The 72,089-nt window shown below is 41.1% G+C and overlaps 1 protein-coding gene across 1 annotated transcript; it reads left to right on the top strand.

The window, feature by feature from the left end:
• Window positions 1-19,456: 19,456 nt before the first annotated feature.
• znf281b (zinc finger protein 281b) lies at window positions 19,457-51,927 on the top strand. The gene is made up of 7 exons (XM_080213380.1): window positions 19,457-19,553; window positions 29,287-29,685; window positions 37,479-37,598; window positions 39,090-39,210; window positions 39,423-39,506; window positions 39,656-39,774; window positions 42,167-51,927. Exons 2-7 carry the CDS (start codon window positions 29,332-29,334, stop codon window positions 43,709-43,711), a joined length of 2,343 nt encoding a protein of 780 aa, XP_080069506.1. The 5' UTR covers window positions 19,457-19,553; window positions 29,287-29,331; the 3' UTR covers window positions 43,712-51,927.
• The last annotated feature ends 20,162 nt before the right edge of the window (window positions 51,928-72,089 follow it).

The raw sequence follows: 72,089 nt of genomic DNA, 5'->3' as shown, positions 1-72,089 counted from the left end.
GGGTAAATGTGTAGTTACGTGGATAGGACCTGGGTGGGATTGTTGTTGGTGCAGGCTTGATGGGCCAAATGGCCTCTTTCAGCACTGTAGGATTTCTATGGTTCAGAGAGTGGTGAACGTATGGAATTCACTTCCACAGAAAGTATTTGAGGCCAAAATGTTACGTGATTTCAAGAAGAAATTAGATATAGCTTTTGGGGCTAAAGGGATCAAGGGATATTGGGGAAAGGGAGCATCAGAATATTGAATTTGATGATAAAGCCATGACCAAAATGAATGGCAGAGCAGGCTCGAAGGGCTGAATGGCCGACTGCTGCTTCTAGTTTCTATGTTTCAAGATCTTCTCTTTAATCGTGCAAACCCATAATGGACTTATTTTAGTCTTTGTACTTAACAATGAGCAAATAAAGTAAATTACATGTTAGTGAGCCTTACATCAGTGGGAGGGAAATTAATGGACAGAATTCTTTAACACAGGATTTATTCCCACTTAGAAATAGGTGGACATATTTGTGAGAGGTAACATGATTTTGTGAAGGGGGGGGTCATGTCTCACTAGATTGAATTTTTCGAGGAAGTGACAAAGATAAGTGATGAGGGTAGGACAGTGGATGTTGTCTACATGGACTAGGTCTACATGGACTAGGTAAGACAAGGTCCCTCATGGCAGACTGGTGCAGAAAGTGACATTGCATGGGATCAGAGGTGAGCTGGCAAGGTGGATACAAAACTGGATCGGTCAAAGAAGACAGAGGGTAGCAGTGGAAGGGTGCATTTCCGAATGGAGGGCTGTGACAAGTGGTGTACCTCAGGGATCTGTGCTGGGACCTTTGCTGTTTGTAATATATATAAATGATTTGGAGGAAAATGTAACTGGATTGATTGGTAAGTTTGTGGACGACACAAAGGTTTAAGATAGGATGTGCTGTTGACACAAAGTTTGGTGGATTTGCAGATAGTGATGATGACCAGTAGAGGATACAGCAGGATATAGATCAGTTGGAGACTTGGGCGGACAATTGGCAAATGGAGTTTAATCCGGACAAATGTCAGGTAATACATTTTGGAAGGTCTAATACAGATAGGAAATATACAGCAAATGGCAGAACCCTGAGGAGTATTGATAGGCAAAGGGGTCTTAGTGTACAGGTACACAGGTCACTGAAAGTGGCAATGCAGGTGGAGAAAAGTCAAGAAGGCAAACAGCATGCTTGCCTTCATCGGCTGGGGTATTGAGTTTAAAAATTGGCAGGTCATGTTGCAGCTTTATAGAACCTTAGTTAGGCTGCACTTGGAATATAGTGCTCAATTTGGTCGCTACACTACCAGAAGGATGTGGAGACTTTGGAGAGGGTACAGAAAAGATTTACCAGAGTGCTGCCCGGTGTGGAGGGCATCAGCTATGAAGAGAGGTTGGAGAAACTTGGTTTGCTCTCACTGAAACAACAGAGGTTGAGGGTGACCTGATGAAAGTCTACAAGATTATGAGAGGCATGGACAGAGTGGATAGTCAGAAGCTTTTTCCCAGGGTGGAAGAGTCAATTACGAGGGGGCACATGTTTAAGGTGTGAGGGGCAAGGTTTAAAGGAGATGTACAAGGCAGATTATTTACACAGAGGGTGGTGGGTGCCTGGAACTCGTTGCTGAGAGAGGTAGTGGAAGCAAATATGATAGTGACTTTTAAAGGGCGTCTTGACAAATACATGAATAGGATGGGAATAGAGGGATATAGTCCCATGAAGGATAGGGGGTTCTAGTTAAGTTGCACAGCATGGTCAGTGCAGACTTGGAGGCCACAGGGCCTGTTCCTGTGCTGTAATTTTCTTTGTTTGTTATTCTTAACTGTTCAGTGATGCCATTGTAACATTTACAGCCACAATAATACAATTAGAACTGGAGATGAATGCTTAGCTGAAGTAAAAGCCTAGTTTAACAGATGTTGAATTACAACACAAGCACTGATCTGCATCTCTTACTTCAATAAAATGGAATTGGATCAGAAAATTTTCTTTGCTTTGTCAATTATTTGTCAGGGAGTAGCATGTTCAAATTATTCTGTAAGTGTGAAAATGAAGTATTCAAAGTTAGAACGTGGCTTCACATCATGATACTCTCTGCTATGATGTGGGTATGCCGGCGTTGGACTGGCGTAAACACAGTAAAAAGTCTGACAACACCAGGTTTTAGTCCAACCTATTTATTTGATAATATACTCACAAGCTTGTGAGTATATTATCAAATAAATAGGTTGGACTAAAACCTGGTGTTGTCAGACTTTTTACTCTCTGCTATGTCAGAGAATTAACCTGAGTTTATAACGTGAGTTTATAAGAGAAACAGAAATGTGATAAAGTTCCCTTGCAGTTTTGTGCATGAAAATGTTCCTGAAACAATAGTTCGTCTTAAAAGCAGACTGCAGGATCGAACTATCTGCTTCATGTCAAAAGGCATCGACGCTTTCCAATATTGCTGGCCTGTTTAGCTCATTTAAAAGGTACAACAATGCCACCTACTGTTGGAGAAATGTTCACACACTGCAGTGGCTGCATGCAAGGCTTTCAAAATGGTGGGATTCAAATAATGGATCGATACTTGTAAATTGTATGTAACGATCTAAGCGTGTGAACAATACAAAACTTCAATAATGCTCACTCCTCAGGAAAGCTAGAAGACGGAACAATGGGGCAGCCACCCGTGGCACAGTGGTTAGCACTAAGGACCTGTGGTTCGATTCCTGGCATGGGTCACTGTCTGTGTGGAGTTTGTACGTTCTCCCCATGTCCATGTGATTTTCCTCCGGATGCCTTGTTTTTCTCCCGCAGTCTGAAAGATTAGGTGGATTGGCCATGCTAAATTCTCCCTCACTGTACCCAAACAGGCGTCGAGTGTGGTGACTAGGGGATTTTCACAGTAACTTCATTGCAGTATTAATGTAAGCCTACTCCTGACAATAAATAAATAAACTTTTGTTTTGAAGTTCAGAGACATTTCATGATCAATGCCTACAGAGGACAGATTACTTCCCTGCCCTGGAGTATGGTGGGCCAGGTAATGGAGATGTTTAGCAGAGTTGGGCTGAGCTGCACGCTGTACAGAGAGAGCCAGCCAACTGATTTAAATAATTAAGGTTTAAATTAGGGGCAATTCAGGCCTGCCAGCAGCAGAATGCCCACCATCACCACCCTCCCCCACCCCGCCTCACCCCCATCACCCCTGCTGCCACCTCAAGGAGGTGGCCAACCTGTAGCAGGCTGAAATCCATTAGAGAAGAAGTTTCCATATCCCATTGATAAGGCTGCAGAGGTCTGCTCCTGAGTCTGTAACAGTGCCATCAGAGCACTTTACCCTCCTTTCCGTAGGATCTGCCGTTTTCTCCCATCTAAAAAATTGGAATTAGATTTACCTGTCTGAGGGTCTCCATTTTGAGGCAACTTTGAGTTCTCCTGTCCGCCTCAGAAGTGTCTGTCTCTCAAAGTGGGGCTACCAAGGCTTTAGAATTGCCAAACCTGTGATTAGGCCCAAAGCATCAGGTGCCTAACCCACTGATCTTAATAGGATGTCAGAGACAGCCAATTAAGAGGCTGGTCCCAAGAAAATGGCTCCCCTAGTGTGACTCCCGGCAATCGTAGGCTTAGACCCCTATCGGTCGTGGCATCAGGGCGCAGGTGCCCACAGGAAAATCCTGCCCCTAATCTCTAACTGGGATGGAATGAAGCAAAGAGGATAATCATCTGTAAGTCAGGTGAAGGCAAGTTGCTGTATGGTCAGTTTGTGGCACCACACTCCTTGATGTAAGGGACCTCAATATATAATAATGTTGTACTGATCAGCTAAACTGGAGCATTTGATGGTTATTATAATGGAAATCGCCAAAATATAATAGTGGTTAAGGAATGTAAGTTAATTCATTTTGGCAGAAGGAACAGATGCAAAAGGTATTTCCTAAGTGGTAAGAAATTAAAAAGTATAGAAGTACAAAGGGATCTGGGTGTTCTTTGTCCATAAGTCACTGAAACATAGAAACATAGAAATTAGAAACAGGAATAGGCCATTTGGCCCTTTGAGTCTGCTCCGCCATTCATTTTGATCATGGCTGATAATCAAATTCAATATCTTAATCCTACCTTCTGCCCATATACCTTGATTCCTTTAACACCAAAAGCTATATCTAATTTCTTCTTGAAATCAGACAATGTTTGGCCTCAACTACTTTTTGTGGTAGTGAATTCCACAATTCACCACCCTCTGGGTGAACAAATTTCTCCTCACCGCAGTTCTATAAGGGTTACCCCTTATCCTCAAACTATGGCTCCTCATTCTGGACTCTCCCTCATTGAATATTCTTTCTGAATCTAACCTGTCTAATCCTGTTACAATTTTATAAGTTTCTATGAGATCCCCTCACACTTCTTCTGAACTCCACTGAATATAATCCTAACTGACATAGTCTGTCCCCATTTGACAGCCTGCCATCCCAGTAATCAGCCTGGTAAACCTTCGCTGTACTCTTTCTATAGCAAGGACATCCTTCCTCAGATAAGGACACCAAAACTTCACACAATACTCCAGGTGTGGCTTCACCAACGCTCTATACAATTGCAACAAAACATCCCTATCCTGATACCCAAATCTTCTCTGTATGAAGGCCAATATACCATTTGCCTTCTTCACTACCTGTTATTTTCAGTGACTGTTGCATAAGGACACCAAGGTCTAGCTGAGTATCTACCTCTCTCAATTTAAGCCCATTCAAGTAATCATCTGTCTTCCTATTATTTCTACCAAAGTGGATAACCTCACATTTATGCACATTATACTGCTTCTGCCATGCATACACCCACACACTCAGCCTGTCCAAATCATGCTGATGCATCTCCGCATCCTCCTCAAAGCTAACTCTCCCACCCAACTTTGTATCATCTGCAAATCTGGAGATAATATATTCTGTTCACTCTTCCAAATCATTAACACATAACGTGAACAGTTGGGATCCAAGCACAGATCCCTGTGGAAGCCCACTAGTCACTGACTGCCAGTCAGAAAAAGACCCATTTACGCCAACTCTTTGTTTCCTATCTGCTAATCAACTTTCTATCCACCTCAAAACATCACCTGCAATTCCATACGCTTTAACATTACATAGTAGTCTGTTAGGTGCGACCTTGTCAAACGCCTTCTGGAAGTCTAAATAAACCACATCCACTGGTTCTCCTTGGTCAACTCTACTAGTTACATCCTCAAAGAATTCCAATAGATTAAGTAAGCATGATTTCCCTTTTGTAAATCCATGATGGCTTTGTCTGATTATACACTGCCTTCCAAAGGCTAGCGTGCAGATGCAATAAGCCATTGGGAAGGATAATGAAATGTTAGCCTTTATCACAGGAGGATTTGAATACAGAAGTAGTAAGGTCTTGCTTCAATTGTATAGGAGCTTGGTTAGACTGCTCCTGGAGGACTGTGTGCAGTTTTGGTCATCTTAGCTCAGGAAGGATATTACTGCCATTGAGGAAGTGCAACAAAGGTTCACTGGACTTATTTTGGGGATGGGTGGAACTGTTTTACGACTTGAGATTGGGCAAACTGAGCCTGTATTCTACAGAGTTTCACAGAATGAGTGGTGACCTCATTGAGACCTAGAAAATATTCAAAGGATTAGACAGGCTAGATACAGATATGAAGTTTCCCCTTGGTTAGGGAATTTAAAACCAGGGAGCACAATTTCAGAACAAGGGGATGTCACTTGGTACCGAGATGAGGAGATACTTATTTAAATGGAATGTTGTGAATCTTTGGAATCCTCTACTCCAGAGGGCCATGGAAGATCAGCCATTGAGTATATTTAATGCAGAGACTGATAGAGTAACAATAATATAAAGGTTTATGGGGATAGTATGTGAAAAATGCATTGAAGGTCTGATCAGTCATAATCGTATGAGATGACAGACTGAACGGCCCAATCCTGTTCTAAGACAAAAACATCTAGATATCATTAGAGGCCAATCCTCATCTTTATTGTAAGGACCAAAATTTGGCAAATGGAGTTTAATGTGGAAAAGTGTGTGATTATCCATTTTGGCCAAAAAAATAGAAAGACAAATTATCATCTAAATGGAAAGAAGATACAAAATGCAACTGGGCAGAGGGATCGGGGTGTCCGTGTTCATGAATCACAGAAAGTCAGTATGCAGGTGCAGCATGTAATAAAAAAGGCAACTGGAATGTTAACATGTATTGCAAAAGGACTGGAGTGTAAAAGTAGAAGAGCATTGTTGCAATTGTATAGGTGTTGATGAGACCACAAGTAGAGTATTGTGTCCAGTTTAGGTCTTCTTATTTGAGGAAGGATGTAGTGGTACTGCCGGCGGTTCAGAGGATCTTCACGAGATTGATTCTGGGGATGAAAGGGTTGACGTATGAGGAGAGATTAAACAGTTTGGCCTTCTACTCGCTGGAGTTTAGAAGGACAAGAGGGGATCTGATGTTGGTATATACTAAAGAAAAGGGATTGATCAAGTAAACGTCGACCAAACATTTCCCCTTGTGGAGCAATCTTGCACAAGAGATCACAGGTATAGGTTGAGAAGCGATGGATTTAAAACTGAAATGAGGAGGAACTACTTCTCCCAGGAGTTGGTGAATTTGTGGAACTCGCTGCCCCATAGCGCGGTGGAGTCTGAAACATGAAATGATTTCAAGAAGGAGATTGATGTATTTCTGATTTTAAAAGGAGGATAAAGGAAAATGGCGAACAGGCGGGGAGGGGGATTTGAGAGCAGAGAGAGATCAGCCATGATCTGATTGAATGATGGAGCAGGCTGAAAGAGCTGAATTGCCTCTTTCTGCTCCTAATTCCTATGCCCTAGCATCCTTCTGACAAGCATCTTACGTGCCTGTTCGAAACAGCAGATTAAATTACACTTGGGTGAAAGTTAGTGGCATTAGAGAGGATAAATTGTGATCCTGATTTTAACTATTTAAACAATTGTCTATTTCTGGCTGTTAAAATTGAGCCTTTTCTTTGATTTTTAAGAGTTTTCAGTAGGTTTATCTAATGCACGACAAAACAATTAAGCAGAAATGAGTATTAGTTCAAATAAGCCAATGACCACAATGTTCCAGCAACCTCCCCCCCCACCACTCCCCCACCCACCACATGGTAAGATCTCCTGCAATCAAGGCAGCTCACCATTGGCCGCTGGTGAGATCTTCTGGTCCAAACGAAGTCGATGGCAATTTGAATGACTCATCTGTCCTGCTGCCGTATAACTCATGGTGGGCATCGACTTCAGCGGGAACATTGTGTACATTTTGTGTCACCCTGTTATAGGAAAAACATTGATAAATTGGAAAGAGCGCAAAGAAAATTTACAAGGATGTTGCCAGGACTAGTGGGCCTGAGTTATAAGGAGTAGTTGGCCAGACTAGGACTTTATTCCTTGGAATGTAGGAGAGTGAGAGGTGACCTTATTGAGGTATATAAAATCATGAGGGGCATAGATAAGATGAACATACATAGGCCAGAATTTTACTGTCCCTCCTGCCACAGGAATCAGAGTGGGCGAGGAACGAACCTGGAAAGGCCCATTGACCTCAGATGGGATTTTACAGTTTCAGGATGAGTGAGGCCATAAAATCCTGCCCATAGTCTTTTTCCCAGGGTAGGGGAATTGAAAGCTAGAGGGCATAGGTTTAAGGTGAGAGGGGAAAGATTTAAAAGGGACCTGAGGGCAACTTCTTCATGCTAAGGGTCACTTGCATATGGAATGAGTTGCCAAAGAAAGTTGTTGAGGTAGGTGCAAGATAAACATTTAAAAAGCATTTGGATATGTATGGCTGGGGAAGGATTAGAGGGATATGGGCCAAACACAGGCAATTGGGCCCAGCTAGGAGGGGATCATGGTCAGCATGGATCGGTTGGGCCAAAGGGCCTATACTGCTCTATAACTCTATGCCTGGAAGAATTCACCAGTGAGAATCCCACCCAATGGGCTGTTATTGCTGAACCACATGAAGCATAAGGATCAATATAACAAGTAACTTACAAGACAATATGGGGGTGGGTTAGCTCAGTTGGCTAGAAGGCTTGCGTGTAATTCTGAATAGAACTAATTGGGTGGATTTGATTCCCTTTCCTGCTGAGGTAGACTAGAGGACCTGCCTCGTTAGCCTGCCCCTGTGACTGCAAGGTAAACCACCATTGAGAATAAATCAAGGAAGAACAATCAATAGACAAAGAGCCAAGGAACTTCCTTCAGGCAAAGTACACATGAATGAATTACAATTAAATCATAAAGATATGGTTATAGCCCAGGAGATCCAAAAGATTATGATTCAAATGCAATTAGAGATACAGTTCAAGTTCATGAATGTGTATTGGAAACAAGAGTATAAAATTGAAGGTTGTAAATTTTTAAAGAGTAAAGATGAATTTACAGATTTAAAACAATCATAGCAGCAACATATGAGGTGGGATTTTCCGGCCCTTCCTGTAGGCGGGATCTTCTGGTCCTGCCAAAGGCGACACCGCTCTCCCACCGTGGTGCTTTCCCAGGCAGCAGGATTAGCAAGCCATACAAAATGCCGTAGATATCTATGGAACTGGAGGATATCACCAGCGACCAATGACAAGCTGCCCCCGCTATCAGAGAATACGATCTGCGGGTGGGCAGCATTCCTGAAAATTTTGCCCAGTGACTAGCCAGTTTGTCTACTCTTATAAGTCATCCTTATAAGATGCAATGCTGGTGTATAGGCAGATTCATTTTTGTTATCTGTTTCCATTTGGATAATTCCTGACGTTGGTCATAATAGATTTATTTAAACAATATCTGAAAAGCATCACTAAGGAGATATCTAATTTCTAGAAAACCCAGAGGTATATCTCACCGTTCCATTTTCCCACATGTTGCAGTGACGCAGCGCAAGTGGGTGAATGAACTGGTACATTTTGTTACAAGCGGGTTAAGGTCTAGTAAATTCAGTGAAGGGGGGAGCAGTTTTAACCCTCCAAGGCGAGCTAGTTTGGGACGGGTTAAAATGTTCAGAATCTCAACCCCATCTCCAACCCACATCCGGTTTTAACGGAGGCTGTACTGGGGGCAGACAACAAACCTACTCCCAGAATGTGGCTTGACAATTTTAAATATTATAATGAGATGGCATGCCTCATATTCAACAATTATTTTAAATTTAACGCTGGCCTCAGTAAAACAGGCAGCTAAAGGGATGCAAGGACCACTGAATTTAGGAGGTTAAGTATCTTGCAATTACCTACTTCGTCACAACTTCCTTACCCATCTCCCACCTCAGCTGATCTTTTCCATCTTCCCCTACAACTTTTCTGTTCCCCTCCCCCCAATATTCCCATCTCAATGTCAACAAAATGAAGGAGATTGTCATCGATTTCAGGAAATGTAGAGGAGTGTATGCCCCTGTCTACATCAATGGGGACAAAGTGGAAAGGGTCGAGAGCTTCAAGTTTTTAGGTATCCAGATCACCAACAACCTGTCCTGACTCCCCCATGCCAACACTGTTGTTAAGAAAGCCCACCAAGGCCTCTACTTTCTCAGAAGACTAAGGAAATTTGGCATGTCAGCTACGCCTCTCACCAGCTTTTACAGATGCACCATAGAAGGGATTATTTCTGGTTGTATTACAGCTTGGTTTAGCTCCTGCTCTGTCAATGACCACAAGAAATTGCAAAGGGTTGTGAACATAGCCCAATCCATCATGCAAACCAGTCTCCCATCCATTGACTCTGTCTACACTTCCCGCAGCTTTGGAAAAGCATAATCAAGAACGCCACACACCCAGGGCATACTCTCTTCCACCTTCTTCATTTGAGAAAAAGATACAAAAGTCTGAGGTCACGTACCAACTGACTCAAGAATAACTTCTTACTTGCTGCCATCAGACTTTTGAATGGACCTATCTTTAATGAAGTTGATCTTTCTTCACAACCTAGCTACAACTGTAACACTATATTCCTCTCCCTCACCTTTCGTTCCCCACTATATACTCTGTGAATGGTATGCTTTGGCTGCATACTGCACAAGAAACAATATTTTTCACTGTCTTTCAATCCTTTGACAATAATAAATCAAATCAAATCAAATCATTCTTCTCTCTGGTCTCTGATCTTGGCATACCCCTTCACCCACTCCCCCTCCCAACCCCACCCTACCCTGCCCCACACTCCATTCTCTCCTTCTTCTCTGCTCCCTGGTTGTGACCCTATTCGTAAGGTCTACCCAGTCAACAGCCAGCCTCTCAATCTGCATTGCTATGTATGAGAAAGAAAGATGAAAAATTACTAATCCAGAGCCTGCCTTTAAACTCGTAGGGACTGGAGGGAAGCCCGTTCTGATAGATTTGCCAACCTCAAAACATCCCCCATTCCCTCTTGAATTAAAATCCAGCGCAATGTTCCTTGAGGAAATAATCACAAGGTCAGTGTTTTAATCAATTATATTTCATGTAATGTTTCACCATCTCATTCAGCAGGGGAGATAAGCAAATGGAACATTTTGCAAAGACAGAATATCCCCAAAATATCATCTATGCGTGGAAGCCTTGCAGAGGAGAAGGTTTTAGATATAATTTGCTGGCAGCTATTTCTTGTTGATGGTAAATGACAGCACACTATCTCACTGGAGGTTCCACTGAGTGGTCATTTTAATATTAGCGTACCACAACGCTATATAAACTAGTAATTAACATTGCTCTATCATTCACACAGATTGTCTGCATTTATTCCGTAACTGCCTTTCACATCTTCACACACTCCCGCCACCTCAGAAGCAATAGTATAATTTTTGCTTCATCATAAATTTAACCTTCTACTTTCTCAGCCTCTTTTAAAATAATTCAATATTCTGTAGGCCGTGATTTTGCATTTCAGTTTGACTACAGAATCTTTGCAGACTCCTGCCATGCCTTAATCCATCCAATCAATCTCCTGGCATATCACTGACAGTAATCCAGTATCGGATGCATATAATGATATTGGTGTTCCTCCCCACCCCCCCAAATACACTCTTCCAAACGTTCACAAACCATTGTCTCATAACTAATTTAACCTGTTTCTATCTGCATGAATATTGTTGATCATCTTTAGTTTTCATTCCTCTAGTCAGGGTTAAATTAATTTGCCAGAAGATTAAAGTGCCTTGAATGGGAAGTGCTGCAGCTTAATGCATTTTAAAATATAGTGCTGTTAGCCTGTAGCACTAATGTGCATTACATCATACATCCAGTCACAAGAGTACATGATCTTCTTGTTAATGTACTTTGTCCTTGGCTAGAGTTTGCTTATCTTGGTTTTCACAGTGTGTGGCTGTTTAATGTAAATTCCTTTTTTATTGCACAAACAAAAATCTTGGATACATACTGCAAATTATTGATATAGTATATGTGTTCGACTTAAAATGATTTGCCTGTAAGACATCAATGGGATGAACAGCCTTATAAACTGCCTGGGCTTGACGCATAAAACCTGTATTAGTCCAGGTAATTTTTACAATTTCAGAATTCTGAAATTAAAATTACTTAAATGCCTCATTGAACTCTCCTCCCCACCTCTGTTGTTGTGCCTGGTGCCAGTTGCAAGAAACTGAAATATTCTGTCCCCAAAATTAGACCATTTACTTGCTAGCCTCAATCCCCTCCAACACATATGCTCTTGCTGGCACTGCCTAACTCACCATAAGACCATAAGATATAGGAGCGGAATTAGGCTATTCAGCCCATCAAGTCTGCTCCGCCATTTGATCATGGCTGATATGTTTCTCAACACCATTCTCCTGCTTTTTCCCCGCAACCTTTGATCCCCTTATCAATCAAGAACCTATCTCCCTCATACATTCAGTGCACAAATTGTATCTTGTAGCTTGTCCCTTGTTTAGCTCAGTACTCATCAGACTTAGCTCCCTTGTGAGATCCACCTCACAACCCTAGCACCTGACCATCCAGCTATTGTCAACTGCACCGTCCATTTCCTTTGGCACTTTTATCATGCCTGCCAGCATCTGTGGGGAGAGAATAGGGCCAATATTTCAAATCTCAAAGGTTTCTAGACTCAATCTTTGGCTCTATTCTCTCCCCACAGATGCTGTCAGACTTGCTGAGGTTTTCCAGCATTTTCTGTTCTTATTTCAGATTCCAGCATCTGCAGTATTTTTCTCATAACCACATCTTCTTCCTCTACTGCCACACTGCATTGTCCACCTTTCTAGACCTCTCCGAACACAGTCACATTCCTACCAGGCTAAACGCGGAAGCCTCATTTTTGCAAAGGTTTTATCCCCTGTACTCATATCGTCTCCTCCAGTGTGTTCCAGGAATCCATCATTAACCACCTTTATATTGCACTTTGAGGAGATTTCCTAAAGTACAGAGTCAGTTGACACGTGCAGAAAAATTCCACCCAGATTTACCTCATTTAACAGTCACTGTGTTTTCCTCTGGGCATCAGATAGGGAAGTTTTTGAAGCTCAGCACTGGATTAACTAAAGGCATCCTGGTCCCCGTTGTTGGAAGCTTTGTCTTAACCTCTGATCTCTTCCTCCTTTCTAGATACGAATCATAGAATCCCTACAGTGCAGAAGGAGGCCATCCAGCCCATTGAATCTGCATCAGCTCTCCGACAGAGCATCTTACTTAGGTCCGTCTCCCTTCTCTACCTCCGTAGCCCCCGTTAATCCTCCTAACCTACACATCTTGGAACGCTGAGGGGCAATTTAGTATGGCCAATCCACCTAACCTGCGCATGTTTGGACTGTGGGAGGAAACCAGACCAGCTGGAGAAAACTCATGGCCACAAGCAGAGAACATGTAAACTCCACACAGGCAATCACCAAGACCGGAATCAAACCCATGTCTGTTGCACTGTAAAGCAACTGTGCTAACCACTATGCCACCGTGCTGCTAGTAAGTTCAAATTCAAATTCAATTAGTGATGCACAACTGTATTGTACTGCTCAATACCAAACTGGGTTTCAAGCCCAATTTTCATTCTATCATCAACTCCAAAATATCATCCTTCTCCAATACTGCTTCACTTCCATGCTACTGAAACCCTTGGCCAGCCACAGACCTAACCTTCCCAATGTTTTCTTTATTAGTCTCCTGGACATGAACTTCCATAGATTCCAACCTATCGTTTATCCTGTATGGAATACCACTGCACTATCACCCCATCCCTACTTACATTGATGCAATGCTATATCACTTCAGTTACAAGTGGTGTGCCTCAGGGATCTGTTTTGGGGCCACTGCTGTTTGTAATTTTTATAAATGATCTGGATGAGGGTATAGTTGGGTGGATTAGTAAATTTGCTGATGACACCAAAGTCGGAGGTGTGGTAGATTGTGAGGAAGGTTGTCATAGTTTGCAGGGTGACTTAGACAGGTTGCAGAGCTGGGCCGAGAGGTGGCGGATGGAGTTTAATGCGGAAAAGTGTGAAGTAATTCACTTTGGCAGGAATAACAGATGTGTAGCGTATAGGGCTAACAGTAGAACTCTGAATAGTGTGGATGAACAGAGGGATCTAGGTGTATGTGTACATAGATCCCTGAAAGTTGGGAATCAAATAGATAGGGTTGATAGGAAGGCATACGGTGTCTTGGCGTTTATTGGTAGGGGGATTGAATTTAGGAGCCGCAGCGTCATGTTGCAACTGTACAAAACTCTGGTGCGGCCGCACTTGGAGTATTGTGTGCAGTTCTGGTCCCCACATTATAGGAAGGATGTGGAGGCTTTGGAGAGGGTGCAGAGGAGGTTTACCAGGATGTTGCCTGGTATGGAGGGGCGGTCCTATGAGGAGAGACTGAGGGATTTGAGGTTGTTTTCGTTAGAAAGAAGGCGGCTAAGAGGGGACCTTATTGAAACATATAAGATGATTAGAGGTTTAGATAGGGTGGACAGTGATAGCCTTTTTCCTCGGATGGAGAAAGCTAGCACGAGGGGGCATAGCTTTAAATTAAGGGGTGGTAGTTATAGGACGGATGTCAGGGGTAGGTTCTTTACCCAGAGGGTGGTGAGGGATTGGAATGCCCTGCCTGCTGCAGTTGTAAATGCGCCTAGTTTGGGGGCGTTTAAGAGATTCGTGGATAGGTTTATGGATGGAAAGGGATTGGTTTAGGTTAGAGGGTCATTGCTTTTTAACTGGTCGGCGCAACATCGTGGGCCGAAGGGCCTGTTCTGCACTGTAATGTTCTAATGTTCTAATATCCAGATCATAAAACTCCCTCTGTTGCCTTATTTCTTTAATCTATGCCCTGTTGTTCTTCCAGATCTGGTCCACTGTGCCTTCTCATCATTGTTTGCTCTACCATTTTAGGTCTGGCTATATGGGAAAAGCTCTGACCTAAGCCCATTTTCTCCAATCTTCACAAATGGCCTCAAATCCTATCTCATCAACCACATTTTCAGCCACCTCCCATAAACTCCCATATATTTCTGCTTAGGTCTGACCACCCACATGTACAACTCCAACCTGACTAAGAACATAAGAACATAAGAAATAGGAGCAGGAGTAGGCCATCTAGCCCTTCGAGCCTGCCCCGCCATTCAATAAGATCATGGCTGATCTGTTGTGGCTCAGTTCCACTTTCCCGCCCTCTCCCCATAACCCTTAATCCCCTCTCTTATCAAGAACCCATCAACCCGCTTCTTAAAAATATTTAGCGAGGCAGCCTCCACCACTTCAACGGGCAGAGAATTCCAGAGATTCACCACCCTTTGAGTGAAGAAGTTCCTCCTCAACTCCGTTCTAAACCGCCTCCCCTTTATCTTGAGGCTGTGCCCCCTAGTCCTACTGTCTTTTTTGAGCGGGAAGAGTCTCTCCACCTCTATCCTATCCATCCCATTCATCATCTTATACGTCTCAATGAGATCTCCCCTCATTCTTCTAAACTCTAACGAGTACAAGCCTAGTTTATTCAGCCTCTCCTCATAGCTCAATCCCCTCAACTCCGGTATCAGCCTAGTAAACCTCCTCTGCACTCCCTCCAGGGCCAAAATATCCTTGCGCAGGTGCGGCGCCCAAAACTGCACACAGTACTCCAGCTGCGGCCTCACCAATGCCCTATACAGCTGCAGCAAGACCTCCCTACTTTTATATTCAATCCCCCTCGCTATGAAGGCCAGCATCCCATTCGCCTTCCTGACCACCTGCTGCACCTGCAAGCTGGGTTTTTGCGACTCATGCACAAGGACCCCGAGGTCCCTCTGCACCGTCGCCTGCTGCAGTTTTTCGCCCCGTAAGTAATAGTCCTTCCTACCATTCTTCCTACCAAAGTGGACCACCTCACACTTGCCAACATTAAATTCCATTTGCCATTTCCTGGCCCATTCGCCCAGCCTATCTAGATCCTTCTGCAGACTCTCCACACCCTCCGCACAATTTGCCTTTCCCCCAATCTTGGTGTCATCAGCAAATTTCGACACCCTGCACTCGGTTCCCTCCTCCAGATCATCTATATAAATGGTAAATAGCTGAGGCCCCAGCACCGACCCCTGGGGCACCCCACTAGTCACCAACCGCCAATCCGAATAGCACCCATTGACCCCCACTCTCTGCCTCCTATTTGACAACCAATCCTCTATCCACGCTAACACCCTACCCCCAACTCCATGTCCCCTGACCTTCTGCAATAACCTCTTGTGAGGTACCTTGTCAAACGCCTTCTGAAAAACCAGAAAGACCACATCCACCGGCTCTCCTCTATCCACTGCCCTAGACACATCCTCATAGAACTCCAGTAAATTTGTCAGACACGACCTTCCGTTAATAGTGTTACATAAATTTAAGTAGCTTTTCTGGCATGTATTTTACATTTTTTCAGACACAGAGGGTGGGATTTTCTAACCTCACTTCCCCAGAAACCGGAAAGTTCCACCAGAAGTCAATGGACCTTTCCATGATCTGTCCATCGCCCGCTCTGATTCCCATGGTGGGTGGCATGGTAAAATTTGTCTCAAAATTAATGAAATCTAAATGATGAATAGGGACACTTTTATACTTTATGCAAATAGTTTTCTTTGTAATATTAGTCTTTACAACCCTGAATACACACCAACTTAATTGGCAGACCTCTCAAGTTACTGTTGGCTACACAATTTTTTATTGTTCTTTTCCATTTTCAGTTCAGTTTATCCAACAGTAAAACAATTTTAACACTTAATAACCAGGAAAATGTTAATATGCCTCCTTCCAAATAATTTTAGTGTGAATACTGTAATGATGTCATATGTGTCTATATAGCTGTTCACTTATTTGTAATCTAGACTGATGTTCCAATGCAGCGCTGAGATTTGAATGGAAACTGCTACAGCAAAGGAGGGGAAATACTGACTGATCATGTTCTATAAAATGTGGAATGGACTGGTGGGATTCGCCAGAAACAAGTTCTTGGTGTTCTCTGGGAATGACAAAGCATGAGATAGTCACCCACACAAACTGCAAAGACCATGGCCCGAATTTTCAGGATGGTGACTACTCGGTGCAATTGAGCATTGAATGACAACAGGCAGGACTTTCATCTGCACTTGGAGGAAAGTCCTGTCTCGGAGAGCTATTGGCCAATAGATTGGCCAAAAGCTCTCCTGCCCCTCCAGGTGCAGCGCTGCAGTGGTCAGAAGAGGTACTGCAGTGTCATGCCTGAGACTAAATCCCAAACCCACACTTCAGGAAAATACCTGGGTCCTGAGGAGGGGAGGGAAAGGAAGGGGGATGACCTGGGGGGAGTGGGGGTTGGGAGGGGAGAGGGGCAATCTTGGTAAGAGGGGTGGTCGAGGGTTGGAACTCCGAGGTCCCTAAGGGAAGGATGACCCTAGTCTAAAGGAGCTTTCCAATTGAGGAACTAAACCCCCAACTCCCCTGTCCCCCCTCCCAACACCACCACCAAACCCCATCCCCACACCTGAGATCGAGGGTGAAAATGTTTTCAGTTTCCTATCCCCTGTCATCAGGCATCCACCAGCCTAAAAATTGAGGTTGGGCAGGATAAGTCCATTAAGAGACTTAATTGGGGCATGGTTGGGTTTCCCATCTGAGACTCTGCCCACCCTACTGCAAAATTGCATCTGAGTAAGAGCAGGCGGGATCCTAGAGAGAATCCCATCCATGCAATTTTAACCCTTCCCCCAGCTCAGAACCCACATTGGGCATTTGGAGGGGGGAGGTACTGCATCAAATTCTGGCCTATTTTTTGACAAGATCAAAAATCTTTCTCTGCAGTGGATTTTTCACATTAAAAGTTTTCATTATCAGGACTACCATCTCATTGTAAGATGAGACATTAAGTCAAAACCATGTCTGCCTTTGCAGATACATGTAAAAGTTCCATGCTACTTAGATCATAAGAGCCATTCGCGTCTGCTCTGCCATTCAATGAGAGCCATGACTGATCTCATTTTCAACTCCATTTCCCATCTTATCCCCATAACCCTTTATTCTCTCACAGATTAAAAATTTGTCTGTCTCAGCCTTAAAGATACTTAATGACCCTCTACAGGTCTCTGTGGTAAAGAATTCCACAGATTCACTACCCTCTGACAGAAGAAATTCTTCCTCATCTCTGAGATTATGCCCTTTGGTCCTAGATTCTCCCACAACCTCTCAGTACTTTTCTAAGAAGCATAGAAAGTTTGTCCTGTCCAACATTCATCCCTCTCTAATTAAAGCAAATTAGCTGGTTAAGCATCTCTTGTTTTTAATGAGACTTCCATTTTGCTCTTCTGCTTCTGTTGTGTCATTATCTCGGGCTAATATTCGCAATCCACCAATATTTATGTCGGTAGTGGCTAGCTAAGCCAGGAATGACCTGCTAAAATGGTAGCCTCAATAATGAAAATTTTTGAATGGAAATAATCTAAGGATGGTTCACAAGGATTCCAAGTGATGGGGTTGTGGCTATTGCCTTTGGCACCTTGTCCCATTGTGGGACTGTCCTTGGGAAGAAGGATTATTGATACACCATCTTGGAAATGAATGGTCTTTCGAGATTGTATGGATGGCTACCTCATGTATTGCATTTGACAGAGGGCACTATAGATACTCAATTCTGCCTATTTCCACCAGTCCATTCCATATTTATAGAATATGGTCGGTCTTTTTTTTCTCTTCTTTGCTGTAGGAGCTTCCGTTCCAAATCATTGATCAATGATGTGATATTATTGTATTTCCCATACTGATTCCAAATAAAACAAAGTGCATCACCCAACTGTACACCTATAATATGAAAGTGTCTAGAGTCAATGAAGACTCATGAAGACTCAATGAAGAGTCATGGGTGGCATGGTAACAATGAGGAGCAGGTGACACAGTGGTTAGCACTGCTGCCTCACAGCACCAGGGACCCGGGTTTAATTCCGACCTTGAATGACTGCATGGAGTTTGCACCATTTCCCTGTGTCTGCATGCACTTCCTCTGACTGCTCTGGTTTTCTCCCCCAGTCCAAATCTATGTACTTAGGTGGATTGGCAATGCTAAATTGCCCCCTAGTGAACCAAGATTAGGGAGATTAGCCATAATAAGTGCACGGAGATAAGGGAATGGGGCAGAGAGGGCAGTTTGGGTCTGAGTGGGATGCCTTTTCAGAGAGTTGGTGAGGATTTGATGATCTGAATAGCCTCCTTCTGCACTGTAGGGATTCTGTGGTTCTAAGATATGACACCACACAATCTAAAGCAGGCAGATGGCCAAAAGCATGATCAAAAAGGTAGGATTGAAGGAGCATCCTAAAACTGATGTCCTGTGGCAACTGTTAGATTGCCTGTTTAGGAGGGTGAACAGACACAAATGGATTTCCTCGCCTAATGAACAATGAATTCAATTTAAAATGTCATGTGATTTCAAAATTAATTTTTTTTTAAAAAAGCAAGAAAGCTCTTGAGTGACTTGAATCACTTGGCAAGAAGGTGACCCAGCATGGTAGCAGAGTGGTTAGCACTGTGGCTTCACAGCTCCAGGAACCTGGGTTCGATTCCCAACTTGGGTCACTGTCTGTGTGGAGTTTGCACATTCTCTCTGTGTCTGCGTGGGTTTCCTCCAGCTGCTCTGGTTTCCAGATGTGCGGATTGGGTTGATTGGCTATGCTAAAACATTGCCCCTTAAGTGTTCTGAGATGTGTAGGTTAGAGGGATTAGTGGGATAAATGTGTAGTGATATGGGGGGGGGGTTAATGCCTGGGTGGGATTGTGGTCAGTGCAGACTCGATGGGCCTGATGGCCTTCTCCTGCACTGTAGGATTTCAACGACAAGTAGGATAATGTTAAAAGAAGAACATGCATGTTTCGGCTTTCAGCTCAGCCCTGCATTGAGGAGGGATGGCAGTGCGCCTGCGCGAAGGGTTCGGCTCCGCTCGGGACTGAGAGTGGGACCGGCTGCGGCGGCGGCAGTGCGCCTGCGCGAGGAGTTCGGCGGCGCTCGGGATATTACCCGGCGTGCAGCAAGAAAACCAAGATGGCGGAGCCGAGCGGCTGAACGATGTTGACAAACTAGAGACGGGATCGGGGCCCTTGAATTGGCGGAGCGGCGATGCGAGGTAAGGGGGTGGAGGGGGAAGGAGGGGGTGAGGGACAGGGCGACCGGTAGGTGGGGGGTGGAGGATGGGGGGGACAAAACATCGGGGCGTCGAGGCTCTTGTCTCCTGCAGGGCACCAACAGCGGAGCGGCTCCGGCCGTGGGGCATGGAGCCCGGGAAGTGGGGGCTTGCAGTTAGTGGAAGCGGGACAAAAGCGGGCGCAATGCCCCGGCCACCAAAATCCTTCCCGCAATCAAGCCCCTGTTACCGAAGAAACAAATCGCCCCCAACCCACCTTCCCCCAAAATCAAAACTTGGCGGATTGATGAAAGCAATCCAGCCGAGTGTACGGATCACTCTGCCGGTTTGCAGACAAAAGCCAAGGACGCCCTCCTTCACTCCAATTGGCTTAACTTAAATGAGGCTAATATCTTGGAAGTTCTGGTACGTTTAAAAAGAAGGGGGGGGCACATGCCACTGCTTTTTTTTTGTTTTTCTCGCTTTTTCAGCAGTATTTCCAGAGTTTTCATTTAAAAGCAACTTTGCACTTGTGTGTAATGTTCTTACACCGGACACTGTAAAATTTTGACCTCAGGGGAAATGTAAATATGATCGCTCTTCACTGTTGCAATGATTGGAAATGTTTCTATAATGTTCTTTGCAAATTATATATGAATAAGGTATATTTTTGAATAAAAAGAATCCCAACTAATGCTCCAAAGCAAAATGCGTGATGCGTGACCTCCGAGGATCCAGAAATTTAAATTTTCACCCAGATCAGCAATGAGCAGTTTCTGTCCTCTGCTTTGCCCACTTGAATGCATCGAGTGATGGCATTTGTACACCCTAGTTATTATTCAGATATTAACGCGAAGGAAAGTTGGTTTCGTTGGAAGTTTTTCCTTTTATGTGGCATCAAGAAAATTTAGATTTTGGGGGGTTTTTTAATGTTGTTGCTGGGACTCTTTACCCAGTTATGTTGACATCCCTGATAGAGAACATTCCCATAGTAGCACCTTGGGACATCACATGGATCACACTGAGTGCCAATAGTCGCTTCAGATTGGTGCTCATTTGAAGTTGTGCCTACTATTTCTTATGGAATTGTTTGGGTACACTGAAGAACTTTCAGTTGTCAATGTCACTGAAATTGCCTAGCAAGAAGGAAGATATTCTTAGCTGTCTTTGGTGAGAAAACCAATTTTAAAACTTGTGTACATTTATCTGGAGTTTAATATTTTTCCTTCTCTCAGTAATAAGCTTCAACCCTCACCCCAAACTCTCCATTAAGTCAAATTTTGTTATTTTCATTTGATATTACACTTTAGATACAGCAGAAACTTTTGAATTAAATAGTTATAGTTCCAAATCAAGAGTCTAAAACCAAACTTTATAAACTCCAATGTGGTATATCCTATCTCTCTGAAATTCGCATCAGTTGTACTTGATTAAGAACAGCATGTTGCATTATATCAAACTAATTTGAAGTTGATATGTGCTGTGTAGAAAGCTAAATGTTCAATTAGTTTTTAATCAAGTTAGGCTACGTTATCATGAATGTCACAAAAAAAATGCCTCATTACTATTGCATATGGACATTCACCAGTGTTTCTTAGTCCTGCGTTGTTACTGCGTTTTCAACTTGAAACTAAAGCAGGTGACTGCCAAATTCCTGAATACCTAGATAAGATTGGCAATTTTGCAGTCCCTGGAAGAGGTTTTTCAGGTTTTGGACTGCTACAGCCTGGCCTTTGGGTCGTTTTGAGTACCAAATGGTCCGTATAATGAAGACTATCTAGGGTAGTCTCTGTAATTGCTGCCAGTTGATCGCCTCACAGAAGGAGAATGTGCGTGTTTTTTGTATGCAAGGAATAATTTCATAGATTCATAGAATCCTTACAGTGCAGAAGGAGGCCATTCAGCCCATTGAACCTGCAATAAGAACGTAAGAAATAGGAGCAGGAGTAGGCCATCTAGCCCCTCGAGCCTGCCCCGCCATTCAATAAGATCATGGCTGATCTGTCGTGGCTCAGTTCCACATTCCCGCCCTCTCCCCATAACCCTTAATCCCCTTGCCTATCAAAAACCTGTCAACCCGCATCTTAAAAATATTGAGCGAGGCAGCCTCCACCACTTCAATGGGCAGAGAATTCCAGAGATTCACCACCCTTTGAGTGAAGAAGTTCCTCCTCAACTCCGTTCTAAACCGCCCCCCCCCCCCGCTTTATCCTGAGGCTGTGCCCTCTAGTCCTACTGTCTTTTCTGAGCGGGAAGAGCCTCTCCACCTCTATCCTATCCATCCCATTCAACATCTTAAACGTCTCAATGAGATCTCCCCTCATTCTTCTAAACTCTAACGAGTACAAGCCTAGTTTATTCAGCCTCTCCTCATAGTTCAACCCCCTCAACTCCGGAATCAGCCTAGTAAACCTCCTCTGCACTCCCTCCAAGGCCAAAATATCCTTGCGTAAGTGTGGCGACCAAAACTGCACACAGTACTCCAGCTGCGGCCTCACCAGTGCCCTATACAGCTGCAGCAAGACCTCCCTACTTTTATATTCAATCCCCCTCGCTATGAAGCGCAGCATCCCATTCGCCTTCCTGACCACCTGCTGCACCTGCAGGCTGGGTTTTTGCGACTCGTGCACAAGGATCCCGAGGTCCCTCTGCACCGTCGCATGCTGCAGTTTTTCACCACGTAGTTTTTCGCCAATGACAATAGTCACACCCAACTCTATACCCCGTAACCCCACATATTTACCCTGCAAGTCCCCCAACACTAAGGGCAATTTAGCATGGCCAATCAACCTAATCTTCATTTCTTTGGAGTGAGAGAAAACCGGTGCACCCAAAGGACACCCATTCAAACACAGTGACCTGAGGCTGGAATTGAACCTGGGTCCCTGGTGCCATTAGGTAGCAGTTGTGCCACCATGCCACCCATTTCTTTCACAGGAGAATTTTGTATTGAGTGTGCTCTTTTATCACCCGTGTGTGGTTTCTCCCTCTGTAAATACATTATTGTTGACAGGGAAGTATGCATAAAATGAGATTGCAAGTTTCTCCCATCAACATTTAGAAAGCGTGAAGTACTGGACCAAGGCAGAACTAAATAATAGGTGACAGTTCAGCCATTTCCTGCTATAACGTTTAGAATATTAATTTTAATTTAAAATTTGTCATGTAACCAATGAAACATGCACTCCAAGTCAAATTATTTACGTTTTACCTAAAGCACATTTAACAGGCTTGAGATATCTCGGTTTTCACATTGCTGTCTTTTGTTCTGTTATAGCAGGAAAGGTACCTTATCCATAACTTTTTGTCCACTTAGTGATGTGGTGATATGGTATATTTCAGGACAGTTAATTTTTGAGTGCAAACACAGGATGACCCAAATAGTCCATACAATAAAGAATGTGAAGCCAGAAGAACGTTTTGGGAATAAAATCAGTACCTTTAATATAAAATGTTCCACAAAACAAAATTCACAATTTTTATGTTATTGTCTTGGTATTTTAAAATTACAAAATTGCTTGAATAATTAGGTGACATGGTTGCAATTAAATGTAATAGTTTATGAATTTACTGTGAGAGAATCACCATCTAAGTAATTAAAATGTAAATATGATGTCAATATTCCTGTTTGAAAATACAAATACGTTTAAGCGTATAGACTACAGTTTTCAGATATGCAAATCAGTTATTTGTGTAAAGAGCCTGACTTTTGAGGTCAGCAGTGAGTAAATGATGCTAGCCATTCATTAGACTTCCATTTGCCCACAGACATTCAATGCAATTTCCTACTGAATGTAGGAGAATGAGAGATGACCTTATTGAGGTGTATAACATCATGAGGATTATAGATAAAATGGACACACATAGGGCAGGATTTAATGGCTTCACTTGTCCCGAAACAGTAAAATCTCACCCACGGTCAATGGGCCTTCCCGTGCTCCGTCCGTCATCTGCTCTATTCCCAAGGCGGGAGGACCATTAAAATTCGGTGATAATCTTTTTCCCAAGGTAAGGGAATTAAAAACTAGAAAGCATAGGTTTTAGATGAGCAGAGAAAGATTTAAAGGGACCTAAGGGGCAACTTCTTTATGCAGAGGGTGGTGCAATTATGGAATGAGCTTCCAGGGAATGTGGTTGAGGCAGGTACAATAGCAACATTTAAAAGCACTTGGATAAATACATGGATAGGAAAGTATTAGAGGGTTATGTTTAAGTTTATTTACTAGTGTCACAATTAGGCTTACAGTAACACTGCAATGAAGTTACTGTGAAAATCCACTAGTCGCCACACTTCGGCGCCTGTTCGGGTACAATGAAGGAGAATTTAGCATGCCAATGGACCATGGCCAACATGTCTTTTGGATTGAGAGGGGAAACTGGAGCATCTGGAGGAAATCCATGCAGATATGGTGGGAAGATGCAGACTCCGCATAGACAGTGACCCAAGCTGGCAATCGAACCCAGGTCCTTGGTGCTGTGAGGCAGCAGTACTAACCACTGTGCCACCATGCTGCCCCATGGTCAAAACACAAGTAATTGGAACTAGCTGGGAAGGCACCATGGACCGGTTGGCCTGAAGGGCCTGTTTCCATGCTTTATTGCTGTGTGACCTTGTGAACCTTGCACTGATTTGAAATTCAGGACTATGCAACATCCCATACAGGTTATCTATGGGGAGAGGGCATGCAACCATGTGTCCTCAGTCAAGCAAACTGTAAAATCCTTACTGAATCATGTAGAACATTAAAAAGTAGAAGCAGGAATTGGCCACTTGGCACCTCAAGCTTGCTTCGCAATTCAATAAGATCGTGGAGTTGTAGCCTTAACTCCAGTTTCCTGCTTGGTCTCCTTAACCCTTGACTTCCTTGTCAATCCAAAACCTTGAATATATTCAATGACCGAGCCTCCACGGCTCTCTTGGGAGGAGAATTCCAAACACTAATGATCACCTAAGAGAAGCATAGAATCCTTTCAGTGTAGAAGGCGGCAATTTGGCCCATCGAGCCTGCACCGACTCCAACAAAGCATTGACTCAGGTCCTAATCCTGGAACCCACGGATTTACTCCACTAATACCCCTAATCTACACATCTTGGGGCACCAAGGGGCAATTTATCATGGCCAATCCATCTAAACTGCGCATCTTTGGAATATGAGAGGAAATTGGAGCACCCAGAGGAAACCTACGCAGACACTGGGAGTGTGTGCAAACTCCACAAACAGTCATCCAAGGCTGGAATCAAACCTGGTTCCCTTGGTGCTGTGAGGCAGCAGCGCTAGCCACCATGGCAACCTCAAGAAGAAATCCCTGCTCATCCCTACCTTAAATGGATATCGCCTTATTTTTAATCTGCCTAGTTTTGGATTGCCCTCAAGTGGAAACATCTTCTATGAAGTCCCCTCAGAACCTTGTACTTCAATAAGATCGTTGTTCATTCTTTTAAACTCCAGAGAGTATAGGTTGTAATCTGCTCAACTCTTCTTAAGACACATCCCTTAACCCAGGAATCGTTTAGTAACCTTCTGTGAACTGCTTGTGATGTATACATGCCCCTTCTTAACTAAGGTGACCAAAATGGTACTTTAGGTGTAGAGTTTAAGAAGTTAGAACGTTTAATTCGATGTCAAGGTATGTATAGAAAACAAGACAGAGAAAGAAATATGGGATTAAAATAAGGAAAAAACACCAAAGAGAAGTTGGGGATTTTTAAAGGTCTCTATCGTAATTAAATTCTGAAGGAATGGAATTTCACATTTGTAAAAGTAAATTTTCAGTGCCAGAAGTGTAATTTGGCAGTGAAGAAGATCTACCTGCTGCTTAATTCATTTAAACTTGAATGGATAATCCCTAACTTTTTCTGACAAGTTTAATTGGTACCTATCTTGGAGATACTCAATGGCATGCCCTTCCATGTATTTTGATGCTCAGCCTCAATGAGGTACGATAGCAGAGTAGGGCAATTCTGATAGCAACTTCCTGATTTATGTATTTAATTTCACATGCTGTGGGATGTTGCTATCTGTTTTATACTTTAGTAGTTGTGAGAATTGGTGGCTTCATTATTTTTACTGCAAAATCTGGGCCGTTATCTTTTATAAAATGAGCAGAATTACCAAGTTGCAAATCCCCTTCTCAAGATTCAAATTCAGATCGTCTTAGAAGTGCCAGCTGAAATCTTCATTGTTATGCAGCACCGTAAAAAGTAACTTAAGTTTTCAAATTTGTGCTGGATAGTTTTGTGTTAATAATATGAGCTTTCTCAATAAGGGCATGAAGCACAGATCTTTATTATTGCACTAAACATTGCACAAATCCTGGGATTTTCAGATCGTGACCGCCTGACCATAGTGCTCAATCTGACCAGGAATATTAACATCCTAAAGTCACCCAAACACAAATCCACCTCCTCTTGAGAATCAGAAGAACAATATTGATGCCAAATGTTAAATATCTGAACCAGATCACTTCTTTCTGATGTTGGAAGAAGGCTTTCTGGAACAGGCCAAATGTTGCAATGAAATAAATATGTAGATAAGTGTAACTAATAGTTTGGGAGAAAAAAAGTGATTTGTACATCTGGTCATGTTCAGGACAGCGCTAGAAAGATTTGAAAGGAAATTGTTAAACATTTGTTTGTTTTTAGACTGACAAAACTGCATTTTCATTTTAGTGTTCAGGTAAACTTGTAATTTTTCAAATTTAGCTCTGTTCTTTGTAAGAAATAAAGTTTTTATTTCTATTTTCCACAGTGCTACAGAGCTAACCTCATTTAGAGAGCATTTCTTTGATTCTGCCCAGGAATCTTGCTTCAAGAGTAATCATTATGTCCCAGTATGAAGTCTTTTTCGTTTTCCACACATAGCATCCTTTGGCCTTTTCTGTTTTGGAGTTTTATGTTATCAGTTCATGCCTACAAAGACAGAGACGAGCAATCTAGACGAGCGTGGACCACATGAGTGGCCCTCCTTCATCTCAGTGGGCCGTAAGATTGAAATCAGGCTTGTTCACTAACCATGAGCTCATGGATAAAATTAAATATGTTTACTACGTGCTAAATATTTCCAAATGAGTTATAGAAAATGCTTAATCATTTAAATATCAATAGGAGTATCATCAACTTCAAATAGTAGTAACAAAATAAATATTTGCGCTTTGGACGCAGAGGGGAGCACACGGCTTTCTGCACCTTGCCTTACTTCACTTGTCCTTGCTTAAGATACATATCACTTCAGTCATACCAGTCACTTTAGTCATCTTCACGGAGGGAAGTCTGGAATGTGTGCGACCCTACACATGGACAATGATAAACAAAATGTCTCGTGGCTGGGCTGTACGCAGGTGGGCTGTACCTGACCTCCAGGCTGCAGGTTGCCCACCACTGTACTAAGAATTCGACTGGAAGTTCTCAAATTTCTATCCAACATATTAAGTATTTTGTCTTTTGTCCTTGCATGGTGTGTGTGGTGACTGATTTGAGCCAGCAGGTGAGAGGGCAGTGACTACCCACCTGGTGAAAACAAGTTCGTGCTTATTTTTTTAAATTATTGTAATGTTGGTCTTTTCGATGCCAGTCTTCTCCTTTCCTAAGGGCATTATGATGCCACATGTTTTTTGTTTTAAATTTCCAGCAGCTGCAGCATTTTGCCTTTGTAGCTGCAGATCCTGATTAGAAATAGAACTGTGGCCTGTTTGCCCCTCCCTAATATAGGGACTTTGAAGAACAAATATATTGCGTGATCCAGCTGATTTCAGGCATTGCAGGGATTGAAACGGCAACCTTCCAGGTTCTAATAGTTCGGATGGACTCTGAACCACTGTTCAGTCTATACTGAAATTATAGAAACACTACAGCGCAGAAGGAGGCCATTCGGCCCATCACATCTGCACTGACAACAATCCCACCCAGGCCCTATCCCTGGGAGGAAATTGGAGGAAACGCATGTAGACCCGGGAAGAACCTGCAAACTCCACACAGACGGTGATCCAAGTTAGGAATCGAACCCAGGTTCCTGGAGCTGTGAGGCAGCAACGCTAACCACTGTGCCTCGAGTGTGCATCGAAAGCAATTCCATCCAGGCTCTATCCCCATGACCCCACATATTTACCCCACTAATCCCTCTAACCTACGCATCCTGGGACACGAAGGAGCAATTCAGCATAGTCAATACGCCTAACCCACACATTTTTGGACTGTGGGAGGAAACCGGAGCACCCGGAGGAAACACACGTAGACACAGAGAACATGCAAACTTCACACAGACAGTGACCCAAGCCGGGAAACGAACCCAGGTCCCTGGAGCTGTGGGGCAATTTTGCTAACCACTATGTCACCATGCCTCCCTATCCAAAGCGAGAATCATACCCCCAGAATTGCTTCTTAGTGTCCCAGGGTGCATAGGTTAGAGGGATTAATGGGGTAAATATGTGGGGTCATGGGGATAGATCCAACCCTCGAACAGAACAATTTAAAAATTGTAAGACCTGTTTCTGAATCCTAGCCTCCACTGACAGTTGTTGAAGTGAGAAGGTAAGAAAAATATTGGCTTCCAACTTGTTACTTCAGACTCATTTTATCCCTTGATTGCTAAGTATCTTTCATCAAGTTTGCAAAGTTGTTGGTGACTGCCTTCCTCATCCTGTCAGCTGAGGCTTATGCTGTGTAACCCAGGAGGTTGCGTGGGAGATAAGAAATAACGTTGTACAGAAACTGAGCTTCCTTTGAGGAAATTCACGTCATTAAAATGACCCAGATCATTAAAACTAAATTCTAAGTAAATATAGCATCCAATAAAAGCAGTATCCAATCAAAATACTTCTTGATTTATTTCGTAATAAGTGATCACTAGTTTGAGCTTGAAATTAACTTTGCAATATATTTTGCCATGTTAAGTGTTTTGTCTTTTGTCCTTGCATGGTGTGTATGGTGATGTAATCAGTGTTCCACATCTATTGCTTCACCATTGAAGAGAAGAACTGGTGAAGACTGAAGTCCACAATGTGTTGTACAGCTGATAGAGGAAGCAACAGTGTTGTCTCCACAGAAAATTAGCTGTCTGAACATACCTTCTTCTCATAAGCAAACAAGTAACTCAGGGGATGGCAAAGGCAGGTTGTGCTGAAGTTGAATGGAGAAACTTTAAAAAAAGGAGAATATTCCTGTTAACCATCACTCGTATCTATTTTGTTTAGTATTAATAACACCTGAGTTTATGTATTTTTTTTACTTCGGTACTTTGTCCAGATCGTGTTGTTTCTGATGAAGTACGCTTTCTGACATGTGACCAAGTAATTTGGAAGTCGTGAGAATACGGTTCTAAAAATTAGTGATCAAAGTTGAGCCCTACCAACTTTTTTGTACCTTCAGTAAAACAATGGATAAGAATCTGTTACTAGGCAACTACATAACTGAGCGATTATGATGTCATAAGCATCAAGCGCAAAGCTTGAGTGGCTTATAAGCGGAACTTGATCCACAACTATACCTCCCCACCTAGGTTGTCTTTGTAATTTGCTTTTATGGATAAAAAGTTCTGATATCTAGTTACTAACTTCAACATAGGAATCCTCTTGCACCTATGTATTAGAGTGCACTCAGTGCAACACAAATGTTAGGAGTTATGCCGTGGCTAGTAAACTGCATTGTAAATTTGTAATCCACCGCTTGCATTCTATAATGTGTAACTTTTGTGCATTTTGCTATTTCAGGGGTCTAATATTTTTCTCCTCTCTACTTCAGGAGTGTGCTGTCGATCTGGCTTTGAATAATTTTAGATTTTACATCATGAGCATTGTTCACGACAAGTTAGCGAACGAATTCCTCAGGAACGGTGGGATGGAACCAAACTTCTCCTCTGGTATGATTATGTTTAGTCACCTCCCACCAATCACGAATTTTTCCAGCCTCGCTGCCCATTCTGTCACACCAGCTGTACCTCAGGATTTAATCCTTAAAAAGGATCCCGATGCTCCAGCAGAAAAATACCCTTCAGAGTATATGCAACCCACGTCTGATGTTAAAGAGAAGAAGTTCTCTGCGCATGATGGATTTGTATTTTTTAAGAATAAACTACTCGAGGAAGAGGAGATGGGCAGGGGGCCGAGTATGTTGACTCACACCCTCAATCATACCAGTGCAGTAAGTATTAAGTTGTTATTTCATCTCTTGCTCGATAATAAATGTTTTTCTTTGTCCATCCCTTATCATTGACCAAGACAGTACTTGTGGCAGACTGAAATTTTATTGCTGCAATTTAATATTTGGGGAATCACTTGAATTTGTTTTCATACTCACCCTTGGATTTGGGCAATCACTCTTTCTGTTTGCCTTTAAAACACATATGTACTATTTTTCCATACAGGAGGTTATTTAGCTGACTCTGATCTTCCGTTGTTTCAAGTTTTAACTCTGTACATTGCCAACAAAGGGTGGTATGTTTATCCTCTCTCCCCATCTTCCGTCCCCTTCGTAGTACAGGGATGTTGAACCTAATTGTAATGTCTCCGATTACCAGATCAATGAACTCAGCACAGCCTTGAGATCAAGCCTGTCTGTGGTTCAGTATTACATCTGTCTGTGGAACTACTGGGCAGTTAACTTGGTTTTTCTTTTTGTTCTCTGCCTCCATTTGTTTTGGAAAAGTTCTACGGGTTTGCTTATTACAATCAGGGCTGAAAGATGGAACACTAATTTTCCTTTTTGATACTCAGTGTCAGCAGCAAGGATTCCCAGGTCAGGTATTGTTGGATGCTTTGATTCAACAATATTCCATGGGCCCAATTTCTGAAGAACTGTCTTCTCCAGGCCAGTATGGATTTTACTATTTCTGACAGGTGGAATGCATAGAATGGAGAATGATCGGTGGGGATATTCTGTGTCTCATCTGAGAGAGATTAATCAGTCCTGCTAATTTTGTACCTTCCACATTTATTAGATATAACAGCATAGTGGTTTGGTACTCAGCTGATAATGAAGACGTTGAAAGAGTCATATCCCAGCAAAGTTTGTTGTGAGACAGGGTGTTTACTGCCATCTCACAACTCAAGCACTAAATTATGGTTTCAGCTAGAGTTTTGTTTCCTTTTACTCATTTGTTCTTGCGATGTGGGTAGCATTGGCAAACTAACATTTTTTGGTTCAACCCTAGTTTCCCTGAGGGTGATGAGTTAACTCTGTAGTGTGGGTTAAAAACAGCTAGGGATGGGTGATGTAAGTTGCTTTGCCAGTCCCCATATCCCAAGGACAAATGCATATGAAAAAAGCCTACTGTAGAAGTAACGTAGATGCCAAGGGGGACCATATGGTGAGAACACAGTTCTCTGATGTTCAGCGATCCACATGGTCTCCTACTGTTGCATTGTTTATTGACATATCTTATGGTTCATTGCCCCTATGCCTGGTCTCTTTATTATTCATTTGTGGGACATGGGCGTCACTGGCTGGCCAGCATTCATTGCCCATCCTAGAAGGGCATTTGAGAGTCAACCACATGGTTGTGCCTCTGGAGTCACATGTAGATTATACCAGATAAGGATGGCAATCTCTTTCCCTAAAGGACATTAGCGAACCAGATGGGTTTTTCTGACAATCAACGATGATTTCATGATCATCAGTAGATTCTTAATTCCATATATTTTTTATTGAATTCAAATTCCACTATCTGCTGTGGCGGGATTCAAACCTGGGTCCTGAGAACATTTGCTGAATTTCTGGATTAATAGTCTCGTGATAATACCACTAGGCCTTTGCCTCCCCATGATCCCTGATCACCAGAAAATTAGAAAATCACAACCGAGCACTATATAATAGAAAGATAAACATTAGAGTATCAGATATTCCGTAAATGTTCTTGTTTGGCTGGGGTTTGCTACAAATGCAAAGTTTTACAAGATTGTTATGTTTCGGGGCTGCATCTTTAATTTAGGGTAAAATGGAGAAATGACAGGTGTCATGTGACCTGTTCTGAATTCTGCTGACGGCAAGCTTGGATGTTAAAGATAAAAGGAAGGGACCGGCGTTGATCTACTGGGAAGGTGTAAATAAGTACCAAAGCAGCTGTGCTGACAGTGAATTGACTGTTTGTCTCTGAAGTTCCAGGAAGCTATTAGGAATGTCAGGTTTTGTACACCATTTTGTTATACAGTGCAGCCTCATTGCAACGCGATGGTTGGGGTTCATAGAATGTTATCGCAAATGTTATCGCGGTTGTGCTAAATCACTAAACAGAAAGGGCAAAAAAAAGGTCCATCGCGTCATATCCGATTTTGTGCAAAATCAGGGCGTGTAAAATCAGGGTTCCACTGTACTTCAAACTGTCTATTTAATTCCAAGGTAAAATTAAACTGGGAGTCTAAAGATCAACTAATTCCCATTTCTAGTTAAATATAAGGCCTATGTGATTCACATTGCCATGGAGATGGGCTTCAAGAAAGGGGCAAAGTCTGTAGGAAACCATTCTAAAATTGGCTTACAGGTTGTTTTCTTAAAAGTATCACCGATTCCCATAGACAGTGTTAGTCTATCTTAATCCGAGAGAGCTCTGATGGACAGAGGCAGCAAGTCTCTATGGTTTGGCAACCAAGAATGCAGGTGGGAAGTTGCATTTGGATTGACTAGACAAAGTTTATCAAGATTTAAATGAGTTTGGAAAATTTGCCTAGCTTTGGCTAGAAGTAGTAACCTCCAGGGCAACCCTTGCTGTAAAAGCCACAAAGAATGAAATTATCCAGGTAGAAATGAAGGGAAGTAAGCCCTTGGGAGATAGGAATCATTTTGGGCTAATTCCAGAAGACTTAAGGGAGTAAAATCTAATCATGGAAGAAGATTTTCAATCATGTTAAAGCATTAATATGGGGATTTTCTGTAGTTTAGAATATAAGCTTCCCATTAAATAGTGATTAGTCAGTGTTTGTAGTTTGTTTGTTACAGTGAAAGTCTTAAACTTAAATGCAATTGCACAACAATTTTCGAGTTTGCCACTAGGAATTCAAATTTCTTTTTTAGAGTTATCAGTCTCTAAAGGAAATGTCACAAGCTTCATTAGAATACATCAACAGCATGTAAAGAAGCTACTGACTCTGTCAAAGCAGCCCCTTAAAGTAGCTACCAAGTTCAATTATAATACATATCCAATTTCTTTTTGAAGATTACAATTGAATGCACTTGCATCATCCTCTCGGTGCACTCAAGATCATCATAACTCACTGTGTGTAAAAAGAAAACTTTGATGTATGCGTTTCCCCATTTGTTCCAATTCTCATGCTTGAGGATGAAAGGTGCACCACTAAGCTTTTTGTTTTGGCCATGCAAACACAGTTCTTAAGCGATACACCACAACGCCCCAGGAGGACCCTTACAAGTCAAACATGCCATCCAGAAATTGTATCATTTCCCTTATTGGCCTGATAATTGAGTGGTGATCAAATGAGATTGTAGTTTTTCTTGTTCCCAGTTGCAAATGCCTTGATTAGTTTGTGATGAGCACCCACAGATCATCTTAAACTCAAAATGGAAAAGATGTTGTGGTTGGGGTTTACCAAATATGTTAGCTCTAATCTCATGGTGATCACTTTTTTTTATTTGTTCATGGGTATGGACGTCGCTGGCTGGGCCAGTATTTATTGGCCATGCCTATTGGTCCTTGAGGTGGTGAGCTACCTTTTTGAAATGCTGCCATCCTTGTGGTGTAGGCACAGTGCTGTTGGTGAGGGAGTTCCAGGATCTTAATCCAGAAATCCCTATAGTACCTATTTGACATAAGAAGGAGCTTGCGCATATATACACTCAACTGCAGAAGGTCCAAAGCAGATAAGAGCTGAAGAAGTACACCATGTAGCCGCTGTTTTAATGTCTAGAAATACAGCCAACTTGTGCACGGCAAGGCCCCACAAATGGCAATTAAGTAAATAACTAGTTAATCTGTTGTAATGATGTTGGTCTAACTTGCTTTGGCTTAGTTTATGTTTCAGTCTTCTACGATGTTTGAATTAATTCAAGTCAGCTTTAAATGTTTCAGTAACCTCGTGTTGTCCTCTTCGTTTTTTTTTAAACCTTGTATGTACTGCTAACTAACAGGAATGAAGTTGCAGGTCCTGAAATTCATCAGGCACGGTAGTTAGAGGCTATCAGCAGCACAGTCTGACAGTTTTTATATGCATATTCAATATATCATGCCTGAAGAATTTATTCCACTGTTCTATACCGCAAAGAGTAGGTGATGCAAATCATTCAGTTTCTTTTTTCATAGAGGATCTTGGAACATAAAGGGAAAAAGAGGAGTGACTTTCATTGTAACAGTTTTGACTGGAGGCCAAATGATTTTGTAACGGTTTTATCACAAGGTGCTGGAGGTGAAAAAGTGATGTGCAAGTTACTGTTTTATTAATTTGTTTTTAATCCTCCCAACAAAGTTCTGAAAGTACAATGTATCCTGAATTTATCTATAACATTTCTTGAACTCTGTTCGATTGTTGGAGATGTTACATTTCAATGGCTGAATAAGATTTTATGATTAATGCGTGTCTTTCTGAAAATAGTTTGAAGGTATACTTCCTCCTCCAGCATTAGAATTACTAATATGATGATTGCTATGAGGTGTGTTTCATTTGTTATTTCGCCCACTGTGCCCCTAAGGTCTTTGATCATGTTGGAGTTAGTTTTGCAACAGCTGGCAATGTTTCATTGTCTTGTCTAAATGTCATTCATTCTTAAGGTGTAACGTAAGCAGCAAATTAAGGTATCGAAGCCAGAGCCTATCACCACTTGACCCCATTCCTACACTTGCCAGCAGTGGTCGTTGACTAACAGTCAGAGGTTGGAGCCCTGGCAAGTTGGGTTTTGCGAAGTGAAATTCAAATTATGTTTTATCTTAATTTCCTGGATCAGATTCTTAATGAATAATAATTACCACTTAGCTGAACACTTGAAGGTTGCCAACCAAACTATTCACAATGTTATAGTCTTGTAGTCTCCAATTGTGGGCTTCCTACCTGAAAGCACCTTTGAAAATTTTAGACTGGATATTTATCAGTGCCTGCACTATTTGAATCAGAAATTTAGTGCATGTTAACAACAAAGAAGTGGTTCAGCTCGTTAGGAGATTTACTTGCTTAAATCTGTTTGTTTTTTGCTGCCTTTCAGTGCTTTGATAATATTTAAGGGCCAGAATGACCTGTTGCGCACTATTGAAATTGCTGGACATAGAATTTGTTTTTATTTAAATTAGAACTTCAATCAACTTCACATTTTGAGTGACTTGTTATTGGGTAGAATTACATCTCTGAAAATATTGGTGAATGCAAATGTACTTTTTCTGTTATCAATGTTGCCAACATTTTAGTCAAAAAAAAATCAGTATAGCAGCTTATTGTCTGAAAATCATATTTAGCTGCAGTATGTCAATGTAAGCTGTTCCAGAATGATAGCGTTTTGACAGCAGCTGACCAGCTCGCTAATGTAGCTCATTGCAGACATGTAGAGTTCAAGTTCATGTCTGCAGCTTTCACCTGGAGTTTATTCTCATTGTTTTATGGATTTCATAGACTGAATTTTCAAGATGCCATTTACCCAGTCGGCTAAGACTGGTCATCATCTGGTTTTCACTCTTGCCCACCAGTTAACAGCTGTCTGCAGAGTAGGTTTGACAGAGGGCTGTTGCTGGGGGATGGAGGATGGCAGGAGGAGTCGGGGGGTGTGGGGGTGGGGGGATACCTGCTCAGTTACGAAGTCAGGCATGGGATATGAAGAATGACAAAAACAGCCTTAAAAAGAAAATAACTTAAAACAAAACTTGCATCTGTTATTTCTCAATGTAGTGGATGAATTGATGATATGTTTTTAGGGAACAGAGAAATAGATAATTCAGCCCATCAAGCATGCTGTGCCATTCCTTACATTCATAGCTGATTGGGCAATTTAATGCCTTTTACACCCATTATCTCCTGTTATTCTTTACAGTATTGTTAATCAGAAATTTATCAATCTCTGCTTTAAACAAACTCAATGTCTGAACTTCAATGTCACAACCCCCTGGGGTAGAGAATTCCAAAGATTCATAACTCTGTGAAGAAATGTCTCCTCATCTCGGTCCTTAGTGGCATCCCCTTTATTTTGAAATTGTGCCCCGATTCGAGATTCTTCAACCGAGGGAAATCTATCTGCATCTATCCTGCCCCTTCCTATAAGGTTTCAGTGAGATCATCTCTCATTCTTCAGAACTCTAAAGAATATGGGCACAGTTTGCCTAATCTCTTCATAGAACAGTCCCACCATCCCGGGAACAAGTTTGGTGAACCATTGTTGCACTCCCTCTATGGCAATAATATCCTTTCTGAGATAAGGGGACCAAAACTGCACACAGTACCCCAGGTGTGGTCTAACCAAGCTCCTGTACAATTGACCTTACTACTTCTGTACTCAAATCCTCTTGCGGTAAAGGCTAACATTCTATTAGCCTTCCTGTTAGCTTGCTGCACCTATGTGCTAGCCTTCAGCGACTTATGGACAGGGACACCCAGGTCCCTTTGTACACCTGCACTTTCTAATTTCTTACCATCTATGAAATATTCTGTGTATTTGTCCCCTCTACCAAAATATTTCCACGTCATACTCCATCTGCCATGTTCTTGCCCACTCACTAAGTGTGTCCAAATCCTCCTGTAGCCACTTTATATCTTCCTTGCAACACATATTCCCGCCTAGCTTTGTATCACCCACCAATTTGAAAATGTTACATTTGGTCCCCATATCCAAATCATTGATACATATTGTGAACAGCTAGGGCCCAAGTACTGATCCTTGCAGTACCCCACCTAGCCACAGCCTACCAGTGCGAGAGTGACCCATTTATTCCTACTCTGTTTTCTGTCTGTTAGCCAATCCTCAAACCCTGACAGTATGTTGCCTCCTATCCCATGTGCTTTTATTTTGTTAATTAACTTCCTGTGGCAGACTTTTTCAAAAGCCTTCTGAAAATCGAAGTAAATAACATGTATTAACTCTCCTTTATCAATTTTGTTTGTAACGTCTTCAAAAAAAGCTCCCAAGTTCATCAAACATAATTTCCTATTTGTAAATCCATGCTGACTATTCCCAATCAGACCATGATTTTCCAAGTGTCTATTTATTACATCCTTTTATAGATTCCAGCAATTTCCCTACCTCTGATATAAAGCTAATAGCTCTTCTCTGTTTTCCTTCTTCCTCTCTTAAATATTTGGCTGACATTTGCTACTTTTCCAATCTTCAGGCACCATTCCAGGATCTATAGAACTTTGGATCACCCATGCATCCACTATCTCCAAAGCTACTTCTTTAAACGCTTTAGGATGTAGAATATTGGTTCCTGAGTGTTTATCAACTTTCAGCCTGAATAATTTTGTCAATGCAACATTCTTATACAAATTTCTTTCAATTCTGCATTCTCCCTTGTCCCTGGGGTCTCTACATCAAAAATATTTCCTATATCTTAGTGAATACAGGCACAAAGTAATTTTGCTTTTTTTGCCATTTCCCTATTCCCTGCTATGAATTCTCCTGACTCTGCCTACAATGGATCCATTTGTCTTAGCCAAATGCTTCCTTTTTACATGCTTGTAGAAACTTTTACAGCCCTTTTTTATATTTTTTGCTAGATTGCATTAATATTCTGTTCTCCCTTTATCAGTTTCTTGGCCTTCCTTTGCTGTGTTATAAAAACATCTCGATCCTCAGGTTTACTACTATCTTTGGCAACTTCAAAAATCTTTTCTTTGAATACTATACAATTCTTAACTTCCTTTGTCAACCACCTTAGCTTTTGACTGGCTTTTTTGGGGTTTTTGCACTTTTGAATTTAAGGTAATTGCACAATTGAAGGTAATGACATTTTAGGATCCAGGGTAGAGTACCAAGTTCTTACAGATGTTAACATTTTGTTAATTTATTTCCTCCAGGTCAGATATGAAAAAGATTACCTCACTATTCCAAAACCAGGGAATGTTAAGAGGGCAAAGAAACAGAACTCCCAATCTCAGGATACAAAACCCAAGCGCAAACGAAGTGAAACATCCAAGGTGAGGACCTTGTTTTTCTCAGAGTCTTGCTTACGCTGACAGGTAGCTTGGAGAGTTGACTATTTACTGAAGTCACAGATTTTGCTAATCATTTTACAACTTAACTGGGTGACCATTTGAAAATACACAGGGAAGTAATAGTTGGGAAAAAAAAGTGCAATCATAGTTGCTGCACCCAAAATTATGTTCTGCATGATGTTCAATGGTATTAACGATATAACAGATTGCAGATTCAAGGAAAGCATTTTTAATTTGTTGGTGTCATAAATGTTCAAAAAATTAAATGCAGCACTTGGAGAAATTGACTTCAACCTCATAACTGAGCTGAATTAACATGCAGGTTTGGTCATGCTTTTTGGCCTGCTCGCCTAGTAATATGTTGCTGCAGATTATCATAAAATGTAATTTTTTTAAAGTCATTGTCCATTATAGTAAAAATAATGTTTCCACTGATGGCCATTATGCACTGGACATTGCAAATAGAAACTAAGAGATCACTTCATGTGGGTCAGATAGTCACAATCCTGGATTCCACAACACTGGACTAAAATGCAAGCTAAACAAGTGATGTCTGTGTGACTGTAAAACCTTTGGCATTCATCTATTGTGAAAATTGCTACTATTTAATAAGATATTTTAACTTTCACATTTTTAGGTTAAACCCACTTCTTTTGTATTAATCAATGTAGCCACCCATGTCAAATGGTATCCTTATTTTCACTAACAAATTGGCCCAGTCAAATTCTTGTGATGGCAGATTTAAAAATAGCTTACAATTTGCAAATGAGCAAAATGCTGCTGAATGATTACAGTAAATCTCCAAGCAAGTTAAGCAAACTAATGCTTGAATATCACTGTATAAGCAAAACTGAAACCTGATTAAATATACTGTTTAAAAAAAAATCCTCTTACACAGAAAGCATAGGAGTGTGACTGGGTAAAGAAACAATATGGATTGGTGCTCAACTTTAACGAGAAAATCATGCCATTTTATCAATATCATGTGATTTGGGGGTTTATTTGCCAACAATATTTTGTATCACTTAGGTATTTATGCATCTGTTGACCCATTTATTTGTTTACAAATGTATTAAACCTATACCTATGTACACTTCCCATCAAATATTTCCATGATGAATTCCTATGTCCTCCATACCGGGAATGTAATTAAGGCATGGCATGTTTACATGGGCAGTTTCCATTATAAATATGGATAATGGAATTTAAAATCAAAATGCAAAGATAAAGAATGAATGTATGACCTCAAAATAGAAAACAAATTATTAATGCATGTGCTGATCCAAATATCCTCTGGTCTCACCTCCAGTAAAGGCCACTGATAATTCTGACATCTTATGAAGGTTTTCAGTAGTTTAGAATTATCAATATTGTATCTAAATAGGCTTTTAACTCGTACCACAATATCAATCTTGACGGTATTTTAATCAGAATTGTTCTTAGGCCTTAACAAGGAATTGTTATCCTTTATAGTCTTCAACAAGTGGAGATGGTACCAGCCTTTTACATGGTCCGAAGGTTCATATATGTGAGCACTGCTGTGCCTCCTTCCGGAGTTCTTACCATCTTCGTCGCCACGTGCTCATTCATACTGGTAAGGAATGAAAAATATTGATAGCACTGGAAGTAAGCTATGAATTTTTCCAATATTTTCCATGCAAGTTTTTGTAGTTTTACTGAGGTTTTGCATTTGCATTTCTTGATGCTTTACTTTGGGACATCTTGCTACAGTTCCTGTTTGAGACAGTTTAGTGTGACCTGACAGCCTGTGTTGGAGGGATAATTCTAAAATTGTTCTTGGTGTAGGTGAACGACCATTCCAGTGTAGCCAGTGCAACATGTGCTTCATTCAGAAGTATCTGCTTCAAAGGCATGAGAAGATCCACAGTGGTATGCACACAGCGATTATATTGGCACCTATTTCAGCTAACTTCAGTGCTTTTTAAGTTTTCTTAAAGCTTTTTTGAAATCATATACCCATTGCCTATGGGATGGGGTTGTTTGCACATATTCTGAAGCATAATTTATTTGTTCCTCAGGAGAGAAGCCATTTTGTTGCGATCAGTGTAATATGAGGTTCATCCAGAAATATCACATGGAGCGACACAAACGGACACACAGTGGAGAAAAGCCTTATCAGTGCCACACTTGTCAACAGGTATAGGTGACCTGACTTGATTTTGAAAGCAGTCCTTGTGCATGGGAAGGATGTAAAATGTAAATAGCAAGGTACCGTTGTTAGATTAATAAAAAGTTTTGCGGGATAAGTATCGACATGTATGTTGTATGGTCCAGCTCTGTTGCTGATTCATAATTCTTTGGTGTTGCTTTAGAAACATAGAAGCAAGAGGAGGCTATATGGCCTTCAAGTGTGCTCTGCCATTCATTACAAAAATGGCTGATCATTCAACTCCATAGCCTAATCCTGCTTTCTCCCCACAACCTTTGATCCCATTTGCCCCAAGTGCTAAATCTAGCTGCCTTTGGAATATATTTAATGTTTTGCATCAACTACTTCCTGTGGTAATGAATTTCACAGGCTCACCACTCTTTGGGTGAAGAAATGTCTCCTCACCTCCATCCTAAATGGTCTACCCTGAATCCTCAGACTGAGACTTCTGGTTCTGGACTCCCCCACCATCAGGAATATCTTCCCTACATCTACCCTGTCTAGTCCTGTTGGAATTTGAGTTTTTAATTGAACATTTTTTATGGTGGATGCAAGGATTTTGGGAAATTGTTTATTTTGCGAGAAGTGTTTGAAGTTAGTCATAAAATTTATTGGCCAGGTTCGATTTACCAACAAACTTATTCACTGTTCTCAAATCAAGCACATGATTCCCACTACTGTCCATGTAGCTTGACTGACGTACAGTCTGACTGAAATGGGTGGAAGGGACAATGTGTGGTAAACCTTTCTCTAGTTGCTGAGACTTAACAAAAAGAAATTGTAAAGAATTAAATATGTAATATAACAGTTGGCCAAATGTTAACTGAGGCTGAAATTTCCATGTTTCTATTAACCAAATGAATTGTTACTTTTTAAAAATTCTATTATAGTGGATGAAAGCGAGGCTTTGTGAGAATGTCGCAAGTGACCATGGTCATTCTAACAAAAGATTTGTAGAAATGTTCTAAAGCTCATTCCTTGGATTGAAAACTTGTAAAAGAATGATGAACTTTGTATTGGGTTTGCATGTGACAGCCTGCTGCACTGATGTGTTGGTTCATTATGTTGGAAACATCTGTCGCGCCACCAGTTTTCTCCACAACTCTTCCCTCAGAGTTGCTGGTTTATTGTTGGGTTATGATTTCATGAATGTGTTGGCATCTTGTAATACTTTGCCTGTAGCACTGTTATTTGTGTATGACATTTAAAAGCAAATATTGGCAGGTATTTACTACAGGAATTTGACAAGTTAGCCCTATCTTATTCACCTAGCTTCCACATGCACAGACAAGGAGAGAGGAGTCATGGGCATTTTTCTTTCAGCTTCCTCTCCTCTTCCTTCAAAAACTAGGAATGCTGTAGCCTGTTGTAATATCTCTGCTACTTGTTCTATCTAACTCCACAGGCCAAGAATCCCACATCAACATTCCTACATGCTGCTTAGGTGCATTTGCCATGTTGAATTCTCTGTGTACCTGAACAGCGGCAGAGTGTGGTGACTAGGGAGATTTTCACAGTGGCTTCATTGCAGTGTGGGCCTATTTATGATAATAATAAGTAATAATAGTTTGATTTATCACCGCTCAGTAAATAAGGTCATTGAACCATTACAGTCAGCATAAGCTTAATGTTAAGCTAACTCAACACACGTCATTTAGATTTGTTTCCTGTGCACCTCTCTCAACGTTCCTACGATGAGACTTGGTAGCTAGAAGAGATCCTGAGTAATCACAGAATTGACAAAGTTAGCCAGCTCACAGCAAAACCCCAGTAACTATTCTTTTATCTATACCTTACCTCTTTCAAACTTCATTTATATGACTTGTATTTAATTGATTAAGTCCCCTATTTCAATGGGAGTAGTTTCCCATTGATCACTGATGTACAATTAAATATTTTAGTGTTTATTTTGGAAAATGGAAACCACTGTTTTTGATTTATTGGTCATTTATTAATAATCTATGCTGTAACCATTCTGTGTTTCTACCTATATGTGTGTTATTTTTTCATAAGAACTAGGAGCAGAAGTGAGCAGTTTAGCCCCTCACACCCACTCCGCCATTTAATACAATCACGGCTGATCTTATTTTAGTCTCAACTTTGCTTTCCTGCTCATTCACCATAGCCCTTCAAATCCTTACTAATTAAAAATGCGTCCACCTCTTTCTTAAATTTACTCGAGGTCTCAGCATCCACTGCACTCTGAGGTAGTGAATTCCACAGACACACGACTCTTTGAGAGTAGTAACTTCTCCTCATTTCTGTTTTAAATCTATCTCCCCCTCCTCCCAAAACTGTAACCTATTTTTATATATATTGCTAAGTGTATGTTTATTGTTGTAGGAAACCTTTTAATTCTGCTTCTCAATTTTTTCCGCAGTATTTTTCCCGAACAGACAGGTTATTAAAGCACAGACGAACATGTGGTGAAGTCCTTGGTAAAAGTGAAAATGGAATGGAACCTGGACCATCCAATCAAATGGGAAATGGTTGTTTCACACCAACTCAGGGAGTACGCAAAAAAGCAAAATCAAAAGCTACATCTCAGGAGACTAAGGAAAAGGCAGCTCGCAAAAAGAATAAAACCACCATCTCTGAACTTCCAAGTAGCTTGACCACCTGTAAAGATAAATTGTCTGTGTATAACATGCCTGAATATGCTGTTGAGATGCCGATGGTGTCCTCTAGTATGAAGTTGGGAAGTGAAGAGGATTTGCAAACAAGAGCACCTAAATTGGTCATCAAAAAGGTGAATAGGAAGAGCCCTCAAAGGACAGGTCTGAACAGTACAACATCTCTTGTTATACCTGCCACGGAGCTGGTGAGGCAAAAGCTGATGGCTAATAAACAAGGAACTTTGGAATTGAACAATAGCACCAGCATGGATAATATTGTCTTGCTGCAGAACACGGGCAATAAGACAGAACAGGCTAGCAACTGCAACTATGATGATGCTATGCAGTTTTTTAAGAAAAAAAGATACTTGCAAGCTGCTTCCAGTAACAATGACTATGCAGTAAGTATAGGACAGATGGCATCTCAACAGTCTGTAATTCAGGCAGCAGTTGCCAGTGTGATGGATAACGAAGCCTCGCTTACACTGCTAGACTCTTCTCCGATGAATGTGGATGTGAAAGTCTGTCATGAAAAGTCTGGAATTCCAGATGAGGTCCTTCAAAGCCTTCTAGACCAATATTCCCACAAACATGAGGGCCAGCATGATGTTCCTTTTGATATGACTGACCAACATATCCAAATGCATTCTTCAGGAGAGAATCCGGAGATACATGAGAATGCTGTTTGCCCTGAACCACATGCATCTCGTGGTGACAAAACAGGAATGCTCCAAGAATATTCAAAGTACCTGCAGCAAGCTTTGGAGAGAACAAGTCAAAGTGACGGTTTTTCACTAAGCCCAGGGATGCAGTTTTGTCCCACCAGTCTTCCATCGAGTCTCCCCAGCCATAATTTATTCCCTGACAAACAGGCATATACCACACCTGCACTTGAGTGTGGTTTCAGTCCATCTATTACCTCAGTATTGCCAACCACTTCACCAAAATCACATTTTGGTTTGTTGGTTGGAAGTTCCCAACCTGGCATTCACTTTCCTGGTTCAGAAGCTGCTCATCAAAGGCTGACGCCATCCCAAGAACTGGTGGGGCAGCTGGAACAACAAAAGAACTTGGAGGCTGGCATGAACCATCAGGTCTATCAGATTGAGAATTTTGCCCAGGCCTTTGGATCTCAATTTAAGTCAGGTGGGAGAGTGCCAATGACTTTCAGCAGTGGCACCAGCGAAGAGGCAGGCCACAGAATAAGGGCTACAGTTTCTGAATTCTCAGGGTACACTAATTTGTTGTCTGATGCTAATGAGCCAATTAGTACAGGAGCCAAGACTCCAACCAGCCAAAGTTACAGGTAAGGTCATAAGTATGACCAGGCTGGAGGGCCTTGAGTGCTTGATACCATGTTTTTAACCATGTGTAAGCACATTGCCAGTCCAAATGTTTATATATCAGGTTCTGAGAAAAAAATGTAAAATGTATGAAGCCCTTCCAATGCAACATTTTACCATTTTGTTTTGTGCATTCAGTCTGTAATCATGTTAGAACAGTTTGTATTAGGAATAAATTTTAAACACAGTGGATAGGCAGAAAATTAAATAAGTCTGGAATTTTTTTCTCAATGGATTGGGAAATGTTTTAGCAAAATAGCATGACTTGGATGGGGTTAAATGTTTTTTTTGTGGGATTTGTGTTTTTTTAATTCAACTATACTATTAATGACAGGAAAAAAAAGAGTAACTCAAAGCATCAGGGAAATGCTCAAATTTCAATTTTCAAAATAGAGACGTCATTAATATTGAGCCATGGCTCTAGTTTATAGTGTGACTCAGGAAACATTTGATGCAGTATGGGGAGATTTCTATTGAAACAAATTCCACAAGCACTGACTTGAAAGGGGAGCAGAACTTTGATGTTGGGAATTTTTTGCCAGGTCCATCTGTGCATTGAAGCATTTGGTCCCTGAAAACGGCTTTGAAACTGCAAAGCAGTAACCTCATTGAGTCAAGAGGAACTAATGACCAATTTCATTTCAGTGTAGTAATTTAAAAAAAGTTGAAAAAAAACTTTAAAAAAAAGTAGGTAGGCAAGACTTTATTTACCTCATTCTACATTTTGAAAGCCGAGAATAGGCAGGTACCAATGCAAGTATATCAATAGTACCAGTAGCATGAACCAACATTGTGTAAATGTAATAATTCCATTATTAACATTAGCAATGTTTACAGGAAGGAAAAAAAAAGACCTTTGTTTCAGAAAACTGCAAAGTACAGGGTGAGAGGATAAAACTGCAGTTCTGTACAGTGAATATTTTGGGTGCAAATTATAGGTTCTGTATGCTACACCATAAAAGTTTTTTTTTATGTTTCATAGTGTTGCAAAAGCATAGTGTTACAATTCAGATTTGCCCATCAGTTTGATGGTAACAACCTGCTAATATAATAGCCATTAAAAGTGTGTGGTAATCTGCTGCTTTGTTTGGAGTTTTAAAAAGTTGAAAAAGACGCGACTTGATCAAAAGTAACAAATTTAATTAAACCAACACATGCCTGGTTGGCCTAGTTGTATATATTCAAAGTAATTTTACTTTGATTCTGTATTCCATCCTGAATGCCTGAGGACTCAAATGATTACAGTACATAAGCTTTTGTTATTTATAATTCATAATTAGTTTGTGTAGTTTCAGAAGGATGTCTGTAAGATTGCTAACAATTATATTGTATGTTTGAAAAACGTTGTATTTGACTTGAATTATCTCAAGGGTCAGTTAGAAAATCTCCCTTATCTGGGAAAAGCAAATGGAATGCTAGGTAAACTGGTTGTGCATTGTAAGTCTAGAGTAACAGATATCTCCTATAGAGTTTTTCAACCCATAATATATCTAGTAGTGCAGTGATCACAAATTGTCTGAACAGCAGTAATCATGATCCGAAGCTTCCTTTTTTTGTGTCTTGATTAAGATTGGTGTTGGACCTGTGTTCAAGTGATACTAGCATGTTCACACTGCTGACTGGACATAACTGTACATCAATTCATCATTAAAATAACTAAGCCTTCAAAACCAGTGTGAACTAAACGATAGATGGACTGTTTAGATATGTATTTAATTGAAGCTGCATAACCAGCTAGTCAATATGCTGCCTATTTTTTTTGTTGTCAGTTTTTTGATTCAGTCTCCGGTGGAACAGGTCAGTGGAGGGAAAATAACTCTCTTCCCGGTGCAGTGTAATGAGATTCTTTTTAACTGTTAAAATGTAGGACTTGCAATTTACACGGTGATCAAGTAGGTTCAGACGAAGGAGGCCTTCTTCCCAATCGGACTCTTCTGTCGTTAATACAAAATCTATTGTCTTCCTCTTGCAACAGTCAGCTGTTTCTTAATTTATTCCAGCGACCTCAGCTCAAAAGGTCTTCCTGATAACCCATTCCATTTGCTCTTCGCAACTTCAGATCCTTTTCTTCTGGGGGACTGAATTATCCTAAATTGTTGCTTTTGAGTTTCTTTGGTTTCTTACTTCCGAAACTTCTTTGTTTTGAGACCTGCAACAACTACCAGTAAATCCTGACCAGCATACCCTGAAACGTCTGAAACAGAACTAAAATATGACCATTCTCAAATGTTATTACACCATCAAGTTGGAGTGGTTAGGCCTGCCTAAGCAAAGAGAAATATGTTTTCATATGGTTTATTTTTCTCCCTAATAATTTGCCAGGAAGTCTTTCAAGAAGTTGACCCTGTTTTGACTGCATTAGTTGATTATCACCACATCCTCTGAAGGCAAAACATAGGTGTGCTTTTAAGCGAAGTAAAAACAAGAACAATTTAGTTGAGTGAAGGGGGGCATGGTACTACTATTTTTAAAACCAACAAGATTAATTGTGTTTTTGGCCATTTCATTTGCTGTCTGCTGTCCACAAATATAAGAAAACAAAACTGCCAATATTTTAATTATACAAAACTAAATCATTCTAAAAGGGAACAAGGTCCAATTATTGAAAGCCCCAATACTGGTGGCATTGCCACTAGATTCTGAATATAACCTGTAGATGCAATCTGTGAAAATCCACGTATTTTTAATACCTATTAAAATTTGCTGAATTTGAACGTTATTGCCCTGATTTGGGAAAATGTCCCATTCAACTAACAATCTTGTCCTGTGTTAAATATAGAAATTGTGACTTGCAGTAAAGCATAACTGCAAAATGTTCTGCAAATTGTTTTAGATGCTTGCCATGCTTTTCAGTTGACTTTTTTGGCAAAAGCCCATGCGTTGATTTAAGGACTAATGAAGATTATATTTCCTATGTTGATTGGACACTTGTGCTTCCTCTTCCAGTTTTTAAACATTGAAAGCAAATTTTTCAATTTGAACAAAAAATATCACTTCATTGTTGATGGACTTTACCTCACTTCAAGTTGTAAACTTGGATTATGTGCCTGGTCCGAGTCCCATCCTATGGATGAGTGTTTTTTCCTCATATGTTAGATTGGAGTCATTGAGTGAAGCAACAGTTTAAGTCAACTTGGGAGGCGGGATGGTTATGTAAAGAGAAACTGGGAAAGACTGAAGTCCTTGCATTGGCAGTAGTGAACAGGCTAGCGTGGGGGGAGGTGTACAATGAGTGATTCTAATAATGAGGAAATATCTATTTAGTTTTCTAGTTGTGTATGCCTTTACATTCTTGTGAGGATACCTTGCCAGAAGAATTTTTTTTTGGAGGATATATTCACATTTTAGCAGTAAGACCATGCCTTTTAAAAGACATAGATATTTAACCACAACAAATTAAATCAATTAATTACAACTTATTTTTTCCCACCTTGGCACAATGGCGCAATATTGAAAATAAATTATTCTGATTTTGTCACAAGGGGCAATGCCAATTGACTCCCAAAAATGGATTTTATCAATTTTTTCACAACTGGTTAAAAGGTTACTGATTTTTTTTTTATTTGACAAAGCAATACAGCAATGCCACAATGCATCAGAATGGCTCAGCCTTTCAGATGCAGAACCATTCTTGTTTCTAATGCGACTTTAGATTATTAATTACCAGTTACAATTGAAATTTTATACCAAATGGAATATGCTTACAAGTCATTTGCATTTTACAGTTTTGGTTACTTTTACCTGCACGGGAACAGAGGAGTTCGCACTAGTTTAAAGTATGTTATGTCTTGTATACTAAAACAATTGTTGAATGAAGCATTCATTTTACTTTGACTTCTGCTATTGCCTTCATTATTGCACACTTCATCGCTTTACATTTTCAATCTGCAGTTATGTTGGGTTTCCATTTTCTGCTTGAAATTCTAATGACCAGTTGCTAGTTTTTTCTCACTTTTTCACTCTTAATTATTGGAAACTTAAATTTGCAGTTTTGTTTCTGGTATTTAGTGGCCTGGTCTGTTGTTGAATCCAGTTTTCACAAATATGTAGGCTTCACCACAATGCTACAGTGAATGGCCAGCTTTAAAATACCTTCTGATGAATCTCCTTAAAACAAGGTGACTAGAATATTCAAATCTATTACACTCCCAATTATATCCAGCTACTTTTATTAGAACATTATAGACTAAATCAGGTATTGTATATAACTACCTTTTTATCAGCTTATTTGCTGTAAAATACTTATCAGGTATGTCTGGATTGCATGTTCAGAGGTATTTGTTGTACTAGTTGCATACCTTCAGTAGCGTAGATGAGGTAATAATTTGCTGGCAGTTTAATATGCCTGGCAGAGGTCACACTCTATGAAATGCAATTTTCCATATGCACCTTTACTTGATAGATTATATTTTTGAAGCCACAACTGGTCCTCGGTAAATCAAGTTATTAAGCGCCATAAAACGACTTACTAAACCACTCCCATGTGCGTGTGTATGTGTATCACAGTGTTGGTAATAGTGAGCTGTAGTCACTGTAATATTTCCCATTGAAAATTTTGTGAAATGTTCAACTGATAAAAGAAAAATTGAGTTTGGATTTCAGGAACATTCAAATTGTCATCGCACACTTGCTGTGAATTGGTTTTATTGTATTTTGTCATTATTACACCTTCAAGAGAAAATGGAACTGTTGTTGACATTATTTGATTAACAACCGTGAGTAAAGGCCTCCTACGACTTCATAGCAATAATGAATGTTATTTAATTGATTCCTGTTTCCTGCTTTCATAGATCAGGGTAGAGTAAATTTAGTTATTTATAATAGCAGTGGGAATAATCAGACTTATGCAGCTAAAGATGTAACATTTTAGTCCGTGTTTTATTTTCAAATCTATTTGTCCTGATAACTTTTCCCTGGTACATTTTTAATGGTGAGACCTTGTGAATTTTGTTCAACCTAAAGACATAAAGTTATTTGCTGCTAGTAACTTAGTCAGCCTGTAGATCTATCTTGAGGGAGCTATGAGATCACATTTTCTATAACAATCCTGTCCCAAATAGTTATTGATTGCCAGCTACCAGGTGTTGGTATATTTTTGGATACACTTGTATTGCTGAGCTCGGAAAACATACAATGGAAAGAACCAAGTGTAAGTTAAAATGTATGTTTGTTCCAATACTGCTATCTAAGAACTTATCCTTCAATCAGAACTCATTTGACCAACTTCTGAGAGTCTCTGAAAATAGCAATCAAGGCTTAGATTATTTGAGCCAACTTTAGGATTTAAATTTCTGCCGTTTTGTCATCCAATAATATTCTGAGCGTCTTCATCAAATTTTGGAAATAATATGAATTAATTTGTGACTTTGCAGTCCAGCTACTTTTAAAATTTAGCTCAATGACACCTTTCACAAACTGCCCCCAAGTTTGGAAGGCAGGGTTTTTTAAAAGAGGAATCAATACAGATAAATTAAAATTTACGTTTCTTCCACGGTATTCAATTTTAAGCTTGTTTGTAAAATACCAGCCTGGTTGCCTAGGAATGATCACAACGTGAGAACAGTTAATTAACTAACCTTGCTTAATATGCTGAATACAATGTGAACTACCTTTTCACTTAAGAATGCATTTGCCATTTTTGATTTCTTCCTGAGGAGGTTATTTCTGATTAGGAAGCACTGTAGTACAATATACCTTCAAAAAACATCATTGTATGTACTGCAAGGTCACAGAACATACTCTGCATGAATAGATTTCTAAGTAATTGAATTATAAGGAAAGTGAACTGTGCTTGTCTGAAACCTCAAAACACCAATGATTAATACACTATTGCAAAGTCAGGCTGTGCACCTTTAATTTAATTCAAGGTGTAATGGAGTGTCAGGATATGGTGTTTCTTTCTAAATGTCTATCCCTGTGTGCCAATTAAAAGGAAAAATGAATGTTCTGCATGCTGCACCGATCTGGATTAGTCTCCTGGGTTACAGGTCGATTTAATTCTTAAAGCAAGTTACAGACAAATGAACATTTTGAAGGGCGATCAGAGACTGGTTCAATGTTTTAAAAGTTATACAGATCAACCCTAATAAGTTGGGGCTTGTTGCTGACCAACAGACCCTGAATTTAAGTAAAAGTCATCTGAGGTAGGCTGTTTTACACTTCCTGCCTTTTACATTGGTTGACACTTTTCTAATCTTTTGCAACCATCATATGAGCAAGTGAATCTTTTTAGAATTTTGAATATAGGATTTGTTTTCAGGTTTTTAATTGCTAAAGAAGGCCCTACTATTTCAAGTTTAAATTCTAGCAGGAAATCCAGATAATGCCTCTCTTCCTTTGTAACTTTGTACCACTGTGTCACATTGAAATCTTCAATTATGAGTAATGTTTGTAGTACCGGATAGTTTAACAGGGGATTTCGCCTTTAAATATTCAAAACGTAGACTGTAGTTCTTTATCTTTTTCTTATCTACCTGCATTTATGTCTAGAAAGTTGAGTAGATTTTCCATTTTGCAATAAAGAAACTAGCTGCAATTGTATGGCGTCTTACCATTTCGTTTTGGCAGGTCGGAAGAGAGAAAGAGCAGCATTCACTTTTTTTTTCCTTCCTCTGCCCCCCACCCTCCTTATCAGTGTACACTCATAATCACAAGCAAAAGAGGTATGAATAGTGAAGGTAAAGATTTTAGAACCCTACATGTAAAAGAACCTTGGAATTATGCTTAGTCACCTGTCCACATTAGCACCAACTACAAATGAAGATCAGAAAAACCTTATTTGCATCATACTCAAGGTTGCCAATTCTGGGCATATTCCTGAAGGTTTCCTCAGGTTACCTCTTGCCTCCAGCCATTCCACCCTGTCAAACAACTAATTTGCCCATCTTCAATATTTTCATAATTAATAAATAAAATGAAAAATATTCCTCAGCAGGAGATGAATCTTTTAATTCCTGGGGACTCCAAGAAAGACTGGAGGGTTGGAATCTTGACTCCCATCTCAATCTTGATGCTCTAAAGGCTCATTCAGTAGCAGTTCTCACCCTTGGCAATATGAAAACAGCAGTACAGGATGTTGAGATAATTAATCCAGGTGGCGATCTATGCAAATTTTATTTTACAAATGTAATCCTTTTGCTGAACCTATTTCTCAACTTGCAACTGTTAAGACTGCATTAACAGGCCCTTAACTGAGACAAACTCTGAACTACTCTGTTCTCTTGTAGAGATGCAGAAGTTCCATTACCATGAAAAGCCATTACAGTATGCCTTGTAAATATTATACATCTATAATATTTAAATATTTTCACCAGAATTCAAATATGTGAATGTCCAGAGGTCATTTATTTCATGTCTGTATAAACTTCAATTATCAAATTTATTGACTACTTATCCTGCTATTCTCATGAGGTGTGAACAGGCTGGCATCAGTTCATTTGATGCACCAACACAAGGGTTTTTAAATACGCTATATCAAATTGTTAATTGCAAAAAAAAAGGCACGATAAATCTGTAAGTGTATAACTTAGATTTTCAAAATAACTCACAATCTTTCCTATGTAATGCAGTTAAAGGGAGTCTAATTTTTTTGTTTTGTTTTTGCACATGACTAGTTCTGAACCTGTGTAGAAATTAAATTTGGAATTGCATTATGAACATGAGTGAAGGGGGCAGAAATTGGGTTCTGCAGTAATGCTGTAGTTAGAAAGCATGTGTGTCATGCAGTGAAGACTTAAAACAACACTTGCAGCTGTTATTAAAGCACCAAAAACAAATGCAATATTCTGTGAACTAGGAAAGTCTGTTATCTCTCTATTTAAACCGTTAGCCTTATATATTAACATACCACATTTACCTCACAATAGCAGTTTTTGTAGAAAGTGTTTAATTGTGCATTTTTTTTTACAAGTTTGTAAGGAAACTGTTTACTTCCACTCATTATGTGAAATATATTTGTATTATGTAAGGACCCTTCTGTTATAATTGAGCAGTGTATCTTTATTTGCTTCACACTTGATCCAAATTATGTAATGGATTATGATTTTTACTTTAATTTTTTTCTTTTGTATAGATCATGAAATATTTCATGTGAACTTTATTAATGGTCAACTTAGTGTGTGTGGTGCACCATTTCTGACATCAATAAAATGTTCCTGCCAACCTAACACTTGATTTTTATTCTATTTTGAAGTTCATGACACAGCACGTTTACATTTCTTAATAATCTAGTTTGGTGAGCATACGCAAATTTTAAAGTAAATCTGAGGTCACGTACCAATTGACTGAAGAACAGCTTGTTCCCAGCTGCTGTAAGACTTTTGAATGGACCTACCTTGCATTAAGTTGATCTTTCTCTACATCCTAGCTTTGACTGTAACACTATGTTCTGCACTATCTCGTTTCCTTCTCTATGAATGGTATGCTCCATCTGTATAACACGCAGGAAACAATGCTTTTCACTGTATACTAATACATGTGACCATAATAATTCAAATCAAATTCCCTTAATATCTGAAAATCCTACTCTTCGATCCAGTTCTCTTCATAGTTCCAAACTTTGTCTTTCTATGGCATGGTTGCATCTGAAAATAGACAGATCTGAATGGTAATTTTTTGAAAGGCCTGTATGAAATACCACACACTCAGTGTGTAAATTGTGTTTTGGGCAATAAAGGCACCATACACATTTCCTGCAATAATAGCCAATGAGTGAACGAGCATCATTTTATGTCAACTTAAAAAAAATACAATATTATAAATTCAGTATTGCTGAAGGAAAAGAAATGCGTTAAAACTTTTTGTCTTGCACTGATCAGGACACTTCACAAGAATACAATGTTAAGGTGAAAGCAACAATTTATACTGTATGAGAAAAGAATGCTGATTAGTTGATAAGTGGACTCTGGTAGAGGCGTTCCCATGAGGAATGCACCAGTTGATGGTGACTGACAGATAACTGCCAAGCATTGTTTGAAATTTAAACCAGGCTGCTTGTGTTGTGAATACATACAAGCAGAGGGGAATAGCTAGTTTCATCTGTCGCTCAGGGTTTTGAGACACCTTATTAATCTGAGGTGGGCACTTTGCAGGACCAGAAGTGATGGCCTTAGGCCTGTTCATGAGTTTGCATGATTGCCAGAAATGAACTGAACTAATAGCCATTACCCACAGGAATCCTTTGCACCCTAATTCAGCATCAAGCTTGCATGGTGAACAAATGGCTTAGGTCTGTCTTAAGGTTACCAATAAGTCCAATCTTGTAGCACGTGGAACTGTAAGAATCTCAATGTGTATATTGACCAGTGAAAGTAGGCTTCCTGTAAACTGGCATAGAAACCACTGACAAATTTCTCAGCTGGTACGTCCACGAAAGGGAGTTTATTTTTTTTTGTCCTCCTCCGAGGAAGGATGCTCTTGCTATGGAGGAAGTGCAGCAAAGGTTTACCAGGCTGATTCCTGGGATGGCAGGAGTGCCATGATGAAATACTAAGTTGGCTGGTACTATATTCATTGGCGTTTAGAAAAGTGAAGGGAATCTCATAGAAACTTATAAAATTCTAACAGGATGAGACATCCTATATGGTCTTTGCAAATGTGAAAGAATTCTTGTATGTGGGCAACTTGCTCAAAGCTGGTTGTAGCAATTTGCCGAACAACTTGGCCACTTCACATTATGCAGGACCAATTATAGATAAGATTACCTCAGATTACCACGGCAGGGCAAGTTATCTCAAAAAAATTGAATGGGTGAAGCTAGCTGTTTCATACTGCTACTGTGCAACAGCAAAACAAATAGTACTTTCTATTAACAGGATGTTACCGTCAAGCCAAAAAGTAACTATGCCAATCAGTGAGTAATAGATATATGAATTTCAGTGCTGGGTAGGTATGTAAGGCAAGGATAGATAAATTTTTGAGCAGTAAAGGAATTAAGGGTTATAGTGAACAATTGGGTAAGTGGAGCTGAGTCCACAAAAAGATCAGCCACGGTCTTATTGAATGGCGGAGCAGGCTCAAAGGGTCAGATGGCCTACTCCTGCTCCTAGTTATGTAGGCCAGACATCCCAAAGGCTGGTGGATCATATCAACAGCATGTTGCTGTACGCAATCAGCAAGGTACAGGTCACAGCCAACCAGCCCGTGGTCGCAAAACTCAACACAGTTTTCAATGTTCAGTGCGATTCTGTGATTGAACAACATTTGCTAAATAATCCTCTACATGTTAACAATTATGCTGACAACCAATTAGAGATTGTTAGTGTGGCACGCAGAATGGCACATTTGCATGTACTGGAAGCTATGTACACTAATATAGAAAGCCCTATTCTTTGCAGGCAGAAAGAAAATGTACACACATTGTGCCTGATCCAGCTGAACAAAATATAACAACCATTTACTGATTCATCCTCCTGGGCAATTCCTTGCCCAGTCAGCTGCTTGATTTAAAGTTTAAACAATTCTTGGCAGTTACTTGTCATTCATCACCAATCGGTGCATTCTTCATAGCAATGCCTCTACCAGTATTCTCTTCTCATTCAGTATAAGTTGTTGTTTTCCTCTTATTAGAGCACTTCTTGTATGAATGCCTGACAAAGTTCTGATAGCATGTCTCACTTTTCAATGGTACACAAGTTCTGTACTACCAATCAACTGTTATAAATACAATTTTAATAGAGTGATATTATTAGCAGTTGTCACACCACTGCAGATGTATGTTGCACATTTTCTGCATAGTAAAGAGAATGTATGCTGACTTAATACAAAGAATGTACAATTTTTACTAAATTAACAATTAAGAATTTAAGCCATCAAATTTATCATTCAATTGAGATGAAGTATCAAATAAGACATTGTATGATTTGTGCTAAGCATTTCCAGCAAATCAGTCAACACCTGTAAACTGAAAAACATTGTAATTGCAATACTCTTCAAAAGCCTAGTTTGTGTGTGCTGTACTGACAAGTAGGATAAATTCTCTTTCTTTGCTTCATGGCTTATCACTGAGTATTGTATTTAGATTTCTCTTCCTTTGTCTTGACAGAATATCAGCTCATAACAGTTGAGAGAAGAAAATCAGTATTTGTACTGTGTCCCCGTGGAGCTTGTACATACAAAGCTTGTCTGTTGTTTTAGTAGCTTAGCTTCCTTAACCACTCCAGGTGCTTCTTCTGGTTAGTTCGTCCTGTAGCCAACATATGAGCGGAGAGAGCTTACCCTTAGATTAAAGCATCCACATTAACTCATAGCCACACATGCCTGAACTAGAATGAGATTTGGTTGGAGCTATTTCTCACAGACTTGGAAAAATTAAACAATTTTTGGGATGAAAAAAGGCCATTTACAAATTATTTTTCCTCTTTTGACATCTCATCTGAGGATTCTTTGTATGGATTAATTTTATTAACATGGGAATTAGGAGTGGAAGTGGACAATTCAGCTATTCTATCCTCCGTCATTTAACATGATCATGGCTGATCTTATTCTGGCGTCAACTCCACTTTCCTGCCTTCTCCCCATAACCCTTTATCCCGCTTTTCATCAGAAACATATCCATCTCTTTCTTGAAGAGATTTCACATGTTTGCTGCTCCTTCATCCTTTCTGCAAATACACTTCGTTGAACAGTCAAATAATGCCACCTACTTAAAGATGATTCTGAGGCCACTTTTGAGCTCAATTACGGATACACAGCTGAGATTAATCATTTGTGCCATTGCCTTATTTTTTGGGATGGTAGCTATGAAGGGAAGTGGAAAAAAAGGCTTCTTCCTGCATTCTTGTCTTCCCATTCAGATTTATTTGCAAGGTAGTTTACTGGTGGTACAAATGCTTGAAACAAGAATGTAATCCATGTGCGATTAGATAGGTCCTTCAGCAAATGTAGAGTGGGGGTCTGTAAACTCTGGCTCAAACAAACCTTTATAGACTTACCAAATTAATGGCACGAGCAACAGTCTTCATAGGTCAATTTCCGTGTCTAATTTAAGATAAAGCCTAAACTATTTGCATATGAGGATTCAAGTATTTATGCCAGTTTTCAACCAAGTTCAAAGATCTGCTGGAGCGTTGTGTAAACAGAATCACTTGATGGTGAAAAACTGCAGCAGGCGACGGTGCAGAGGGACCTCGGGGTCCTTATGCATGAGTCGCAAAAACCCAGCTTGCAGGTGCAGCATGTGGTCAGGAAGGCGAATGGGATGCTGGCCTTCATAGCGAGGGGGATTGAATATAAAAGTAGGGAGGTCTTGCTGCAGCTGTATAGGGCATTGGTGAGGCCGCAGCTGGAGTACTGTGTGCAGTTTTGGGCGCCGCACCTGCGCAAAGATATTTTGGCCTTGGAGGGAGTGCAGAGGAGGTTTACTAGGCTGATACCGGAGTTGAGGGGGTTGAGCTATGCGGAGAGGCTGAATAAACTGGGCTTGTATTCGTTAGAGTTTAGAAGAATGAGGGGAGATATCATTGAGACGTATAAGATGATGAATGGGATGGATAGGATAGAGGTGGAGAGACTCTTCCCGCTCAAAAAAGACAGTAGGACTAGGGGGCACAGCCTCAAGATAAAAGGGGGGCGGTTTAGAACGGAGTTGAGGAGGAACTTCTTCACTCAAAGGGTGGTGAATCTCTGGAATTCTCTGCCCGTTGAAGTGGTGGAGGCTGCCTCGCTAAATATTTTTAAGACGCGGGTTGATGGGTTTTTGATAAGAGAGGGGATTAAGGGTTATGGGGAGAGGGCGGGAAGGTGGAATTGAGACAAGACAGATCAGCCACGATCTTATTGAATGGCGGGGCAGGCTCGAAGGGCTGGATGGCCTACTCCTGCTCCTATTTCTTATGTTCTTATGTAATAGATGATGCAGATATAGATTAATAAATAGGTTTGATGACCTATAATTTGTTTTTCACCCCAGATGAGGCTGCTTCATCCTAGCTGATAGGCATATCTGAAGAAACTGGTCTCACCCCATAAACAATCTGTCTTCATCTTGATATGAGATCACCAATGTCTAGTTGAATCTTGCTTCAAGTCTGTTTGGCTCTTTCTCTGACACACACGTACATTGTGATCGATAATAAGATCTGCATTCAAACTTAGAAGAGCCTCAAACTAGTAAAAATAAGACATTATAACCACCCATTACACTTCTTCAACATCTCTGCTGAAAGAGGCACAGGTTCTCTTTTTCTACTTTATTTTTAATGTTTTAAAATATAAAATGATAACTTTTCTGTTCAGTATTCACAAATCTTTCTCCCCACCATTGCCATCCATTTATTGCATTGGTCAAAGAACCATGATAACTCTAAAATACTTCAGAACTTCCCTCCAAGACCACGAGAAACTACAAAGTTTGTGAACGTAGCTCAGTCCATCATGCAAACCAGCCTCCCATCCACTGACTCCAACTACAGTTCCTGCTGCCTTGAGAAAGCAGCCAGCATTATCAAGGACCCAACGCAACACAGACATACTATCTTCCACCTCCTTCCATTGGGAAAGAGATACAAAAGTCTGAAAAGGCGTACCAATTGACCCAACAGCTTCTTCCCTGCTGCCATCAGACTTTTGAATGGTCCTATCATATAAAGCTTATCTTTCTCTTCACCCTACCTGTATCAGCAACACTATATTCCGCACCCTATCCTTTCCTTCTCTGTGTATTCTACAATGGTACCTTATGCCTGTATGGCATGCAAGAAGCAATTCTTTTCACTGTATCCTAGTATATGTGACAATAATAGGGACCTGGGTTTGATTCTGGGTTTGGGTTACTGTGTTGAATCTGCACGTTCTCCCCTTGTCTGCATAAGTTTCCTCCGTGGTCTGCTTTCCTCCCACAGTCCAAAAACCGTGCTAGTTAGGTGCATTGGCCATGCTAAATTCTCCCTCAGTGTATCCAAACAGGCGTCGGAGAGTGGCAACTAGGGGATTTTTGAAGTATGGTCCTCCTCCGTGAAGACCATTTTGCATGAAGTATGGTCTTCATACTTCATGCAAAATGGTCTTCACGGAGGAGGACGTGAATAATTTGCCAGGTGTTAGCGATGGAAAGATGGTAGGAGTGGAGGGCCTGACATTATTGTTACTAGAGAGGCAGTGCTCGAAAGACTGGAGGGACTGATTGTGGACAAGTCCCCAGGACCGGATGGAATGCATCCAAGGGTTCTGAAAGAAATGGCGGAGGTGATAGTGGATGCCTTGGTGATTATTTTCCAAACATCGCTGGATTCCGGGGAAGTGCCGGAAGATTGGAAAACGGCTAATGTTACGCTGTTGTTTAAGAAGGGTGGCAGGCAAAAGGCAGGGAATTATAGGCCGGTTAGTTTAACGTCTGTGGTAGGTAAAATGTTAGAATCCGTCATCAAGGAGGAAATAGCGAGGCATCTTGAGAATTGTTTGATAGAGCAGACGCAGCACGGTTTCATTAAGGGGAAGTCGTGTCTGACGAATTTATTGGAGTTCTATGAGGATGTGTCTAGGGCGGTGGATAGAGGAGAGCCGGTGGATGTGGTGTTTCTTGATTTTTCAGAAGGCGTTTGATGAGGTGCCGCACAAGAGGTTATTACAGAAGGTCAGGGGGCATGGAGTTGGGGGTAGGGTGTTAGCGTGGATAGGGGATTGGCTGTCAAATAGGAGGCAGAGAGTGGGGGTCAATGGGTGCTATTCGGATTGGCGGATGGTGACTAGTGGAGTGCCCCAGGGGTCGGTGCTGGGGCCTCAGCTATTTACCATTTATATAGATGATCTGGAGGAGGGAACCGAGTGTATGGTGTCGAAATTTGCTGATGACACCAAGATTGGTGGAACGGCAAATTGTGCGGAGGGTGTGGAAAGTCTGCAGAAGGATCTAGCTAGGCTGGGCGAATGGGCCAGGAACTGGCAAATGGAATTTAATGTTGGCAAATGTGAAGTTGTCCACTTTGGTAGGAATAATGGTAGGAAGGACTATTACTTACATGGCGAAAAACTGCAACATGCAACGGTGCAGAGGGACCTCGGGGTCCTTGTGCATGAGTCGCAAAAACCCAGCCTGCAGGTGAAGCAGGCGGTCAGGAAGGCGAATGGGATGATGGCCTTCATAGCGAGGGGGATTGAATATAAAAGTAGGGAGGTCTTGCTGCAACTATTCAGGGCACTGGTGAGGCCGCAGTTGGAGTACTATGTGCAGTTTTGGTCGCCGCACTTACGCAAGGATATTTTGGCCTTGGAGGGAGTGCAGAGGAGGTTTACTAGGCTGATACCGGAGTTGAGGGGGTTGAGCTATGAGGAGAGGCTGAATAAACTAGGCTTGTACTCGTTAGAGTTTAGAAGAATGAGGGGAGATCTCATTGAGACATATAAGATGATGAATGGGATGGATAGGATAGAGGTGGAGAGGCTCTACCCGCTCAAAGGACAGTTGAAGTGGTGGAGGCTGCCTCGCTAAATATTTTTAAGACGCGGGTTGATGGGTTTTTGATAGGAGAGGGGATTAAGGGTTATGGGGAGAGGGCGGGAAAGTGGAACTGAGCAGCGACAGATCAGCCATGATCTTACTGAATGGCGGGGCAGGCTCGAAGGGCTGGATGGCCTACTCCTGCTCCTATTTCTTATGTTCTTATGACAGTAGGACTAGAGGGCACAGCCTCAAGATAAAGGGGGGGTGGTTTAGAACAGAGTTGAGGAGGAACTTCTTCACTCAAAGGGTAGTGAATCTCTGGAATTCTCTGCCCGTTGAAGTGGTGGAGGCTACCTTGCTAAATATATTTAAGACGCGGGTTGATAGGTTTTTGATAGGCAAGGGGATTAAGGGTTATGGGGAAAGGGCGGGAAGTTGGAACTGAGACAAGACAGATCAGCCATGATCTTATTGAATGGCGGGGCAGACTCGAAGGGCTAGATGGCCTACTCCTGCTACTATTTCTTATGTTCTTATGAAGTAACTTCATTGCAGTGTTAATGTAAGCTTGCTCGTGACACTAATTTTAAGAAGTTATAAACTTTATAAGGTCTTTAATAATATATCAAATCAAAAGTTAAATTTAAGAGATAGACCTACCCCTCTCAGCTGGGGCTGCCATGTCAACAGGTAAGTCTATCAGTGCGGAGTGAGAAGTTTGTGTCATCATGATCTGTTCCTTGTGAAATATATTCTTAACTGTTGCCATTTGACCAAATCTGCACCATCTTTAACTATCATCTTCAACCCTGGCTTGTACATATTTTCTTTTTAAATTCAGATTGAAATTTGAAAGATTCATTTCCTAATGAGACTAAAATGGTAGATATCTCAGGTTTGTTGTTAGGTTTTGTGAAGTTATTTACTTGCTTTGTTCAATGTTAACCTCAGCCACTGGGTGCTGCTATGGAGCTAAAAATGTTGGCAGTAGATTGCGTAAATGGCTCTGTAGAGTGGGAGGGAGTATTCAACTTTATTTCCTGATGCCCAATGAAACTAGCTTACTGGGACAATTGTTACAGGATGTAAGCTTGGATGACACTTTTTGTCTCTGAGTCAAATTGTGGTTATTCTGTTGTGTGTCAACTGTGACTCAGTGGGTAGCACTCGTGCCTCTGAATCAGGAGTTTGTTGGTTTACATCCCACTCCAGAGAGTTGAAACTCAAAAAGGAGGATGCTTTCCTTAAGATGAAACATTAAACTGAGGCCCCACCTACCCTGTTGATGGATTTATATGTTCCCATGTGTTCCATCCAAGAAGAGAAGGAATTTTAGCCTTGGTGTGTATTTATCCTTCAATCGGTTTTACTAAAATATATTATGTGGTCATTTTCATATTGTTGTTTGTGGGAATTTGCTGTCTGCAAATTGGCTGCAGTGTTTTCTACATTACAACAGCGATGGCATTGCAAAAATTCATCCTTTGTAGTCAAATAAAACCACCTCAACCCAGATGACCGTCGGCTGCTCTCCCCTCAAAGTGTGGTGACTTAACCTGAGGGTCACCACACCTCAGGTGAGGGGCAAGTTTGAGAAAGCAGAGCCTTCATGAATAACTTCAGCTGGTATGGAAATTGAAGTCATGATGTGGGTATGCCGGCGTTGGACTGGGGTAAACACAGTAAAAAGTCTGACAACACCAGGTTTAAGTCCAACCGATTTATTTGATAGTACACTCACTAGCTTTCGGGGTTAGTCCCTTCGTCAGGTGAATGGAGAGTTCTGGCCTCAGACAGAGCGTATAAAGCACAGACAGTTTACAGATTACTGATTAGAATGCGATTCTTTACAACTAACCTGCTGTTCAAGTCTTAAAGTGGCCGACAATGCGAGTGGAAGGAGCACTGATCACAGGTTAAAGAGATGTGTATTGTCTCTAGGCAGTACAGTAAATGAGGTTTTGCAAAAACTTGCCTGGGTTTGCAAAACCTCACTTACTGTACTGTCTGGAGACAATACACATCTCTTTAACCTGTGATCAGTGCTCCTTCCACTCGCATTGTCGGCCACTTTAAGACTTGAACAGCAGGTTTGTTGTAAAGATTCGCATTCTAATCAGTAATCTGTAAACTGTGCTTTATATGCTCTGTCTGAGGCCAGAACTCTCCATTCACCTGACGAAGGGACTAACCCCGAAAGCTAGTGAGTGTACTATCAAATAAACCGGTTGGACTTAAATCTGATGTTGTCAGACTTTTTACCATGGAAATTGAATCCATGCTGCTGACATCACAAACCAGCTGTCCTGCCAACTGAACTAAACTGACCCCCATGTATAAATTTTTTTTTTAATTCACTTGTGGGGCATGGGCATTGCTGACTGGCCATCACTTATCGCCTATCTCTAGTTGCCCTTGTTCAGAGGGCAATTGAGAGTCAACCTCATTGCTGTGGCTCTAAAGTCACATGTAGGCCAGACCAAGTAAGGATGGCAGATTTCCTTCCCTAAAGGGCACTAGTGAACCAGATGTGTATTTCTGACAGTCACCAATGGTTTCATAGTCATCAGTAGATTCTTAATTCCAGATTTTTGTATTGAATTCAAATTCCACCATCTGCCGTGACGGGAATTGAACCCAGGGCCCCAGAACATTAGCTGAGTTTCTGTATTAATAGTCTAGCAATAACATCACTAGGTCATAGCCTCTCCCTTGTTACACCAAAGACCACAATATCATGCAATATGCTATAGAAATGCATTTTGGGGGAATACTGCTGTGAAACTAAGGCTTTGTCAACCTGCTGTGTTACGCATTCAATCAGAGACACCACGAAACAATCCATAAAGGAAGAGGAAGTTTCTTGTCTTGCCCAAGATAATCTCAGAAAGCCAGTTCATTTATATGTGCTTTTGTGGTTTTTTTTGTGTGTGTGTGTTGGTACACGTTACCACATTTGCAGATGTCACTAGTCAACACTTCAACATGGAAATATACCATACATAGTATATACACAAGTGTATTTCAGCCATAAACTGTTTTTGGCATTGTGGTTAGCACTGCTGCCTCACAGCACCAGTGACTTGGGTACAATTCAGGAGTTTGCACGTTGTCCCTGTATCTGTGTGGGCTTCTTCCGGGTGCTCAGTTTCCTCCCACGGTCTGAAGATGTGTGGGTTAGATGGATTGGCCATATTAAATTGCCCCTTAGTGTCAGGGAGATTACCTGGGTAAATATACATGGAGTCATAGGGATAGGGCCTAGGTGGGATTGTTGTTGGTGCAGGCTCAATGGGCTGAATGGCCTCCTACGCTGTAGGACTTCTTTGATTCTAACTTAGAAACATTAATACATGTTCTAAACCACTATTGTCTTTTCTCTTAAAATAAAAACATGCAGCCTTTCAATTGAGGCAACATGATCTTCATAGAATAGAATCCCTACAGTGCAGAAAGAGGCCATTTGGCCCATTGAGTCTGCACTGACCACAATCCCACCCAGGCCCTACTCTCACATCCCTATATATTTTATCCACAAATCCCTCGAACCTACACATCTAAGGACACTAAGGGGCAATTTCTTTTAGCATGGCCAGTCAACCTAACCCACACATCTTTGGACTGTGGGAGGAAACAGGAGCACCTGGAGGCACGAGGAGGATGTGCAAACTCCAGACTGGCAGTGATCCAAACCGGGAATCGTCCCTGGGTGAAGCAGCAGTGCTAATCACTGTGCTACCATGCTGCTTAATTGTTTACTTCAAAGAGTTAGCTGCTACAAGGTTACTTAGCTTCCATTAGTACTTAAATGTACGCTGTTATCATTTGTTCTTTTTTGTAGAGATTTCGCAATGTATTGATTTTTCACTTTTCTGTCCTATTTAGAAATTCACTCAGCTGTTTGAGTTGGAAGTGACACGAAGCTGAACAAAGCCCACAGTATTCTGTATGTACAGTGTGGTTGGGTGCAGGCACATTGTGTCCCTTCTACCTGCTTGTTTTGAAACATTAAGATGTCGTCAAGGTAAAATTTGTTTCTGTTACCTGTAGCTGCATCATTGGGTCGCAACCATTTTGATTTTTCTCTGCGCCCCCCCCGCCCCCCCCCCCCCCCCCCCCCCCGCCGCCCACATCTTCAGTTTTACACACATTTTCTTTCTCCAAAGTCTCCTTGTTACCCGGATGCTGATGGCCCCCGATATTTCCCTATTCCTGTTGGCCCTAACAGTACATTATTTGACACGGAGCGATCACAGTAGAAGCAAAAGAAAAAGAAGACAAACTGCAGATATTGGGTATCTGAAATAAAAGTATAAAATGATTGGAGACATTCAGCTGGTCGGGCAGCATCTGTGGAAAGAGACTCAGTGTTAGAGTTTTGAGTCAATGACCTTTCATCAGGTCACCGAAAATGTTGCTACAGCAGAGTGTCGGTTAGTTCAGTTGGCTTGATGGCTGGTTTGTGATGTGGAGCAACGCCAACAGTGTGAGTTCAATTCCTGTACCAGCTGAGGTTATTCATGAAGCCCCTGCTTTGCCCCTTGTCTGAGGTATGGTGACCATCAGGTTAAATCCCCCCTCGGGGTCAGCAGCCCGTAGTAATCTGGGATTATGCTGCTTTTTTTTTACAGCAAAATTAAATGCTTGTTCTTGTATGAAATTCGGGCCATGGATAGTGACCAGAGACAGAAACAGCTAGTTTTCCATAAGACCATAAAAAATAGGAACAGGAGTGGGCCATTCTGTCCCTCGAGCCCGCTCAGCTTTTCAGTGGGATTGTGGTTGATCCAACATTCCCTTTCCCCGTAACTCTTCATTCCTTTGCTGATCCAAATTTACCTATCTCAGCCTTAAATATACAAGGATTCTGCCCCCATAGGTCTCTGTGGCTAGGAGCTCCAAAGACACTCAACACTCTGAGAGAAGAAATTCCTCCTCATTGCAGCCTTGAATTGGCATCTCTTTATTCTGAGGCTCTGCCCTCTGGTCTTAGACTCTCTCCCATGAGGGGAAATATCCTCTCAGCATTTATCCTGTCAAGTTCCTTAAGAACACTATATGCCTCAATCCCTAATACAGAGGCCAACTGTATCATCACTACTGCAGCCACGAGGATTCAGCACCAGTAGATTTGTCATCCTTTCATGGGATGTTGAGGTCACTGACTAAGCCAGCATTTAGTACCCATCCCTAATTTAACCTGAGACTGTTCTGCTTTGCTTGACTCAGTTATCCAGAAGCTACAGTTTTGAAACAAAGCCAAGGATAATTGAAATGCTCAATGATTGGAATGGATTTGGAACGCTGAGCCTCTTATGATTCACCTGGATGTTTTCAATGTTTCACTCCATGTAGGTAGGGTTGATGAAACTATGGTCTGGAACAGGAATTGGTTGTGCAATCCTTATTGGTAAGGAGCACCTTAGGTAATAGTTCTGTGGACACTGTCACAGTCCAGATCGTAGGGAGCAATTCTCCCATCCCGCTGCGCTGATTTTTTTTAGCGCAGCAGTTTGAAAGATTCAAATGCTGGCCAATTCGCACTGTGTGTCCGGTTCTGAACACTGGATTTTGGGGTGCCATCAGCTCTGTGCCAGACGTGTCTGGAAGACCAATGATCAGGCCGTGAGGTGGGGGGATGAGAAGGCAGGGGCTGCAGGGTTGTCAACCAATCGGGAGGCAGGTAGTATGGGACCACTGTGCATGCACCAATCTCCGCTACGACAGATCCTCCCAAGTGCAGTAGCCTGCTCTGTGCTATGCTGCTGGCCTCTCCAGTGGGGATAGATCCTAACCCACAGCTTTTTGTAGTAATTCACACTAGTGCACTCTGCAGTGCACAGAATGTGGGAGATTCATTTTGGGAAATCCCACTGAAAAAAAAAAACGTGATTTACTCCAGTTTTTCATACAAATTCAACACTTAGAATTTTTTTTGAGAGAATCACCCCCTGTACTGAGAGGGATACCAATGTGAATGTGAGGTGCAAACAGCAGAGGTTCAAGAGAGAATGGTGGAGATGAGAACAAATCACAAAAACAGAAAATGCTGCAAAATCTCAGCAGGTCTGCTAGCATCTGTGGAGTGAGAATAGAGCCAATGTTTGGGCTGCCAGACCCGCTGAGATTTTTCAGCATCTTCTGTTTTTGTTTCAGATTCCAGCATCTGCAATATTTTGCTTTTACCTCCGATTAAAAGCGATTTCTTCCTTAAAACATCCTTCCTCTCGCACCAGCCTCTGACCCCGCAACAAACAATCTCTCTGAAAATGTCTATCAGGGGACGTTACTTTTTACCTAATGGTAGATTCATTGGTAAATTGAGTGTGTTTTACAATTGCAATAGGTACCTTCAAATATTCTGTTAGGATTAAAGGAGCATAAAATGATCGGTGTCAAACAGGAATATCAAAGCAATTCATCCTGGTTTAATGAATTATTTCTGGCTGAGTCTATCATTTGAAAGCCAATCTTTTACAATCTCAGGCGCTCTGCATCGGATTTCAAGACTTTGAGGCCTTTGAATAATGGACGATCTACCGTAAGCAAAAGTCAATAAAGACTATTACACATGTAAAAACATCATTACCGTAAGGGCAATGTCATGGGACTTGAAACAAATATTGTCTAGAGTCTATAATCTGCCAGAAAATTACCTTTTTTGAAGTCTTGACCACATCTAATCTGCGACTGTAATGAAGCTGAGAATTCGATTTGATTGGATTTAATATTGCATGTTGAAATGAAAGAACTTAGACTTAAAAAGCACTTTTCCAAACCTAAGGATGTCCCAACACACTTTCTAGCTAATTAGGCACTTTTAAACGGTTGCACTGTAAATATGGAAGCCAATTTGCACACAAATAACAATGAGGTAATGACTAGGTCACCTTTTACAACTTGTTAATAGAAACAGCTTCATGGTTTGTAATGTAACAGTGTTGGAGATTTGATTTGACATTTTTAATTCTCTTCCCTTGAAAGAAGGTGGATGAACACAAGAACTGAAACAGAAACTGATGGAAAATCTCTGCCGGTCTGATAAAGTTTGTGCAGAGAGAATAGAGCCAACGCTTTGCGTTTGGATGACCTTTTGTCAGTGCTAAGAAATTCTGTCAGAGAGAAGAGCAGCACTTCGTCAGGGGATGCATTCCTGAGAGAGAAGTGGCAGTGAGATAAACACTAAGGTAAAGGCAAAAAACTGCACTTGCTGGAATCTGAAACAAAAACAGAAAATACTGGAAAACCTCAGCAGGTCTGGCAGCAAAAAGAGAACAGAAGAACTGAACCTTAATCCCACTTCCTTACCTGTACTTGAACAAAGAGAATTCTTTATAAAATACTCTAGAGGGATCAAGAAAAACTATTGCTGTATTTTTACCTTGTGTTTGATGTTAATGCCACAATGCATTTTGGCAAAAAAAAATCATATGTTCCCATCGATCCCTGTACGTCATGCCCAGTGGAGAGGGAAAAAGATCACCTGATCTGCTCTCAGGCTCTGTCAACGCTTGTTAATGATTGTCCACAAGGGAAGCACATGAGCAGTCAAACAATATTACCCAGAATACCTTTGTGAAAGGTCAATTGTGTTTAACTAAAGCATTTGTGTTTGTTATGAAAGTAAGATAAAGGGAAACCTGTAGATGTGGTATATTTGGATTTCCAGAAGGTATTTGGTAAGGTGCCATATCAAAAGTTCTCACACAAGATGAGATTACATGGCGTAAGGGGTAACATAGTATCCTACAGTGTAGAAGGAGGCTATTTGGCCCATCAAGTCTGCACCAACCACAATCCCACCAGGCCCTACCTCCACAACCCCATGCATTTACCCTAGTTAGTCCCCCTGACTACTAAGGAGCAATTTAGGATGGCCAATCCACCTAACCCGCACATCTTTGGACTGTGGATGGAAACCGGAGCACCCGGAAGAAACCCACGCAGACAGAGAACGTACAAACTCCACACAGACAGTGGCCCAAGCCCGGAATCAAACCCAAGTCCTCAGCACTGTGAGGCAGCAGTGCTGACCACTGTGCCAATATATTAGTGCAGACAAAGGATTAGTTAGCTAATGGGGAACAGAGAGTCAGTAATAAATGTGTCTTTTTCAAGTTGACAAGCTGTAACTAATGGAGTGCCACAAGGATTAGGGCTGGGGCCTCAACTATTTACAATCTTCATCAATGTCTCAGATGAAGTGGCAAAGTTAACGGTTGCTAAATTCACAGATGAGACCAAGATAGGTAAGAAAGTAAGTTGTCAAAAGGAGGTACAGAATTTGCAAAGGGCTGCAGATGACTTAAATAAGTGGGCAAAAGTTTGGCAGATGGAGTATAACATGGTAAGTTATTTTTGAAAGGAAGAATAGCAAAGCAAGAATACTATTTATATGGTGAGAGATGACAAGACTCGGTGGTACAGAGAGGTACCTGAGTGTCCTGTGGCGTTAATCACAGAAGCAAGTGATTAGATGGATTGTTGACATTTATTGCAAGGGGAATGGTATATAAAAATTAGGAGGTTTTACTGCAGATGTACCAGGCCTTCAGCTGCCTGAGCAGAGACTTTTGAAAAAGATTTATTCTGTGCTCTCTCTTGTCGAGAGGCCTCAGTTAGTCATAGAGGAATATTAGCACTCCACACTGCTAATTATCAATGCAGCCAGTAGGCCATCTGCTGCCAGTATTTTTTTTGCCACTTAAGGGGCTTTTATTTTTGAGTACTATTGGTGTTGACCGCCTCTCTGGAAAATATTGGACATGATTTTGACAGCTGTGCGAGTGGGATTTGCGGAATAAAATTTAACAGCAAAATCACAATACTGTCTACAGTTTTGGCCACCTTATTTTAAAATAGATATAATTATATTAGAAGCAGACCAGAGAGAGTTCACGCATCACATTGCTAGGATGAGGCACTTGAGAGGGAATGTTGAGCAGCTTGAGCCTATATCTATGGGAATTTAAAAGAATGAAAGGTAATTTTATTTAAACATAAAAGATCATGGGGAGACTTGATAGGATGGATATAAGGAGGATGTTTCCCCTTGTGGGGGAAGCAGTTTAAAAATGTCTCCCTTTTTAAGACAGAAGTGAGAGGAATGTTTTCTCTGAGGTTGGTACGTGGAATTTTCTTCCCCAGAAAGCTGTGAAGGCTGGGTTACTGAGGCAGAGTTAGACAGGTTTTTGATCAACAGGGGATCCAAGGGTTATGGGGGGTATGTAACAGCAGTATGTGTGTACCTGCACCTCATAGACTGCAGGGATTCAAGAAGGCAGCTCATCACCTTCTTAAGAGCAACTTCGGATGGACAATAAATGTTGGCCTAGCCAATGACATCCACAAACAAATTTCAAAAAAGACAGAAAAATAGAGTTGAGGCCACAGTGGGAGAGCAGGCCTGATGTGCTAAATGATCTACTCCTGCTCCGAAGGCCCTTGTTCCTAAAATCCAGCCTCCACTTCCTCCTTCCTTTTAATGGGGAGTTTTATTCATTCATGGAACATGGGCATCACTGAATACTCAGCATTTATTGCCCATCCCTAGTTGCCCGAGGGCAGTTAAAAGTCAAGCACATTGCTGTGGCTCTGGAGTCACTAAGTAAGGACAGCAGATTTTCTTACCTAAAGGACATTTGTGAACCAGATGCGTTTTTCTGACATGAAAAGAGAAAATGCTGGAAAATCTCAGCAGGTCCGGCAGCATCTGTGAAGAGAAAAGATCTGATGTTAGAGTTCAGATGACCCTTTGTCTAGCTGAGCTTTGACAAAGGGTCAACTGCACTCGAAACTCTCTTCCCTCCTTACAGATGCTGCCAGAGCTCCTGAGATTTTCCAGCGTTTTCTTTTTTTGGTTTCAGATTCCAGCATCTGCAGTGATTTGCTTTTATCCAGGGTTTTTCCAACAATGGTTTCATGATCATCAGTAGATTCTTAATTCTAATTTGTCTTTTGTTATTGAACTCATGTTCCACTATCTGCAGTGGTGAGATTTGAACCCAGGTCCCCAGAACATTACTGAGTTTCTTGGTCTCGGTAAATGGCTGAGTTTAGTAATTTATTAAGGGAGGAATTGGAGTTATGAACCTAAAAGCCTATGGAATGATGAGAGATTCTGTGATGTGCTAAGTCACCACATCATTGACATCCTGTTTCAATAATCATGAATGAAGCAATGCAGGAAACATTCCATTCCTGCATTATGTGTGGGCTGGCTAAATGTTTCCCAACTGACTATGTCACAGTTACTTAGCAAAGAAGCCAAGCATATTGTGATAATCTTTTCATGTTTTTCTAAATTTAAAACATTTTTACGAAGACTCAAAAAAGAGAAGCACAGTAAGTATGCCCTAATGAGTTACAGTCGGCAGACTGACTGACCCACTTTGTGATCCTATCTCCTCGCTGGTTAACAGAATCATTTCACAAGCATTTCCTTTATTTGACAAATCACATTCATTTATCGTTATTCAGTGACCTTTGGCTTAATATTTGTACAACGCTGTAGCATTGTGCACTTTATATTAATCCATGGTCATATTACAGCGTGAGACCCAAACACACCTTCTCTATCTTAGGTTCAATTTTTTTAGGACCTGAATTCTCCAACCTCACTTATTTTTTATACATTTATGGAACATAGGTGTCACTAGCTGGCCAGTATTTATTGCCCATCCCTAGTTGCCCTTGAGAAGGTGGTAGTGAGCTGCTGCTTTGAAACGCTGCAGTCCGCACACTGCGGCTTGACCCAAAATGCCGTTTGGGAGGGGATTCCAGGAACGGTGATATATTTCCAAGTCAGGGCGGTGAGTGGCTTGGAGAGGAACTCACAGGTGGTGTTGTTCCCAAGTATCTGCTGCCCTCGTTCTTCTAGATGGAAGTGGTTGTGGGTAGAATTTTCCAATCCCGATGCACTGAATGGACATTTGGCTGAGCGCCAAATCCTCTGTCCTCACTGGCAGCAGTGGTGAGAATTCCGGTCAAGGTTTTCTTTCTTCTTCTGCTCTTGAATCTTCTTTGGGAGAATTTTGCTGTGGATGTTATCATACCACTTCAAGATGTAACTGGCTATTTTCTCTTTCATTGGTTTTGACAAGGCCAGCATTTACTCCCCATTCCTGATTGCCCTTGAACTGAATGACTTACCAGACCCTTTCAGAGGGCAGTTTTAAGTCAACCACATTGCTGTGCGTCTGGACTCATAAGTAGGCTAGACCATATAAAGATGGCAGATTTCCTTCCCTCCAGGGGCATCAGTGAACTAGATGGATTTTTACAACTATTGAAGATGTTGGGTTTCCCCTGGCTGCTCCGGTCTCCTCCCACAGTCCAAAGATGTGTTGGTTAAGTTGATTGACCATGCTAAATAAACCCTAGTATCAGAGAGATTAGCAGGGTAAATATGAGGGGTTACTGGAATAGGGCTGGGGTGGGATTGAGGTTGGTACAGACTCAATGGGCCAAATGGTCTCTCTCTGTACTGTAGAGATTCTATTATTTAATGTTCACCATTATTGACACAAACATTATAATTCTAGATTTATTAATTGGTGCGATTTGAACCCAGGACTGAGCCAGGCCCCTGGATTACTAGCCCAGTAATAAAATGCTACTATCTCCCCCAAGACACACTTGAATGGTATAAGAATATGCCTCAACCAAGCAATGTTTTCTGTTGTATGGCTGATGAACAATTTGATTATTACATCAGTACTTACTACAGCTGCGATTTTAATGCAGTAGATAGAAATGGAATAAGACTCTATTACACCAAAGCATACATAGAAAATAGAAGCAAAAGTAGGCCATTCGGCCTTTTGAGCCTGCTCCACCATTCATTATGATCATGGTTGATCACTAAATTCAATATCCTGATGCCACCTCCCCACCCCCACCCCCCCATTTCCCTTGAACCCTTAGCCCCAATAGCAATATCTAATTCCTTCCTGTTTTTACACAATCTTTTGGCCTCAACTACTTTTTGTGGTAGTGAATTCCACAGATTCATCACTCTCTGGGCGAAGAAGTTTCTCTTCACCTCAGTCTTTTACACTTTATCCTCAAATTATGACCCTTAGCTCTGGACGCCCCCACATTCGGAAACATTTTTGCTGAATCTATCCTGTCCAGTCCTATTAGAATTTTTTAAAGTTTCTATGAGATCCCCTTTCACTCTTCTAAACTATGAATATAAGCCTAACTGATCCAATCTCTCTTCATATGAAGTCCTGCCGTCCCAGGAATCAGCCTGGTAAACTTTCACTGCACTCTCTCTACAGCAAAAACACCCTTCCTTAGATAAGAACACCAAAACTGCACACAATACTCCAGGTGTGGCCTCAGCAAAGTCCTGTACAATAGCAATAAAACACCTCTATTCCTATGGTCAAATCCTGTTGCTATGAAGGCTGACATACTGTTTGCTTTCTTTACGACCTGCTGTACCAGCACGCTTACTTTCAGTGACTGACCACACAAAGACACCAAGGTCTTGCTGAGTATCCCTCAATTCACGCCCATTCAAGTAATAATCTGCCTTCCCATTTTTGTTAACGAAGCAGATAAGCTCAGTATCCATATGATACTGCATCTGCCATGCATATGCCCACTTGCTCAGCTTGTCCAAATCACACTGATGCATCTCTGCATCCTCTTACAGCTTACCCAACTTTGTGTCATCTGCAAATTTGGAGATAATGCATTTACTTCCATGATCCAAATCATTAATATATAATGTGAACAGTTGGGGTCCTAGCACAAATCCATGCGGTCCCCCACTAGTTACTGCCTGCCAATCAGAAAAAGACCCATTTATTCCAACTCTGCTTCCTGTCTGCTACACCAGGTTAAAGTCCAACAGGTTTATTTGATAGTAAACACCACAAGCTTTCAGAACGCTGTTCCTTCGTCAAGTGAGTGGAGAGTTCTGATCAGAACTCTCTGCTCACCTGACAAAGGAACAGC

Source organism: Carcharhinus amblyrhynchos, chromosome 27, assembly GCF_965287045.1.
Source record: "Carcharhinus amblyrhynchos chromosome 27, sCarAmb.v2.hapA, whole genome shotgun sequence".
In the NCBI taxonomy this organism is placed as follows: Eukaryota; Metazoa; Chordata; class Chondrichthyes; order Carcharhiniformes; family Carcharhinidae; genus Carcharhinus; species Carcharhinus amblyrhynchos.
The sequence above is the reverse complement of the archived record's forward strand: the minus strand, read 5'-3'. Positions and strand labels throughout refer to the sequence as shown.

Coding starts and splice junctions, on each gene's coding strand:
- znf281b (XM_080213380.1), top strand. CDS start 29,332: ATGAGCATTGTTCACGACAAGTTAGCGAACGAATTCCTCAGGAACGGT. Junction 29,686..37,478: donor CCCTCAATCATACCAGTGCA/GTAAGTATTAAG, acceptor TATTTCCTCCAG/GTCAGATATGAAAAAGATTA. Junction 39,211..39,422: donor CCACGTGCTCATTCATACTG/GTAAGGAATGAA, acceptor TTCTTGGTGTAG/GTGAACGACCATTCCAGTGT.